Raw genomic sequence first — 72,089 nt, forward strand, 5'->3', positions numbered from 1 at the left:
CAAACACGATCAAGGACATTACAAAATGCTTATCTCCAAGGAACCTCTTTGACAAGAGATGACCGTCAAGCACGAGCGCTTGGGGGATCGAAAGAAAATATATTATGCAAAGTTAAAAACAATATTCCCAAACTACGAAGTCCCGTGTTTGGATGTCTCAAAAGATAAAACCGGTTTACAACCTCAAGACAAAGGTCGCCGTTGACACTTGTACATGGTCCTCTGATCAAGGACCAAGTGGTGGCAAAAATCGAGCCGTAAGGACTAGCTCAAAACCACAAAAGAAGATGGTCACAAGACAAAGGTCCATCTAAACCCGTTGTCAACCCACATTCAGGTTACAACTAAGTCCGAGCATCCCTCGAAAGAATTCGCTCCTACAAGAATGAATAAAAAGAAATTCTCAAGAGAAATCACAAGAAAAAAATGAAATAGGGACTTGTCCACCTCAATCAGGCAAGACCGCGGCACGCGAATCCCAAATCAAAAAGACGAATTCAGGTTCGCTCACCTCTACCGAGCGGGGCGTCCACCTTTAGCGGACAGGGCTCGCCCACCTTCAGCGGGCGGGGTCTGCGTCTCAGTTTTCGAAAAATAAAATCTTCAAATCCAAAATAGGCTCGCCATCTTTAGCAGGTGGGGTCTACGTCACAAACCGCGTAGGTCCTTATTTTCAAAAAAACAAACGAACTTCAAAACAGACTCGTCCACTTCTATCTGACGGGGTGTCCACCCTTAGCGGACAGGCTCGCCATCTTTAGCCAGCGGGGTCTACGTCATAAACCGCGTAGGTCCTTATTTTCAAAAAGCACAAACAAATTTCAAAATAGATTCGTCCACTTCTATCGGACGGGGTGTCCACCCTTAGCGGACATGTTGGCCATCTTTAGGTGGCGGGGTCTACGTCACAAGCCGCGTAGGTCCTTATTTTCAAATTTCAAAAACAGATTCGTCCACTTCTTTCGGACATCGCGTCCACCCTTAGCGGACAGGCTCGCCATCTTTAGCCGGCGGGGTCTGCGCCACTAACCGCGCAGGTCCTTAGTCGCTGTAGCGATAAATTTTCCTGGTTTTCCCTTTTCCAAAAATTAAAGGATTGGTTTTCCGTTTTTTTCCAAAAAAGAGCGATGTGCTGGATTTTCCTTCGTTTTACGTCCTATAAAAACAAGGGGGTTTTCTCGTTTAGCTAGCCCTGAAAATGAGAATCTTTAAAAACATATTTACCTCGTGGTTGGGCTTGGCCAGGCCCAATTACACTTTATTGCTTTGATTTCGAAAACATCTGTAGCTACTCCCAATGACAAAGTGAGGGAGTTTCTACGCCTCTTTAGATACTTCCAATGACAAAGTGAGGGAGTTTCTATACTATCCGTTGACAAATCCCAATGACAAGTGAGGGATATGTCGACACTTCAAGTGATGACCCTTAAGTCAAATGTTATCACTCGGGGGCTCGTGAGACCCTCGCAAAAGCAGGTCACCATGGCTTGTGTGACGCACTCCGTCTAATACTTTGACCATCGTCTTACTCCAAGACTCAGTCAAAGTGGGGGCTAACTGTAGACACCTACTTTTGTCCCCATTCCCGAAAGGGAAGGTTCGATGATGAGAACATAAATCTCCACTTGGCAACGTATCTCCTATAAAATAACGGATCTCAATCACCCTTTTCATTTCACCCGAAACCTGCTATTTATAGAAACCTGCTATTTATGGAAACCTGCTAAAAATAGTAACTGCCGTAATGGGTAGATGTTAAAAGTGGCAAGTCATAAAAGATAGAAACCTGTCAGAATTAGGTGTTGCACTCCAACATAAATCCTAAAAGAGATAGAAATTGCGAGAGAATCCTATTCCTAATATGATTCGAAAATAAGGGTTACGTATTAATTAAAATCCTAACGAGCCTAGAGTTCGTAACGGGCCCAGACGCATCCCGTCATAAAATTAATACGCACTAAAAGACTCGATTAAGTCTCATACACTCTGGATTCTAAGAGTCTGAATCTGACAAAGAAACGGCCCAGCCCCTATTTTCAACGCCTGGGCGCTGAAATTACCTGGGACGTGTTCTTTCCTAATTCCTCGTGGGTTCACTACAAAAAAACGCGGCACATTGTGACGCTTTTTGGGAAAAATTGCGACGGTATAGAGTGTCGCTATTTCACATAGCGACGCTTTGGGAGAGGGTCGCTATTTTCATTGCCGCTATTTACCGACGCTTTAGAGCGTCACAATTTGCAAAATATCGATGTATTTCGCCGCCGCTATTTGGAGTATAGGGACTCTATAGATAGTCGCAATATTTAGACTGCAAAAAGCGTCACTATTTGCATGCTTATAGACACATTTCTCCGCCACTATAAACCATATAGAGACGCTTTAGACACCCGAAATATATAGACTCTTATTAGAGTCCCTATACGTTTACTTTCGTGCGAGTTCTCCTCATTCCCTCCAAAATAATTTAGACCCTTTGGAGCGTCACAATTTGCATCATATATATCAATTAATCTATTAATCTAAAATCACAAATTATTTATAAAATATCTATTGACCATAGATGATGGTAATCAAATACTCTACTACATTATCATAAAACACCGTAACGTCGTGCTTTGATTAATTTAGAAAAAGTGATTTATATAACAATATAAATCATCCATAAATCTCCAGAGTCTAGTTAACTGAAATAAAAGGAATAGTTAAAACAAAAACAACTTCCTAACATCATATTTTCTACAAGATAGTCCAAAACTAAATAAAAACTACTTCCTGACTACGTACAAACTAATTACCAAGTAAACCTATTGCTATGCTAGCTTAGCTTCAAGAGAACTTGTTGATCTTGATCTTCATATACCATTACCACTTGAATCATCAATAATCTGCAAAGAAAATTTAATATATATATATATATATATATATATATATATATATATATATATATATATATACATATATATATATACATATATATATATATATATACATATATATATATATATATATATATATATATAAAGCATGATGACACATTTTAAAATCAATGAAAAATTAACAATATCATTTGAATCACTCAAATTATATTTTTCAAGGTAGATCAAGCAAACACTTATTCAATCTACGATCTTTGAATAATGAGCTAAATTATAGTTCAGCAAATTCAATCATACATGAACATTATTAAAAAAAAAAAAGGTCCAGGTATCTCCGCGGAAAATGAAACAAAGAAAAAAAAGTCTAGGTATCGCAGCCAGAGATCTGTGATATTTACACTTAATTCCCTATGATTCTTCCTATCCTGCTCTTTATGGTATCCTTAACAACTTTTACAAAAGAATCAGTATGTATAACTTCAAAATTCCAAATTGCATCACTTCTAACTCTCCATATTGGTATTACTAAGGCAGGAACAGCAGTTTACTGCACCCTTTTCTGGAATCTAGAGCATTTGTAGTCCTTCTATAGCCATTTCAGCAGGTATAACAGATCAATTCTCGAAGTTCTTATCCCTGGCCACTGCTTAATCTGGTCTAAAGCAGCCTTGCTGTAGACACAACCAAAAGACAGGTGCTCAAGAGTTTACCAGCAGCCTAGCTCTCTATTTTAACATTCTACGCTAGAAATTAAGCAGGAATACATAAATATTGATACTCCTGCAGACACAAATTTGGTGTGCGTCTTTGTGATATTGGGTCTGCTATCCACCTGTTGTAGCCCTTGTAGACGGGTTTTCCTTTCTCATGTTTATCAGTCTGTTTAGGTTAAGATAGTGTTGGTAATGATTTTTTAAATGATTTGGAGAGTCCAGCTGTGACAAATACTGAATCTTAAAGAAATTAGCTTCTACTTCTGTCTAGTTTTCCCCCCTAATACATTGTCTGTAAGGATAAATCATGGATGATACCTCTAGACTCAGTTGAAGAGTGTTTCTTCAATAAACCATGTGCTTCTCATACAATACTATTACCTCAACACAAGTAACAGTAAACAAAACAGATAGAAGAAACTTCTGTATTGAGCAACAAGACATCAGATAGCCTGTTCATATAACTAGTATGGAGCTGCTACATAAAGATAAGTGAACAGACCAAAAACAAAACAGACTATAGAATTCAATCAAACATAAAACAAGCTTTACTATGCGCAACTATAACTCTTTATAGTAGTTGATTTCAGACTTATCTATCACTTATGGCCAGAGTTCGACTGAGCTTTTATCAGGAGAGTAAGTTGGTGCTGTCTTGGCTTGGCTTACACATTATGATGGTAATTTGGTACTTTGTTGTGGTCTGAGCTCACGATCGAATTTGGAGCCTAATCCTTTTTAGGTGGAATTTTAACGACCATGGTTAAGCCATATTTAGTGTCATTTGAAAGTATTTAGTGTCATTTAAAATTATTAATAGCTTCATTCAGCATTCCTATGTTTATTTCAGATTGTTTATGTGCTATGGTTGTTTTATACTTTAAACTTTGAACACTGATTTTGTTTGTAGCAACTATATTTGCTTATGGACAGAGAAGAATTGGCAAGACATATACAATGCGAGGAATTATAGAAAAAGCTGTAACAGATATTTACAACTGTAGACACCTACTTTTGTCCCCATTCCCGCAAGGGAAGGTTCGATGATGAAAGCATAAAAGCTCCACTTGACAACGCATCTCCTATAAAATAAACGAATCTCGATTCCCCATTTCATTTTACCCGAAACCTGCTATTTATGGAAACCTGCTAAAAATAGTAACTGCCGTAAAAGGTAGCTTCTAAAAGTGGCAAATCATAAAAGATAGAAACCTCTCAGAATTAGGTGTTGCACTCCAACATAAATCCTAAATGAGATAGAAAACTGCGAGAATCCTATTCCTAAAAGGATTCGAAAATAAGAGTTACGTATTAATTAAAATCCTAACGAGCCTAGAGTTCGTAACGGGCCCAGACGCATTCCGTCACAAATTGATACGCGCTAAAAGACTCAAATTAATCTCAAACTCTACGGATTTTAGAATCCGAATCTGACTAAACAAAGAACTGCCCAAACCCTATTTTAAACGCCTGGCTCTGGGCGCCGAAATCTTCGGCGCTCATTCCTGGGCGCTGAAAATACCTGGGTACGTTTCTTTTCCTAATTCTTTGTGGATTAGAACTCTGCAATTCTATCTTTCCACGAACTCTTCCCTATAAATAGACCCCTAGTTTCGACGTGAAACGACACACAACAACACATGATATATTCTGAGTATTGACTCTAAACCCCTTAGCCTAAGCCTCTCGCTGCGAAACTGTTCACGCGTTCTGTCGCAATCGATCCATAAATCGAACAGAACGTATCCTGTCCCATAATCGAGATTCGTTAAATAAAAAGGAGAAATAGCAAAGTCAAAGTGGTTAGTTTTCTGAGAACCCTGACGCACCTCTCAAGGGTGCGTCGTAATGTGTCCCTTATCGATGATTTAACTGCTTTCCTCGCCCTTTTTATGAACTGTTAAACTAACCTAATATGATTGTTCTATCACGCCTAATAAATATAATATTTTTGGGAAATCGGATTATCATGCTAGGTCCCTTAATGCTATTTAAATCAGATAATCACGATCGAATTAGTATTATATGCTGCATATTGCTAACATCAATTCAGATTAGTTTAATAGTTAACGCATGTCCCTTCAATTATTTATGATGAGCTAGTAAGGATATCCTGCCTCTGGTGTTATCGACGAGCGAATTACTCCTCTCGGTAGTTACAGTCCCCCGAACCCTCAATCTCTACCTTGCGGGTGTATATTGAGAGATCCCCACACCAGGGATCACAAGGGAACCTACGGCCGTCGTGGTCAAACATAATTGCACTCCCTTTATGTCACGATAACCGGGTTTTGTCAGTTTTTCTCATTGTCGTTAAAAACTGAATGGCGACTCCTATATTACTAGTCAATTGGGTGTATACTCACAGGAAATCCAATTACACTTGATTGAATAAAAAGAATCGTCACACCCACGAGGGACAGGTCACGCATTAGCCTCGCGCTTGTTCGACCCCCTCACAGTGGCGACTCCACTGGGGATAGTGAAGGAAATACTCGTGCTTGTAGGTAATCAAAATAGCCGAAGGGTGAAACGATCCTGCCCCGCGTTTATTTCCCCATCAAGTTGGGACGACCTGAAAATCAGCATATTAATGTGAACGGGCAGAACATCATAACGAATCTCGGCTCCCTCGGGAGTTCGGACTAAGGATACCTTTTCGCCAATAGGGGGGTGCATACGCCGCGCATGTTTCCCACTCGGTACTTGTGCAGGTAGTACACCTATCCCGAACCCAATCGCTCGCCCATTAGGTCCCTCTGGCCTGCATGCCCCCTTGGCTTGCACTTGCGGGTTGGCCTCTTGAGCGAAATTCGTCTGTTGAAGACACTACCTCGACCGGGGCATGTGTTGGATCTACGATAGAAGCGGTACCAAGCCAGGCGCAAATAAACTACCCATAGAAGCCTATCATAAACTACGTGGCATATTTAATTTTCAAATCCATGTTTGTAATGTAGTTATGTGTAGCGAAATATGTGATTGTGTGACAAACTATCCTAGAAAACCAATGACCTTAAAAATTGCCCAAACATTCATAGACTAATTTTCCAAAGAGTTATACCGAAGCACGTGTTCCGCAAACCCGAATGATCGCCACAAAACAAGCGACGCTCGGGATGGCCTGTAACGAATCCCACAAACGCTGTCACGCGTAAAGGACGTTATTAGGCAAGCACGCAAATCGAAGTCGCATAAACAGAAAACAGAAAACGAGAACCAGCCAGAGACGCATTTTCAACGCCCCTGGCTGGGCGCCAATATTTCTCACGCCCACTGCTGGGCGCTGAAGTTGCTGCTTGACTTTCTGGTCAGGCGCAGCAGCCTCGGTGCCCAAGCAAAAAGAAAGTACATAGCACAAAAAATGTTCATCAAAAGAATTGCTACGAGGGCATAAGAAAAGCACTCGATTTCAAAAGGCGACTCGCGAAAAATTAATAACTCTTTGTGTCGTCGTTAGGCCTCCTACGACGGCAATGCTCGGCACCAAAACCGAACATGCTAACAACTATGCATGTCACACGGGCAAGTGTTTCGAAAATCCGAAGAATGACCAAAATAAAAAAAACCCCCAAAAAAGTGTACCGATAGAAGAAAGAGCGAAAAAGTGAAAAACCAATTTAGAGAGTCGAAGTCTAGACTAAGTAATGCTTGAAACTTTGGGAACCTAAACTTTAGCTTATCTTATGCCTAGGACCGGTCCTGCCACTTGGTGCCGATCAGGGAATCAACGGCTAGTGCGTCTCGAAGATACATCACCAAGTCTAGCAACTCCAAGCTCCGTCTGTCGTCCCTCATTTCAAGGATCTCCGCTTCCCCAACCTCGATTCGCACCTCCAAACATGTCCATCGAAGATCTGCGAGACCAGAAGGTCCAAATGACCCAACTCATGGGCCAACTGAAAATGGAAAATGAAGCCTTAGCGGCTGCGCAAGCCAAAAATGACCTCGAAAACGAGAAGAGGATCGAAAAAATGGTCCTACAGCAAACCATGGGGAGCAAATACTTCTCCCTCGAGCCTGAACCTTTTTCTGGCAAATTACCAGAAAAGTTCAGTTCATCTGACTTACCAAAGTTCAAGGCCACGGATAACCCCCGTGATCATCTACTGAGCTTTGTGAATACCATGAACTTGAAAGGCGTGGACAAGTCCATGTACCTACATGCCTTTCCTTTGTCCTTGGAACCTGTGCCGCTCAAATGGTACTATCACCAGGACCCTAAGTTCTTCCCCACTTGGGAAGACTTTGTCAATGTCTTCATCAAGCAATACTCGTCGAACATGGATTTCCAAGTCACCATGCGCGAGCTGGAAGTTCTCTTCCAAAAGAAAAATGAGGGTTTCACAACCTACTTTGCTAGATAGAGGGACCAGGCGGCCCGGCTAATCAATAGGCCTCCCGAAACAGAATTGGTCCAAAAAATTCATTGATAACTTAGACCCGGCTTACAAACAACACCTTAGGTACCTGGGACTCGACACTTTCAAAAGAGTTTATGATGTGGGAATAAAAATCGAGGACGACCTCGCCAAAACTATACAGAGCAAACCTGCATATAAGACCAACACCTATAATCGGGGTAACACACCCCAAGCCCAAGAAGTCGATGCTGTAAAAGAGGCTCCCGCCCGAAGATACCCTGTAAGATGGGTCCGAGACCGAAAGTTTGCCCCACTCGGGTCAACTTTGGTACAAGCCTTTGAAAGACTAACCAATCAAGGAAAGTTGAGACCTATAGGCCCCACCCGCGACCCTCCTGTCAAAAACAAATATTGGGTCGAAGGTACTTACTGCAAATTCCATCAAGGAAATGGGCATGACACTGAAAACTGCTGGTATCTAAAACATACGATCCAAGACATGATAGAGGATGAAGTAATACCTCTCCCTAACGTTGGCAAGCCCAACAACAACAAGAGCCCACTCGGCTCTTGTCACATCTCTCTCGACCAACCAGGGAATTTCGACCCCACGGTGTATATTACACCTCAATGTGCACCACTCCCTGTGGTACCTATGGATCGAATCGAGGGGGAAGTGTGCGGTGTGTGGAACGATGATGCCGAAGATATTTACCTATCTCAAGTCTCGGGCCAGGACCTCTTCACTGAAACTTGGCCCGGGTATGCTCTCATTGACACCACCCCTCAGGAGCCCGAGGTCGACAACCTCACCCGATCCGGAAGGATATACCAACCGGATATTCTCCCACCTCCTATGGGCGACATCCCGGTTAGGCAAACTCCTGAGAACGGGCGGCACGCCACCGTCGCGGAAGTCATTGAAAATCCTCTCCTGAAACAACTGAAAAGAACCAAGGCTGAGATTACCATCTGGGATCTTATGTGTACTTCAAAGGAAAATCGCGAAAAGCTTATTCGCTCACTTGACCTCATCTCAGTACCCACAGATATCACACCTGACTCATTGGTTAGTCATGTCACGAGAGATGCCGGAGAAAAAGCCATAGTTTTCACTGATAAAGACTTACCCAAAGAGGGGGGTGAAGAAAATAGTGCCCTTGGTCCAAGTATGCATATAATATTAAGTCTAATAAATGCGGTTCAGTATGAATTAACAAGTTAATAATTCAGTGAGATCAAGTGAGCTGAATGCCTAGCTAGAGGCCGCTTCAGTTTAAGTGGAATTAATTATATTAATCCACAGCTTACTCTTGACTGAACCCGTAGGGTCACACAAATAGTACGTAAACGGATCAAGTATTTAATGGCATTAAATACTCCATCTATGGATATTCGGAATCGACAGATCTTGGTTTCAGTGGGAGCTGAGATCGTCACAGGCAAGAAATGAATACTCCGGAAACGATGATATTGCCGGAAACGGAAATATGGATCGTATCGGAAATATAAATATTATCCAAGTCGTAGATGTTGCCGGAAACGGAAACATGGTACGTATCGGAAAATATTATCGGAAATGGAAATATTGCCGGAATCGAAAATATTGCCGGAAACGGAAATATTGTCAGAATCGGAAATATTATCGGAATCGGAAAATAATTCCGGAAACGGAAATATTAAATATTTGTTCGAAACGGAAATAAATTCCTGAATCGAAAATATTAAATGTTGTTCGTATCGGAAATGAATTCCGGAATCGGGAATTTAATCGGAAGCGTATCGTACGAATTAGCATCGGACGAGGCCCGCTAGACGAAGGCCCAGCACGAAGCCAGGCCATCGCCCAGCGAGCCGCACGCAGCAACGCACGCCTCGACCAGGCCCAGCGCAAGGCCAGGCCCAGCCAAGGGCGCGCGCAGCACCGCACATGGGCTGTGCGCTTGTCGTGGGCCGCAAGGCCTGCGCGGGTGCACGGCTTGTACGATGCGTGTGCGGGAAATCCTAATCCTATTAGGATTCGTGCGAAGATTAAAATCCTAATCCTATTAGATTTGCTTTGTTATTTAGGGTTATAATAAAGTTCTAATTAACAAATCCACATCCTAGTAGGATTACAATTCCTTTTCCATACCTCTATAAATAAGGGCCTAGGGTCATTATTTATATATACGATTCAAGTATTCAAAGTGATTTTTGAGAGCAAAAATTCAGTCATATAATTGCCTACAATAGCCGAAAATTCTAAGTACCTTAAGGGCGATTCTAGTTGGTCAAGCTTAAGGCGGATCCGGACGTGCTGTGGACTATCTACGGAGGGACGACATTTGGAGTCCTAAAGACTTGTTCTTGTTCGGTTCGGGCGCAGCTAGGGAAGGCACGCAACAAAGTGTATGCATCTAAACTATGCTAAATGATTATGTGTAAATAATATGCTTTCCTGGCTTTATGGTTTTTCCGCATGATTTATGAATTGTCATATGTATCATAACCTAACAGTGGTATCAGAGCCTCTTATTATTTTCATAATCTAAATTGCATGAACATGGTTAAATATTACAAATTCGCAAGAATTAAAAGGGGTGATTAATTTTCGTAATTGTTAATTAATTGCAAATTGCGTTTATTTAATTATACGTAGGCAGTTTTTCGGCAGTTTCTTCGTTACTCATCCAAATCGAGTGATTTTTGTCTCAATTCCCCATGTAAAAGGCATTCTAAAATTCTCAAATTCGAAGCCTAACTATGACTTTTCGGAGGTTTTAGTTTTTCGAATGCAAAATTTCGTAAATTTAAGATGTTAAATTAAATATTTGCGATTCTTGTTGATAAATCTTGAATTTTTGATTGACCTACTGTATATGTTTAACAAGTTTGAATGCCTAGCCTTGTTAATTATGCAATCTAATTTGTAATTATGATTAATTTGTTGAAAATTGGAATAATTTAGAATTAATTTGATTTTCATAATTAGTTATAATTTAATTAGAAACCTATGATTAAAAACCACCATAAAAATTGTAAATTTATGTTAAATTTTAAATTTTTATGACCTAGACTTGAATCCATGTTAATCGGAAATCAATTAAATAATAAATTTTCGATTTTTCGCCCTAAAATTATGAAATTAATATTATTTATTAATTTGTCATTAATTTTGAATATAAATTTTTAATTTTTATGCGATTCGCTCATATAACTTGCACGCACAAAGCAATGGACGCTACGTGTTACCCTTAATGGGTGTTGTATAGTGCCGGCGTGCGACGACGAGCAAGGGAGCTCGTCGCCCATGCGGTACGAATGCAGCGAGCAAGGGCATGGTGCACGAGCACAAGGAAGCAGCTCTGCCTTGTGTCGTGGGCTGTGAGCAATGGGCGTGCGTGCGGAGCATGCGGAGCCATAGCGCGCAGCGAGCGCAAGCTCACGTGCCACGTGCGCTACGCACAGCGTCGATGGCTCGCGCGCAGCGAGCGTCAGCTCGCATACTGCTGCCTCGTGTGATGAGCGCAAGCTCGCGTGCGAGAAAGGCAGGCGCGCAGCGAGCGATGGCTCGCATGGATCGAGCGCTGGCAAGCGAGAGCAGCGAGCGATGGCTCGCGTGCATCGAGCGCTGGCGCGCGGAGCGAGCACTGGCTCGCGTGTTCCATTGGCGCCTTGCGATGGGGAGCAGCAGCGATGCGACGCAACGCATGGGCTGCGCGCACATGGCCAGCGATGGCTGTGTGCGTGTGGCCCATGGGCGTGCGTTGCTTGGGATTGTTGCGTTGCGATTAGATCGCTTTGAAATTTTAATTTGAAATTTTCAGTTTACGTAATTTTAATTAATTTTAAAATTAATAATTTAAATTATTTTCTTGGATTTTAATTTTGAATATTGTAATTATAATAAATTTTATTTATTCTAATTATTTTACTAAAATTAAAATCATGAATTCATTTAAATACGACTGAAATTAAATTAAACTTTTTTGGATTCAATTATAAATTTATATGAGCTTTAAATTTTAATTAAATTTGTATGTTTCCGGTTAGACTAGAAATACATTTTTATGTTTAAAATTAGTAAAGCATATGAATTTATTGGTTTAAGTGGGAGCCCTTTTTAGTCATAAACTCTTGATTAGGTCTACAAATCCTTAAGGTTAAAACAACTTGATTAGAATTAAAAAGGACTGAATAATTTGTAGATTATTGGTGCCCTTGATTAATTGCTGCAAATGTTTATGTGATGCATAATGTGTTTTACTAACCAGCTATGTGGGCCATTCATGATAATGAATGGGTGAATGGTATATATTGTATATGTACTGTTTTGCAGGTTATGAAGTGACTAGTATGGCCCAAATAGGATAGAAAATATGGTCTGCGTACCATTAATTTGAATGTAATTGGTCTGAAGTACCAAAGTTGTTTTTCAATTCAAATATGGTCTGCGTACCATCAAATAGTTGTAATTAGTCTTAATTATAGCTTATCCTATTTGAAGAAAATGGTGCTTCCCACGGAGATTTTCAAGACGGACTTTGAAGTTAAAGCTTCAAGATGAAGTCGGGCCATACTAGATCACATTTATCTTATGCATGTTTTAAGTTATTTATTGCTTTTAAATATGTCTTAAAATGCATGAGATCAAAAGCTTGATTATGTTGCATGATTAAGGATTTTAGATCACTTAAAATCTAACCAACATAGTAAGAGCCTTAAGTTCCAAACTTAAAAATTGAGTTAAAAGGTGCCATGCCAAAATATACACTTGCTTGGATATCCTTTACATCAATCTAGTAATAGTTTTCGCTCAGCGAGGTGTTACTTATTGGTCCTAAAGGGGCAAGGTACACAAATAATTGTGAGTACATGTTAGTTTTGGTGAAACTCAACGATATAAGTAAGGAGTCCTTTTATGTCGTGGCAAAATCGATAGGTTTACCTAATAAGTTCTTAGACGTACCTATCAACCAAGAATAGTTTCTAGACTATTAGCAAAAGGCTTTTGCTTACCTAAGATGTTTTAGGACTAAGTCGACAAACTGTGCTTAGTTCTTCAATGATTTTAGGATCTTGGAATCATTTTATTCACACCTGCCGGAACACATAACTTGAATAAAATGCTTAATGAACATTGAATTATGCATGTATGCTAGAATTTAAGTTTATTAAGAGAAACTGTGAATGGTTATTTATTTGTTTATTCTTTTCAATTGTAGTTTTAAATATGGCAAACAACAATTCATTCAACATTCGATCAATTCTCGAAAAGGAGAAGTTGAGCGGGAAAAACTTCCTTGACTGGCAAAGGAACTTGCAAATAGTTCTTATGCAGGAAGAAAAGGAGTATGTCCTAGAAGAGGCGATGCCCGAAGGCGCAGGCGACGGGGTCACTCAGGCAGCCCTCAATCGTTGGATTGATGCCAACAAGGATGTGAAATGTCTAATGCTCGCCACCATGAGTGCAGATGTGCAGAATGAAGGAAATAATGCCCTTGGTCCAAGTATGCATTCTATGATAAGTCTAATAAATGCGGTTTAGTATTAATTAACAAGTTAATAATTTCAGTGAGATCAAGCGAGCTGAATGCCTAGCTAGAGGCCGCTTCAGTTCAAGTGGAATTAATGATATTAATCCACAGCTTACTTTTGACTGAACCCGTAGGGTCACACAAATAGTACGTAAACGGATCAAGTATTTAATGGCATTAAATACTCCATCTATGAATATTCGGAATCGACGGATCTTGGTTTCAGTGGGAGCTGAGATCGTCACAGGCAAGAAATGAATACTCCGGAAACGATGATATTGCCGGAAACGGAAATATGGATCGTATCGGAAATATAAATATTATCCAAGTCGTAGATGTTGCCGAAAACGAAAACATGGTACGTATCGGAAAATATTATCGGAAATGGAAATATTGCCAGAATCGGAAATATTGCCGGAAACGGAAATATTGTCAGAATCGGAAATATTATCGGAATCGGAAAATAAATCCGGAAACGGAAATATTAAATATTTGTTCGAAACGGAAATTAATTCCGGAATCGGAAATATTAAATATTGTTCGTATCGGAAATGAATTCCGGAATCGGAAATTTAATCGGAAGCGTATCGTACGAATAAGCATCGGACGAGGCCTGCCGGACGAGGGCCCAGCACGAAGCCAGGCCATCGCCCAGCAAGCCAAGCGCGCCACACGAACAGCCAAGGCCACGCCAGGCCCAGCGCAAGGCCAGGCCCAGCAGGCCGAGGCAGCGCGCACAGCGCGCGCAGGAGCTACGTGGGCTTGTAGCTCGCGTAGGCCTCGCTGCGTGGGCTGCTGCTCGCACGCACGCGCATGGGCGGCCCATCGTGGCTGCCGTGTATGTGTGCGTGAGTGTTTGTGTTCATGCACGATTCCTAAAACATGCAGAGTTCGGTTAATGATTAAATTCCTAATTCTATTAGATAAATTAATTAATTAGAGTTCTTGTAGGATTCTAGGTTTAATTAATTTGTATCTGAATAGGATTCCAATTCCCTTTCCATACCCCTATAAATATGTGGCCTGGGTTCACAATTTATAACGAGTTTCAAAGTATTCAAAGTGAGTTTTTGAGAAAAAAATTCAATCACACATCTTGCTCAAAAGTGCCGAAAATTCTAGTACCTTAAGGGCGATTCTAGTTGGTCAATCTTAAGGCGGATCCGGACGTGCTGTGGACTATCTACGGAGGGACGACACTTGGAGTCCTAAAGACTTGTTCTTGTTCTGTTCGGGCGCAGCTAGGGAGGGCACGCAACAAAGAGTATGCATCTAAATTATGCTATATGATTATGTGTAAATAATATGTATTCATGGGTTAATGGTTGTTTCCGCATGATTTATGTAATATCATATGTACCAGGAAATAATGCCCTTGGTCCAAGTATGCATTCTATGATAAGTCTAATAAATGCGGTTCAGTATTAATTAACAAGTTAATAATTCAGTGAGATCAAGCGAGCTGAATGCCTAGCTAGAGGCCGCTTCAGTTCAAGTGGAATTAATGATATTAATCCACAGCTTACTCTTGACTGAACCCGTAGGGTCACACAAATAGTACGTAAACGGATCAAGTATTTAATGGCATTAAATACTCCATCTATGAATATTCGGAATTGACGGATCTTGGTTTCAGTGGGAGCTGAGATCGTCACAAGCAAGAAATGAATACTCCGGAAACGATGATATTGCCGGAAACGGAAATATGGATCGTATCGGAAATATAAATATTATCCAAGTCGTAGATGTTGCCGGAAACGGAAACATGGTACGTATCGGAAAATATTATCGGAAATGGAAATATTGCCAGAATCGGAAATATTGCCGGAAACGGAAATATTGTCAGAATCGGAAATATTATCGGAATCGGAAAATAAATCCGGAAACGGAAATATTAAATATTTGTTCGAAACGGAAATTAATTCCGGAATCGGAAATATTAAATATTGTTCGTATCGGAAATGAATTCCGGAATCGGAAATTTAATCGGAAGCGTATCGTACGAATAAGCATCGGACGAGGCCTGCCGGACGAGGGCCCAGCACGAAGCCAGGCCATCGCCCAACAAGCCAAGCACGCCACACAAACAGCCAAGGCCACGCCAGGCCCAGGGCAAGGCCAGGCCCAGCAGGCCGAGGCAGCGCGCACAGCGCGCGCAGCGCGCGCAGGAGCTACGTGGGCTTGTAGCTCGCGTAGGCCTCGCTGCGTGGGCTGCTGCTCGCACGCACGCGCATGGGCGGCCCATCGTGGCTGCCGTGTATGTGTGCGTGAGTGTTTGTGTTCATGCACGATTCCTAAAACATGCAGAGTTCAGTTAATGATTAAATTCCTAATTCTATTAGATAAATTAATTAATTAGAGTTCTTGTAGGATTCAAGGTTTAATTAATTTGTATCTGAATAGGATTCCAATTCCCTTTCCATACCCCTATAAATATGTGGCCTGGGTTCACAATTTATAACGAGTTTCAAAGTATTCAAAGTGAGTTTTTGAGAAAAAAAATTCAATCACACATCTTGCTCAAAAGTGCCGAAAATTCTAGTACCTTAAGGGCGATTCTAGTTGGTCAATCTTAAGGCGGATCCGGACGTGCTGTGGACTATCTACGGAGGGACGACACTTGGAGTCCTAAAGACTTGTTCTTGTTCGGTTCGGGCGCAGCTAGGGAGGGCACGCAACAAAGAGTATGCGTCTAAATTATGCTATATGATTATGTGTAAATAATATGTATTCCTGGGTTAATGGTTGTTTCCGCATGATTTATGTAATATCATATGTATCATAACCTCACACAGAAAACGTCATCAACTCAGATGCTTTCACAATCATCAGTGAGTTGAAGAACATGTTCCAAGATCTGGCTCGAGTCGAAAGATTCGAGACTCATAGGCAAATTCTTGAGACCAAGCTTAAGAAAGGCGAGCCCGTAAGTCCACATGTTCTCAAAATGATTGGACTCATTGAGAATATGAGTCGGCTGGATCAGCAATTTTCTCAGGAAATGGCTATAGACACCATCCTCCATTCTCTTCATAGCGGGTATGATCAGTTCAAACTGAACTACAGTATGAATAGTCTGGACAAAACGCTCACTGAGCTTCACGGTATGCTGAAGACCGTTGAAAAGACGCTCAAAAGTGATAAGCAGGATGTGCTTATGGTGCGTGGGGGAAAGTTCAAGAAATCTGGAAAGTAGAGGAATGCTAAGAAAGGTGGCAACAAGGCCAGCCCAACTAAGCAAACTGGCGCCAAATCTGTAAAGAGGAAGGTCAGTCAACCCACTTCTGAATCCGAATGCTTCTACTGCAAGAAGAAGGGGCATTGGAAGAGAGATTGCTTGAAGCTAAAGGAAGATCAGAAGAACGGAACAGTCGTTCCATCTTCAGGTATTTTCGTTATAGACTGTATACTTGCTAATTCAACTTCTTGGGTATTAGATACAGGTTGTGGCTCACACTTATGTTCCAATCCACAGGGACTAAGAAGAAGTAGAAAGTTAAGCAAGGGTGAAGTCGACCTACGAGTGGGAAATGGAGCACGGATTGCTGCATTAGCTGTAGGAACTTATTATTTGTCGTTGCCCTCCGGGCTAGTTTTGGAACTGGAAGAGTGTTTCCATGTTCCAAGTCTTACTAAAAACATCATTTCAGTTTCTTGCTTAGATGCTAAGGGATTTTCCTTTTTAATAAAAGACAATAGTTGTTCGTTTTATTTTAAAGAGATGTTTTATGGATCTGCTAGATTAGTCAATGGACTTTATTTATTAGATCACGACAAACAAGTATATAACATAAATACCAAAAAGGCCAAAAAGGATGATTCAGATCTCACCTATCTGTGGCATTGTCGATTAGGCCATATAAACTTGAAACGCTTAGAAAGACTTCAAAAGGAAGGAATTCTAGAACCATTTGACTTAGAGGATTATGGTAAATGCGAATCATGTTTCCTTGGCAAAATGACAAAGCAACCTTTCTCTAAAGTTGGAGAAAGAGCAAATGAACTATTGGGTTTAATCCATACAGATGTATGTGGACCAATGAGTACAAATGCTACAGGTGGTTTCAGCTACTTTATCACTTTCACTGATGACTTCAGTAGATATGGTTATGTCTACCTAATGAAGCATAAGTTTGAATCCTTTGACAAATTCAAGGAATTTCAGAGTGAAGTAGAGAATCAATTAGGCAAGAAGATTAAAGCACTGCGGTCTGACAGAGGCGGTGAATATCTGAGCTATGAATTTGATGACCATCTGAAAGAATGTGGAATTCTATCAGAATTGACTCCTCCTGGAACACCACAATGGAACGGTGTGTCGGAACGGAGGAACAGAACCTTGCTAGACATGGTCAGGTCAATGATGGGTCAGGCCAAACTTCCATTAGAATTTTGGGGACATGCACTAAATACAGCTGCACTCACTATAAATAGAGCTCCGTCTAAAGCTGTCGAAAAGACTCCATATGAGTTATGGTTTAGAAAGCCTCCAAATGTGTCTTTTCTTAAGATTTGGGGATGTGAAGTATACGTCAAACGATTAATTTCAGACAAACTTCATCCAAAATCTGACAAATGTATCCTTGTGGGCTATCCAAAGGAAACAAAGGGGTATTACTTCTACAATACATCTGAGAACAAGGTGTTTGTTGCTCGAGATGGTGTCTTTTTGGAGAAAGATCACATTTCCAAAATGACAAGTGGGAGAAAAGTAGACCTCGAAGAAATTCGAGTCGAACAAAAAACTCTAGAGAATGCTCAAGATGACATTCAGGATGAAACTCAGAGATCTTTAGAAGAATCTGGTGAGAATCATGGTCAATCTAGAAATGTTACCCCGCGTAGATCGCAAAGATATAGATCTCAACCGGAAAGGTACTTAGGTATTTTGACGAACGAGAGCTATGACGTTCTATTACTTGAAAGTGATGAACCTGCGACTTACAAACAAGCTATGACGAGCCCTAGCTCCAAGCAATGGCAAGAAGCCATGCAATCTGAATTAGACTCCATGTCTGAAAACCAAGTATGGGATTATTTGCCAGATGGCTACCAAGCCATTGGAAGCAAATGGGTTTTCAAACTGAAAAAGGACAAGGATGGGAAACTTGAAGTTTTCAAAGCTAGATTGGTTGCAAAAGGTTACAGGCAAGTCCACGGTGTGGATTACGATGAAACTTTTTCACCAGTTGCAATGCTAAAGTCTATTCGGATAATGTTAGCAATCGCTGCATATTACGATTACGAAATATGGCAGATGGATGTCAAAACCGCTTTCTTAAACGGCGTTTTAACATAAACCGTGTTTATGACACAACCTGAAGGTTTTGAGGATCCAAAGAATGCTAAAAAGGTATGCAAGCTAAAGAAGTCAATCTACGGATTGAAGCAGGCATCCAGGAGCTGGAATATACGTTTTGATGAAGCAGTCAGTGACTTTGGTTTCATCAAGAACGCAGACGAATCTTGTGTATACAAGAAGGTCAGTGGGAGCAAAATTGCTTTCCTAGTATTATATGTCGACGACATATTACTTATCGGAAATGACATTCCTATGTTGAACTGTGTCAAGATTTGGCTTGGGAAATTTTTTTCGATGAAAGATCTAGGAGAAGCACAGTACATATTGGGCATCAAGATTTACAGAGATAGATCTAAAAAGATGATTGGACTTAGTCAAAGCACTTATATCAATAAGGTGCTTGATAGTTCAAGATGGCAGACTCCAAGCAAGGCTACCTACCCATGTCTCATGGAATAACTCTAAGCAAGACTCAGTGCCCAAAAACACTTGAAAAGCGTAGACGAATGAATGGGATTCCATATGCATCATTGATTGGTTCAATAATGTATGCTATGATATGTACACGCCCGGATGTTGCGTACGCACTCAGTGCTACGAGCAGATACCAGTCAGACCCAGGAGAGGCGCATTGGACTGCTGCCAAGAATATTCTGAAGTACCTGAAAAGGCACAAAGATGACTTCCTGGTCTATGTTGGAGATGATGAATTAATTGTTAAAGGCTATACGGACGCAAGTTTCCAAACCGACAAAGATGATTTCAGATCACAGTCTGGGTTTGTCTTCTGCCTCAACGGAGGTGCAGTAAGCTGGAAAAGTGCTAAGCAAAGCACCATTGCAGATTCTACAACTGAAGCGTAGTACATTGCTGCACATGAAGCAGCAAAGGAAGCTATATGACTAAGGAAGTTCATAGGTGAACTTGGTGTAGTCCCCTCCATTAAAGGACCAATAGCCCTGTATTGTGATAATAACGGAGCTATTGCACAGGCAAAGGAGCCTAGACACCACCAGAGAGTCAAGCATGTACTTCGTAGATTTCACCTTCTATGAGAGTTCGTTGAAAGAAAAGAAGTCGAGATAAACAAGATTGGAACAGATGACAACATATCAGATCCATTGACTAAACCTCTGCCGCAGGCGAAGCACAACTCGCACACTGCACCTATGGGAATCAAGCATATTGGAGAATGGCTTTGATATCCCTGTTTAATGTTTTAAAGTTTTAGAGTTTAAATCTTTGTAAAACATTATTGGTTAATCATTCACAATAAATGAAAAGAATTCATTTTTCCATTTAATTTGTGGTTTATTAAATGATGAGTCCCTTCAATTTGACGATATATTCAAGATAGACTGTCACGACCAGTCCTGTGACTAAGAAATGTCTATCAAGTGACATTGAATGTCAAAGGTTGAAAATGGTCCCTAGTCGGAGTTTTCTATAAAATTGGACGCATAGAAAACGTTAGACGATTAGAATGCATGATGACTAGTAGTTCTGTTTCTTGAACTATGTGGACATGGCAATGTCATAATCATTTGCATAGATACTTACTTTGGGAAGACTAGTATCGGACAAGACCTATGAAACTTTACTGTAAGAGATGAAAATCTGTCATAAGTAAATTTCATTAAAATTATTAGAAACTAAATCCTCAATACCTGAGTGATTTGAGATTACTTGTTTGAGAACTGGTTGCTTTGACGTTGACCAACCGTCGCACCGTAAAAGGAGGCTATAAAGGCAACGCTCAGGTAATCACCTATCAAACGAAGTCTAATCTCAAGATTGCAAGATTGGGATTGTCCTCCCATAAATCGGGATGAGATGCTTAAAAGTTGTACAAGGCCACTCGGAGAGCTAGAAACTGTGAAATGCATGGCCGTGCTCGGATGAATCATAGGCTATGATTATCTGTTTATTTGATCAGTTGAACTCTGAAACCGAGGAACACCTCTGGACATAATAAGGATGACAACTCTTACCTTATGTTCAAGAGCAAGCATCGAGCGACAAAGGAATTAGGAAATGCACACTTGTCCCTAAGGACAAGTGGGAGACTGAAGGAAATAGTGCCCTTGGTCCAAGTATGCATATAATATTAAGTCTAATAAATGCGGTTCAGTATTAATTGACAAGTTAATAATTCATTGACATCAAGTGAGCTGAATGCCTAGCTAGAGGCCGCTTCAGTTCAAGTGGAATTAATTATATTAATCCACAGCTTACTCTTGACTGAACCCGTAGGGTCACACAAATAGTACGTAAACAGATCAAGTATTTAATGGCATTAAATACTCCATCTATGGATATTCGGAATCGACGGATCTTGGTTTCAGTGGGAGCTGAGATCGTCACAGGCAAGAAATGAATACTCCGGAAACGATGGTATTGCCGGAAACGGAAATATGGATCGTATCGGAAATATAAATATTATCCAAGTCGTAGATGTTGCCGGAAACGGAAACATGGTACGTATCGGAAAATATTATCGGAAATGGAAATATTGCCGGAATCGGAAATATTGCCGGAAACGGAAATATTGTCAGAATCGGAAATATTATCGGAATCGGAAAATAATTCCGGAAACGGAAATATTAAATATTTGTTCGAAACGGAAATTAATTCCGGAATCGGAAATATTAAATGTTGTTCGTATCAGAAATGAATTCCGGAATCGGGAATTTAATCGGAAGCGTATCGTACGAATTAGCATCGGACGAGGCCCGCTAGACGAAGGCCCAGCACGAAGCCAGGCCATCGCCCAGCGAGCCGCACGCAGCAACGCACGCCTCGACCAGGCCCAGCGCAAGGCCAGGCCCAGCCAAGGGCGCGCGCGCGCGCAGCACCGCACATGGGTTGTGCGCTTGTCGTGGGCCGCAAGGCCTGCGCGGGTGCACGGCTTGTACGATGCGTGTGCGGGAAATCCTAATCCTATTAGGATTCGTGCGAAGATTAAAATCCTAATCCTATTAGATTTGCTTTGTTATTTAGAGTCCTAATTAAGTTCTAATTAACAAATCCACATCCTAGTAGGATTACAATTCCTTTTCCATACCTCTATAAATAAGGGCCTAGGGTCATTATTTATATATACGATTCAAGTATTCAAAGTGATTTTTGAGAGCAAAAATTCAGTCATATAATTGCCTACAATAGCCGAAAATTCTAAGTACCTTAAGGGCGATTCTAGTTGGTCAAACTTAAGGCGGATCCGGACGTGCTGTGGACTATCTACGGAGGGACGACATTTAGAGTCCTAAAGACTTGTTCTTGTTCGGTTCGGGCGCAGCTAGGGAAGGCACGCAACAAAGTGTATGCATCTAAACTATGCTAAATGATTATGTGTAAATAATATGCTTTCCTGGCTTTATGGTTTTTCCGCATGATTTATGAATTGTCATATGTATCATAACCTAACAGGGGGTGCTCGCAATAAAGCCCTTTACTTAGTGGTTGGATGCAAAGGACAAAACATCCCCCTAGCGCTCGTAGATAATGGTTCGGCGGTTAATGTCTGCCCATTGCGAACCGCCCATTGCTTGGGGCTAGGAAGCGATGACTTCCAAACCTCCTCACAAGGGGTACGAGCTTATGATAAAGCCCGAAGGCCTGTGTTGGGAAAAATCAACCTTACCATACAAACTGGGCATGTGGCACGCACCACGGAGTTTCAAATAATCGACATCAAGCCCACTTTCAACCTCCTCTTGGGGCGACCTTGGCTCCACGATTTAGGAGGTGTGGCTTCAACCTTGCACCAAATGGTTAAACTTAACCATAACGGGGTAATACTAGAAATCCGCGCCCCTCCTCTCGACGTCAGTTGTACTATGGTTGGAACGGCCGAAACTGCAGATGACCTTTATGTGTTTCAAATGGAAGAAGCAATCCAGTTCATCGAAGATTATGATCCAGCATTCCTAGACCCGCATGTATCCCGAGTCATCCCTAGAATGCTGTTAGCTCAAGGCTATTTCCCAGGAACCCCATTGGGCATAAGGAAGAAGGAATGCATATTCCATCCTTTTCCCGAAAAATCTACTCCCTTTGTCTTAGGTTATGAACCAACGGAGGAAGATATTGCTGACTGCCTATCTAGGCTACGCCTTAACAAAGCCAAACAAACCACCCTCCTTCCCCCATATCAAAGGACCCTTAACGGGATGTTTGTACGGGAAGGAGAAGAACACCCATGCTGTGATTTCCCTGAACCCTTCGTTCAGGATGGCTTGCTAAAACCCGGATTTGAAATTTTCATGACTGCCACACCTTGGATGAGGCACCCCACCTCACCAAGACTAAAACAGCTGAAATATTGGACAACCAGGCTCTATGGACATTGTTTAACGAATCGAGGCCTATGGAGAACGAGACTGTGATAACTACCCTAGCTTTACAAGATGAAGGTTTTGATCCAACCCGGTTAATCTCTCCTGCATCAACACTAGAAGAGGTCGGGAACGGATGGGTGAAGATATATCAGTGGGTCAATGCAAAAGGAATGGAATTCAAGATGAGTACCGGTGAAGGACCAAAGTTTTATGAGACTAAACCCCAGGCTTGAGCCACATAGGGCACCATTAGTAAAAAGCGCCTAGTAGTTCTTTAGATTGATAGAAAAAATAATAGAGACTTTGGATGGTCCTAAGGCCCTTTAGAATATGGGTCAGTTTTATTTCAGTGTGTTTTCCTTACTTTCCCAAATCAATAAAGGCGTAATATTTTTTCCTAAAAATTTTATTCTAACACTAAATACACACCAAATGTACTTGCAAAATAAAAAAAATAATAAAGAAACGGCCCACTATAGGCCCAACAAACAAAGCCCACTCGGATTTGAAATAATGCCATGTGAACCAGTTCCCGAAACCCACAAAATAAACCACACTATCCCTAAAAAGCCAACCAATGTCATCATGAGAGCCAACCCATGCAACCCAAAATCAAAAAGAAATCAAAAATTCAAAACAAATGCAAATGTTACCAAAAAATAAATTCATAAAACGTAGAACCCACCGACAGCTTTCACATAAGATTCCATCATACCCTCCACAAAGATCTTCATAAGTTCCGCACACTAACTCCATTTTCAAAACTGTTTTGAGTCACCAATAGAAAAAATTAATCTGGACAAAAATACGTTTCACGCTAACAGTCAAAAAACCTCCAAAACAGCCTCAAAATTAACTTTAACTATGAAGCAAAATATCAAGGCAAAAAAAAAACGAAATAGAAATAAACGCAAGAACATGTGAAGCAAAACGTCAAAATTGACCGCCCAAGTTATTTTCAGCGCCCAGGGCTGGGCGCCGAAATTTCTGACGCCCCAGCCTGGGCGTTGAAACTCTCTGCCTGCCAAAGTTTTCCTTTTTTTCGAAAAGTGCTCGTCATTTTATCCGCACGCAACGGAAAAATAACGAACACTTGGGGGGTACAGTGCGTATCCAAATAGGTTTACCAACAAATTGGTCGAACTTTTCGCAACCTATGGAAAACGGCAGATGAAAATAATGGCAAATACTTCACTCATTTGACCGATTAAGTAATATGTTTCCACTTCAGGACATATCTACCGAGATCCGGCATACTAGAACTTATTCTAAAGCTAAGAACTACGCGCGACCTGATTCTGACAAGATACGTAGGCAATCCTTACCAAGAATTCGGTCCAAATAATAATAACAGAATTATATTCTTTGTCTAAAAAGTGTTAAACGTATAAACAAAATTGAATGGAAACTAAAAATATGCCTTTATTAAAATATAATAAGAAGGAAAACAAAGTGCTAGGAACAAAAACAAACACAACTGAAATAAATAAAGGGCACCTACACCCTAGCAAGAACTACACTACTCTAGTTCTTCCGGATCATCAAATAAAGTCTTGTAGAGAGCAATGTTCGCAGGATCCACCCCCACAATCTTCTGCGCTGCCCCAATATCAATCTCCATAAGAACCGGCTCTTGGACACTAACTTCCAAAGATGCCAAAGCTTTAGAAACATTTTCAGTTATAGCCCTGATAGGCGTGTCGCGTACCTAACAAAAATAACCTAACAAGACCACTACTATGTAGACGGGCAAGCAAGGGTCGGATCCCAAGAGACTATGGTTCAACCAATTATATAGACTCAAGCAATTACTAAGCAAGTAAACAATTCAAATAAATGATAATCAATAACTAAAGAACTAATTAAAGCGATTAAACTAAATAATAAGATAAATCAATACTAAAGACATCCAAGATCAAGCATCACCACGAATACAATTAATGCAATAGTCGTTCTACCCCTAACATATAATTCAATTGATTAATGAGGAAAAGCAATCCCTATATAATACCATTGGTCTCTCCCGAGTTATCAATGGCTTCTCTAATCACAATCAAACCTACTTCCGTGGAATCATGCAAGTTAAAGACCTTGAACACATTACTCTAACTTCCTACTCATCCATTCAACTACTCCCGTGATGAACTTCAAACCCTTAATTGATTTATTCAAACCCGTCAAAACCCAACTCCCGTTGTGATTAAAACAATGGATTAATAACAATACTAGTTATCCCTAATCTAATATTGGCATGAGCACAATCAATTAAGCATATCAATTGCAATTATCATTAAGGAAATTAAAGAATTAAATCATGCATTAATCGTATTCGGGTTCCGCTAGATCTCGGAATAAGGAAACTACTCGCACATATTAATGAAAATAATAATGATAATCAATAAAGAAAACATAATTAACAATAATAAAATAAGAGAATTTAGAGAAGAAATCAATACTTGGAATTAATTATCAAATCTTGAATCTTGAAAGCAAAACCCTAGAAAATAGTATGGAAGAACGTAATACCCAAAAAGAAGTCTAAAAGTAATATCTGAAAAAAATAATAAAAAGTCCTCCAATAAAAGACTATCTAAAGCCTATTTATATCCTAGCATAAAACTAGGTATTTTTATCCAAATAGGACTCTCAAACGCCACCAAAACGAGCTGCCACAAGTGGGTTGTGGCACGAAGAAAACTGCCACAACCGGGCTGTGGAACGGACTGTTTGCTTCTGTTCTGCTCCAATGTCGACGCCCACAACCAGGTTGTGGCCAAAAGATTGCACGCCACAACTAAGTTGTGGAGCAGGCTTCCACGATGCTCCATTGATGCTCCATTAGTGCTAGAAACGCTCCATATAAAGAAATTTCTCGCGATTAAAATAAATTCCACGCAAATCGAGCCTTATTCCTACAAAAACAAAAACAAACAAACCGAGAAGAGCAATATCGAAATAGGAAGAATAATAGCTCAAAAAGACTAGGAGAATGAAGAAAACACAATAAAATATGACCAAATATCACATATAAATCATGTATAATATCGTGTTATCAAATTCCCCCAAGCTAAACCTTTACTCGTCCTCGAGTAAAGTGACGAATAAATAAATCAATACTTCACCCCAAAAGTAAATCAAAATCAAGAACAACCAATTCAAGGTAAATCTAACAAATACGCTTCAAAATCAACCAATCTCATCCATCCAATCACTCATCCTCCCTAACAGTTGTCAAATAGAGCAAACCACAAGAGCATATAGAATTCAAGACTAGTGCTCACACACTTGACTCTCATTTATGTGGCGAGTAAAAGATGTACTCGATCGCTCTCCATCCCAACCTCATCATATGAACGATGCCCTCCCAACTCACGCACTCGTGTGTTTAAAAAGACATACACTCAACCTAATAGTCGACTCGGAATATGTCAAGTCATTCCTTGCATTGATAAGCAACTACCTTCACATTCACACAACTCTATGCACAAAGGTCGGAAGGTCTTTAAAGCTTGTAATGTAAGGTTAGGGTAAAGGGTAGGAAATATTTGGGAAAACGTGAGAGAAAAGCTATGCTTAAAGGGAGCCAAATCCTAACAAAATCAAGGTCAAAAATAAATAATGACCAATCATCTCCAACATACTCAACTCCACCAAAAATCCACCAAATATAACCCCAAACATATCAAACAATCCCAACACTTACAAATTTCACTCATAAAAATATAATAATGTAACACTTGAGCGAATAACAAACTTTAACTCTCAAATTTGAAATTTTCATTGAAACTCAAATATTTTCTTACTTTCTTTTAATCAACCTTCACTTAGAACATTGAGCATATGACAAATTTTTTTCTTTTTTTTTCTTTTTTTTTTTTTTTTTTTTTTTTCAACATCATGCTTTATTTTTTTCTCGAAAGATTTAACTTCCATAATCATCAAAAATAAACCACAATCAAGAACAAATAACTTCTCATAACCACCCAAATTGTGCAAATAATAAGCACACTACAAAGTCCCTCGCCTCACTCACTAATAGCTCCCCCAAGCCAAGCTTGGGACTAGTAACCGACGAGGCAAAATTGGCTTGTAATGTGGCTAATAAACAACAAAAAGGTCATGGCAACAACATGGGTAGCAAGAAGGGAACAAATGTATCTAATATCGTCTGAAGGCCACCTAAATAAAATGAACGCCTTCGTCCTCCTCAATGTGCATAATAATGAGTCGTAAAACACTACTTATAGTCACAAACCAATACTCAAATTCCTTGACATACCAGGAACTAACACACATTCCTCACCGAATCAGCTAGTCAAGCACTATATTCACAAGCAGTTGGGCAAAATTGACGCATGTTAAGGCATCCAAGCAATCAAATATCAAATCATGGCTAACTTATCCACAATACTCATCATCATATACCAAGAATCAAAACAATTTCAAGTATGGGGAACAGGGAAGCATGATTTATCATTCATTGGAACGTATTTTTATATTTTTTTAATTTTTCTAATTTTTTTTTTTTTTTTTTTTCAAAGCGGTAAAACTATACTAGAAAGCAATAAATCTATACTAAACCTCCCCCCACACTTGAATATTGCAATGTCCACAATGCAATAATATGACATAAATAAAATAGGGGGTAAAAAATACTCACAAAGCTTCATTGAGGAGGGAAATGGGGAAGATTTTGAGATCCTCCTGATTGAATCCAACTGCTCAAGGTACCAAGAAAAGTGGATATTGACACCAATTGCTCTTTAATCTCTCCTTGCTCATTATTGATCTTATCAATTGAAGTAAGGATATATGTGAGAACCTTCTCTGTCAATGTAGAGGATGAACTAGAGACATACGGTGCAGGCACTGGCTCAGGAAGAATTCGAGTCCGAGTTCGAGGATGAACACCATCAAATGACCAGTTAGCCTCATCACGTAGGGACAATGCCTCTCTAGGGGGTAATTTGTCTTCATCATCTCGAATACACCAAAGGGTGGTGCCATCTTTCTTGCGAATCCAACCCATTAACGAGCATGCAGGAATGTCTATGCAATCGGTTCCCTCAGTGGGTTCTTCCTTCATAAGACGCTCCTTGTGTCCCAAATGAAGAGCAATAGGAGTTATGAGACCGCCAAGAACAATTGCTCCCATTTTGGTAGTGGTGTTTGCCAACTCTTTCATCTGCTTGATGAGGAATGCGCCTGTGTCAATGGGTTGAGTATGAAGCATTTGATATATCATGAATAATTCATCCCTTCGAGCCTTGCTCCCTTCTTGACGACCAAATACAGTGTTAGCTAATAACCTTTGGACATATCTAAGCGCTGGATGGCGAATATGATTTGCTGGGCTCATCTTTGAATCGTATGTACTCTCACCGGTTAATAGCTGCCAAACAGGATTTGCAGACCAACGCGCGGGAGTTAGTCTCACGCCACCAGGGGGTAACCCAAGCGCCTCATTAAACCTTGCCAAAGTCCAAGTATGCTCTTCATTGTACAATTGAAAACTAATAGACCCTTCACCGCAACCTGGTTCTGAGTAAGTAACTACCTTCAAGGAGCTTAAAAACTCTAAGGTGACTCTTTTATACGTTGGATATTTATGCATGAGAAAATTACCCCACCCAACATTAGAGAAAAGCCACTGAACATCATCTTCAATATTTAGAGTTTTTAAGGTATCAACATCACAGAATCGAGTTGCAGTTACTCCTCTCTCAAACAATCTCTCGTATTTCGCCTTATGCTCTTCATCACGAAATTTAATGTCACAGTATTTAACCACCACTTTCTCCTTGGTCTTGGTCGATGACGCCTTTCCCTTTGTAGTGGGGGATTTCTTCTTGGATGATGAACCTTTCTTTATAGAAGATGACCTTGCCTCAAGAGTGGAGTTATTAGTGCCGTTCTTTTGTCGAACACTTGAAGTGCGTGCCATTAGGAAATCTTAGTCTCACGCAAAGAAACAAATTATAATCCACAACCTTCAAATTATAATCCACAACCTTAAGCACGGATATACAAGCCGAAATTGCAATCAAGAAGGTCAGGAATTAAAAGCAACCGAACTCAATATAATCAATCCTATGATTACAACAGATTTTTTCAAAAATACTCAAGAGGATTGAGTTCTATATACCTGCCGTGATTTTTTTTACCTTCAATATGCCACAAAATCGAGCAAGAAAACCACTAGTAGTTCGCATGAATATGAGATTCCCTAAGAATGGCGAGTCGAGTTGAGAATTGGCACGATAGCAGCCGAGATTTCAGAAGATTTCGAACCCAGTAGTGCGATTTCCAATCAAGAACATAGCAAAGATCGAAGGGGTTCGCTTTTCGATCAAGAACACGGCGGAGGTCGAAGGGTTTGTTTTCCTGTAAGTTTCCTTCTTACCTTGCGTCTATGCTTCTTCTCCCCTTTTTTTTATTTATTTCATCAGGTACCTAGCCACAGGCTGTCCGTGGCTGGCTGCTGTTCACCGCGGAGTGGCTGCGGAGTAAACTGATTTGCTCAAAGTTTCAATGCATAATGTGAGAATGTTGCCGCAACTAAGCTGTGGAAAATCGAATCTGCCGCAACTAACTTGTGGACTAGGCTGTTAAACTTGCTGTGATGCGAAGACTCCAATCGTCGTGGTAAATTGCCTTCCCTGCATTCACCAATTCACATAATTGCATAAGAGGACGAGGGTAGGTATGTTGAGTGAATTAAAAGAGCTACTGGCATATTATAGAACTACCTAACCTAATAAAAACAAAATAAGGTAAAAACAAAAAAACTAAAACCAATACTCCAAAGTAGGAGAGCACTAACTAGACTACTACTACCTAAATTGTAACGCACTAAGGGAAATAAAAGGAAAAGAAAAAATGAAAATAGGTACTAGAATAAACTACCCCTAATAAAAATGAAAAACAAGCGCAAATCTAAGAGTAAATATATATATAAAAATATTATAAATGTAAATATAAATATAATAATTTCCTAAGAAAAAAAAAATTTATTTAAAGAAAGAGAAAAATTAAGAGTAGGAAAAATTGGGTTGCCTCCCAAAAGCGCTTGTTTATAAGGTCTTAAGCTCGACCTCCTTTTTGCTCATTTGTCTTGTGATGGTGTCGAGAGTGTGATGTCCACTCTTTCATCAATTGGATCACCTACTCGATAGTGCTTCACTCTTTGGCCATTCACCTTAAAGGTACCCCCATTTTTATTCCATAGTTCAATAGTGCCATAGGGGTAGACTTTACACACCTTGAATGGGCCCGACCACCTAGAGCGAAGCTTACCGGAAAATAGTTTCAATCTAGAGTTGAATAAAAGGACTTGATCTCCTTCCTTAAATTCTCTTCTCACAAGACCCTTATCATGCCACCTTTTGGTCTTCTCTTTGTAAAATTTCGAACTTTCATAGGCTTCAAGACGGAGCTCATCTAGCTCATTCAATTGTAACAATCTCTTTTCACCCGCTGCTCGAGCATCGAAATTTAAATTCTTAATAGCCCAATAAGCTCGGTGTTCTAGCTCGACGGGTAAGTGGCATGCCTTTCCGTACACCAGTCTATATGGGGTGGTACCAATTGGCGTTTTGAATGCCGTTCGGTAAGCCCATAACGCGTCATCGATCTTGACCGACCAATCCTTCCTCGTCCTAGCGACTGTTTTCTCCAATATAGATTTTATTTCTCGGTTGGACACCTCAACTTGACCGCTAGTTTGTGGGTGATAGCCAATTCCAACTCTGTGTTGCACTCCATACTTTTTCAACATTGCTTCAAATCGATTCTCCAAGAAATGTGTTCCCCTGTCACTAATTAACACACGTGGTAAACCAAAACGAGGAAAAATAACCTTTTTAAAGAACTTACTTACCACCCGAGCATCATTGGTTGGAGTAGCAATTGCTTCAACCCACTTTGAGACATAGTCAACGGCTACTAGAATATATCGATTACCATAGGAAGAAGGGAATGGTCCCATGAAATCTATCCCCCACACGTCAAACAACTCGACCTCGAGTATGTTATTGAGTGGCATCTCGTGCTTTCTTGAAATAGTACCGGTCCGTGGACAACGGTCACATGCCTTAACATATGCATAGACGTCCTTGAACAAAGTTGGCCAATAGAAACCACATTGTAAAATCTTCGCGGCCGTTTTTGTAGGGCCTGCATGTCCACCACATGGTAAGTCATGGCAATGATAAATAATACGGTTTACCTCACCTTCCGGGACACATCTTCTCATCATTGCATCCGCACATAATTTGTATAAGAATGGATCCTCCCAAAAATGTCTCCTTGCCTCGTAAAAGAATTTCTTCTTTTGTTGAGATGAGTAGCCATGAGGCAATGTATCTGTGGACAAAAATTTAGCTAAATCAGCATACCAAGGTGATTCAATTTGAGAAAGTGCTAATAAATGTTCATCAGGGAAAGAATCATCAATGGGGAGGTCATCTCCATCCCCCTTATCGAGAAGGAGTCGAGAAAGATGGTCTGCAACGACATTCTCAGTCCCTTTCGTGTCCCTTATCTCAATGTCATAATCTTGCAATAGAAGGACCCATCGAATCAACCGTGGCTTGGCGTGACTCTTAGTCATCAAATATTTCAATGCGGCGTGATCTGTGTGAATTATCACTTTCGAACCAACAAGGTATGAGTGAAACTTCTCTATTGCATAGATTACCGCTAGCATCTCTTTTTCAGTTGTGGCATAATTCATTTGAGCAGAATCAAGAGTTTTACTAGAGTAATAAATAGCGTGAAGTTTTCTGTCCTTCCGTTGCCCCAAGACGGCCCCTATCGCATAGTCACTAGCATCACACATAATCTCAAATGGTAAGGTCCAATCCGGGGGTTGCATAACGGGAGCAGAGATCAAAGCTTCCTTCAACCTGTTAAAAGCCTCAAGACAAGCATCAGTAAATACAAATGGGGCATCTTTGGCCAAAAGCTCAGTTAGAGGTCTAGCGATTTTCGAAAAATCTTTAATAAATCGCCTATAAAATCCTGCATGACCAAGAAAGCTCCGAATTCCTTTTACAGAATTAGGAGGGGGTAATCCCTCAATGACGACCTCTATCTTTGCTTTATCAACCTCAATACCCTTATGTGACACCACATGGCCTAGAACAACTCCTTGTTGTACCATAAAATGACATTTTTCCCAGTTCAAAATTAAATTGACTTCTTTACATCTATGGAGCACCTTTTCCAAATTTTCAAGACATACATCAAAAGATGTTCCATAGACAGAGAAGTCATCCATAAAAACTTCCATTGAATTTTCAATAAGACCTGAGAAAATTGCCATCATACAACGTTGGAACGTGGCTGGAGCATTACATAATCCGAATGGCATTCTTCGATAGGCGAAGGTGCCATAGGGACATGTGAATGTAGTCTTTTCCTGATCACATGGACGAATGGGAATTTGAAAGAAGCCAGAATATCCGTCCAAGTAGCAGAAAAAGGAATGCTTAGCCAAACGTTCAAGCATTTGATCAATAAAGGGAAGGGGAAAATGGTCCTTCCGTGTGGCCTTATTCAATCTCCTGTAATCGATACACATTCGCCAACCTGTAATAGTTCTAGTGGCGATTGGCTCACCCTTGTCATTCTTAACGACGGTCATACCTCCTTTCTTAGGGACTACTTGTACAGGGCTAACCCACTTACTATCTGAGATAGGGTATGTTATTCCTGCAGCAAGCAATTTAAGAACCTCTTTTTTAACTACCTCCATCATATTTGGATTAAGCCGTCTTTGAGGTTCTATGGAGGAGGTATGATCGTCCTCAAGAATTATCTTATGCATACAAAATGAGGGATTAATACCCTTAATATCATCAATGGTGTACCCAATAACACTTTTGTATTTTCTCAAAACGGTGAGCAGTTGCTCTAATTTCGTGTCATTAAGCTCAGCATTAACAATAACAGGATATGTATTATTAGGACCAAGATATGCATATTTAAGAGTGGAGGGAAGGGGTTTCAACTCTACCTCGGGAGGCGTAGTACTCTCCCCAACACTTGATACACTAAGGACTTCCTTCACTAGGGCGGCGGTTGGATTTGCTTTTCCTTCCTCAAGTAGCCGCGTGTACTCCCTTGGTTCCCAATCTTCCTCATTGGCACTTCCCACCAACACCGCTTCAAGTGCATCATCCTTTCTAATCAAGGGAAGTTGCTCACGTTCTAAATCATGAAGAGCATCCACTTGGCAAATAGTCTCTCCCATGGAAGGAGTTCCCATAGCATTCAAGAGTGAATACTCCATTTTCTCGTCTCCCACCTCAAAAGTGATTTTTCCATTCTTCATATCAATGATTGCACCTGCAGTGGCTAAGAATGGTCTACCAAGTATAATGGGGACATGTGCATCCTCTTCCATCTCCATCACAATGAAGTCGCATGGGATAAAGAATTTTCCTACGCGAAGAGGAACGTCTTCAAGTATACCCAAAGGAAACTTCACCGACCTATCCGCAAGTTGTAGAGACATGCGCGTAGGCTTTAATTCACCCATTTGAAGTTTCTTGCAAATAGAAAGCGGCATGAGACTCACACTTGCACCAAGATCACATAATGCCTTGTTGATCTCTATATCCCCGAGCTTCACTGGAATTGAGTAGCTACCTGGATCACCTAATTTCTTAGGGAATGTATTTTGCAAAATAGCACTACACTCTGCATTCAACGCGACAGTAGCATTCTCCTCTAGCTTCTTCTTGTTAGAGAGCATATCCTTCAAAAATTTTGCATAGGATGGCATGTCGGATATTGCATCTAAGAATGGAATTTTGATGTGAAGCTTCTTCAAAATATCAAGAAATTTTCCATACTTCTTCTCTAGCTTAGCTTGAGCCAACCTTTGTGGAAAAGGAACTTGTGGCGCATATGGAGCAAGTGGTGGTGGAGTCGATGTCCTTGGTTCTTCCTCAACTGCACTACTATCAATCACCGTGTCATTTGTGACTACCTCTTCAACAACCTTCTTTGATGGCTCCCTTACAGGAGGATCTTCCAACTGCTTTCCACTCCTCAAAGTTATGGCATGCATATGCCCTTTTTGTGGTTGCTCTGTTTGACCTGGAAAGGTGTTTGGAGTCTTCATAGTTTGGCCAACTTGGTGAGCAAGTTGACTTACTTGATTTTCCATGAGCTTACCTTGAGCTTGCAACTGTTGGATGGAACTTTTGGTGGTAGAGATAAAGTCCTCCATCATAAGCTCGAAGTTGGATTTTTGTGGGGGTGGTTGCATAGGTTGTTGAACTAGAGGTGGCCTTGCTTGGAAACCAGGTGGTGGTGCATTATAGTTGTTATTTCGAGGTGGTGGTGGATTTTGTTGAGCTTGGGTATTCTTATAAGAAAAGTTTGGATGATGTTTCCAACCTTCATTATATGTGTTTGAATGTGGGTCATATGGCCTTTTGGGATTCGAAGTGTAGAATGCATTGGCTTCCTCGATCGACATCCCATTAGTGTTTTGCGGACATTCAGGTGCAGTGTGACCTTGTACATTACACATTTGACAAGTTTCAGATGAGCCAGAAGAAGATCCTGCTTGAAGCTTGTCGACCTTAATTGTCAACGCCTGCACAGAACTAGTTAAAAGGGTTAGAGCATCAACATCATGCATACCTCCCTTTTTAGCATTGCGTCGTCCTCCTGGATGGTAGTTGTCATTTGCTGCCATCTTCTCAATCAGCTCCTTCGCCTCAGTAGGATTCTTTGTCATGATAGAACCTCCAGACGCAGCATCAATATATATGCGAAATTCATGGGTCAAACCATTGTAGAATGTTTGGATTAGCATCCACTCAGGAATACCATGGTGAGGACACTGTCTCTGTAGTCGCTTAAATCTTCTCCAAGCTTCATATAGAGACTCATCATCAGATTGATGAAAGGTAGCAAGCTCGTTCCTTAGTCTCGCAGTTTTCTCTTGCCCCAAGAATTTAACTAAAAAGGCCTTGGCAAGCTTGTCCCATGTATCAAAGGAACCGGTACCTTCGTCTCGTAACCATTCCTTCTCCCTATCCCGTAATGAGAAAGGGAAAAGACGAAGTCTTATAGCGTCATCAGTAACACCGTTAAGCTTCATCGTATCACACTTCTCCAAGAAACTGTCAATATGAGTAACGGGGCAGTCATGTGGTAGGCCTGCAAATGAATCATTGGAGATGAACTGAATAAACTGAGGCTTCAATTCAAAACTTTGAGCAGTAACAGGTGGCTTGACAATGCTGGAGAGGAGTCCTGTTGTAGTGTCAGGAATTCCATACTCCATAAGGGATTTTGGTGTTTCGTCACCCATGTTTCTTCGGTTCTGATTTCTCCTCCGTCTACCTCTTCGTCTTCTTGCAGTAGCTTCGATTTCAGAATCAAGAGAGGTTAAGTCTTCTGAACCTGAACTGCGAGTTCGCATGCAAACAAAAGACTAAAGAGGAAGATCAAAAACACAAGAAACAATAGCCGAAGCAACAAATCGAAAGCTTAGTAAAAACGAATCTAAAATAATCAGATTAAAAACCGTTAGTCCCCGGCAACGGCGCCAAAATTTGATAGGCGTGTCGCGTACCTAACAAAAATAACCTAACAAGACCACTACTATGTAGACGGGCAAGCAAGGGTCGGATCCCAAGAGACTATGGTTCAAACAATTATATAGACTCAAGCAATTACTAAGCAAGTAAACAATTCAAATAAATGATAATCAATAACTAAAGAACTAATTAAAGGGATTAAACTAAATAATAAGATAAATCAATACTAAAGACATCCAAGATCAAGCATCACCACGAATACAATTAATGCAATAGTCGTTCTACCCCTAACATATAATTCAATTGATTAATGAGGAAAAGCAATCCCTATATAATACCATTGGTCTCTCCCGAGTTATCAATGGCTTCTCTAATCACAATCAAACCTACTTCCGTGGAATCATGCAAATTAAAGACCTTGAACACATTACTCTAACTTCCTAATCATCCATTCAACTACTCCCGTGATGAACTTCAAACCCTTAATTGATTTATTCAAACCCGTCAAAACCCAACTCCCGTTGTGATTAAAACAATGGATTAATAACAATACTAGTTATCCCTAATCTAATATTGGCATGAGCACAATCAATTAAGCATATCAATTGCAATTATCATTAAGGAAATTAAAGAATTAAATCATGCATTAATCGTATTCGGGTTCCGCTAGATCTCGGAATAAGGAAACTACTCGCACATATTAATGAAAATAATAATGATAATCAATAAAGAAAACATAATTAACAATAATAAAATAAGAGAATTTAGAGAAGAAATCAATACTTGGAATTAATTATCAAATCTTGAATCTTGAAAGCAAAACCCTAGAAAATAGTATGGAAGAACGTAATACCCAAAAAGAAGTCTAAAAGTAATATCTGAAAAAAATAATAAAAAGTCCTCCAATAAAAGACTATCTAAAGCCTATTTATATCCTAGCATAAAACTAGGTATTTTTATCCAAATAGGACTCTCAAACGCCACCAAAATGAGCTGCCACAAGTGGGTTGTGGCACGAAGAAAACTGCCACAACCGGGCTGTGGAACGGACTGTTTGCTTCTGTTCTGCTCCAATGTCGACGCCCACAACCAGGTTGTGGCCAAAAGATTGCACGCCACAACTAAGTTGTGGAGCAGGCTGCCACGATGCTCCATTGATGCTCCATTAGTGCTAGAAACGCTCCATATAAAGAAATTTCTCGCGATTAAAATAAATTCCACGCAAATCGAGCCTTATTCCTACAAAAACAAAAACAAACAAACCGAGAAGAGCAATATCGAAATAGGAAGAATAATAGCTCAAAAAGACTAGGAGAATGAAGAAAACACAATAAAATATGACCAAATATCACATATAAATCATGTATAATATCGTGTTATCAAGCCCGCTCAGCCTCAAGGGCACAAACAGTGGTGGGAGAAGGATTACTACCATCAATCGGGCTAGCCACTATTTCTACAGGCGGCTGAGCCTTCCTAACCCATACATTGTTCCGGCGACGATCTCTGCGAGAGCTTGCATTTCTTTTAACAACAGCAGGCCCCTTCATGTTAGGCACCTTTTTAGGCCTGACACTGGAACGGGGAAGAACTTCCTTTCGCTTTCGATCAGGACGAGCTTTCACAGTCTTAAAACTATAGGTACGAGGTCTGGCAGAATCAGGACCCTCATACTTAACACGAATACGAGGTATCAAAAGCTCAGCCGGCTCTCCATTACGAGCCTCGGTCCTCACATCCTTGTCATCGAAACTCATCCACAACTTATAGTTTTCAGAAAGACCCACAAACCCATTTGTAGCTACAGCACAACGCGGGAGACCATCATAATACCTAGCCCACGCTAAGACCCGTGTTTGTGCAAAGGTCGCTACCTTAGGTGGTACCGTATCAGAAAAGGGGATAGTCTGCCTTAAACCATATTGACGCATGACTCGGTAAGGGAAAATATAAATGGGACAAGATAGCCCCAACAAAGAAATATAAACTGATACATCAGACCCCCCTGTCATAGTAGTCAAACCCCACCATGGTACCACCCACTTAATAGAACAAATGCCGTAAGTAAAAAAGGAGGTCCATTCGGCCTCGTCCTGGCCTTGGTGCAAGTATTTTCGGTTACCCAAAGCTATAGGGCGATAATGTTTAGGATCGGCAGGAGCTTCCAAAAGTCTAAGCCGTTCCGCAAGCCATATCTGCAAAAACAGGTACGATCGAATCAAAAGAATGAAAAGAAAGAAAAAAGGTTCCTGGGGCGCAGTTTCAACGCCCAGGACCAGGCGCCGAATATTCCAGCGCCCAGCCCTGGGCGCTGAAACTCAGCCCCAGGCAAAAAAAGAAAAGTGGCGTATATGTGCGCAAAGAAAAAAATAGATTACCTGCAGTAATAGGGGGCTTCCCTTAAAAATTTCGGATTTGGCATCCTTCTTCAGCTCATCCGCACTCAGCAAAGTCTCAGCGACAACCAACGGCATAATAGAATAGCAACTTTCCATCTGGCTAATCAAGGGGATTAGCCTTATGTCGCCGAACTCACCGTTATTATTCGACAGCAAATAATGATTCAACAAGAAAAATACAAGGGCTCGAATGTTCAATTTTTGTTCGGTCATATTCTTACTAGGCCTAAAATGATGTTTTACGAGTTTTGCCAAGTTAACCTTATCGTCTACGACAAGTTCAGCAAACATGTTATCATCTAGCCCTAGGAAAACCCTTATGGTTGTTTTACCCTCTTCAATAGTGCCAGGGGTAACGGGAGTAGCATTAGTAGGATAACCAAGGATCGCAGCAAATTCATCAGGCAAAGGACATATTTCATTGCCCCGAAAGGAAAAAACATGATGATCGGAGTCCCAAAAGTTTAGGGCAGCATGCAGAAAATTATAATCAATATTAATTTGTTGTAAGCCTAAAAGTGCCTCTAAGTGGTATTCTTTTAACAAAGCTTTTTCTGTGTGAGTAAGGGCTCGTAGCCAACGCCTAACAGTCCGTTGGAGTGAGAAAGTAGGGGTCGACATGGCAAAAGCAGTAAATAAATTAGAGCACGGCAAAAAAAAGAGAGAAAGAATTTGAGAGTGGTGGAAAATAAGGACGTACTTAGCCCCTATATATAGCTGAACGCACCCAATAAACATCCTGATCCCATTCGGAAACGTGTTTAGAAATCCGAAAATCAAATATTACCAGGAAAGAACTTTCAGCGCCCACCTCTGAGCGCCGAAATTTTTAACGCCTGAGCTTGGGCGCTGAAAATACAGCCCAAGGCCCAGATTTCACAAAAACGCGGAATAGGAAAGGACTTAAGACTGTGTTGCTAAAACACGAGGCCCTATTACAAGTAAGATCAAGCCCAAAGCACCTTTAGCTCCCAAATAAGCAAAAAATAAGAATAACCTTGAAACTTGGTCGAAACTTAGACTCATCTCAGAAAACGCTCATGTACACTTTTCAAAAAAAAAAAGCAAGTTAAATATCATGGTCATTCTTCGAAACACCAAAAATATGTGTCGTCAAGTCATTGGTTTTCCAAATAGAAAATGTCTGTCTGTCAAAGGGATAATCCGGGCCAAGCCGAAACCGGATGTCGCCTGAAAGCTAAAGTCGCACTCCACGGCTTCACTAAAATAGCACACTACTATAGGAGATCGCTCGCACATACGAGCGTGACCCCAAACATGATTACAAGACGCGAAAAACGACCAACAAGCCCCAACACTTGGGGGCTCGCGAAAAGTGGACTCCAACAAAGCGTGCAATCAAAATCACATTCCCAGACTGCGCCACGCACCATAACATGTTTGGATATCTCAAAAAATATTGTTAAACAAAAATATACACAATGTGGACCCACTTATAGGACACATCTAATCAGGAAATATTACGACCCACCAACAGGTTGTAATCACAAAAGCCCTTCTACATAGGCAAAATAAGAAATGGGCTCGCCCACCCTCAGCGGGCGGGGTCTGCGCCACTAGCCGCGCAGGTCCTCAGTTTTCGAAAAATAAAATCTTCAAATTTAAAATAGGCTCGCCACCTTCAGTGGGCGGGGTCTACGGCGCAAACCACGTAGGTCCTTATTTTCAAAAAAAACAAAACAAAATAAAATTTCAAAACAGATTCGTCCACTTCAGCGGACGGGGTGTCTACCCTCAGCGGACAAGGTTCGCCACCTTTAGCAGGCGGGGTCTACGTCACAAACCGCGTAGGTCCTTATTTTCAAAAAATTTCAAATAGATTCGTCCACTTCAGCGGACGGGGTGTCCACCCTCAGCGGACAAGGTTCGCCACCTTCAGCGGGCGGGGTCTACGTCACAAACCGCGTAGGTCCTTATTTTCAAAAACATCAAACAGATTCGTCCACTTCTATCGGACGGGGGGTCCCCCTCAGAGGACAGGCTCGCCCACCTTCAGCGGGCGGGGTCTGCGTCACTAACAGCGCAGGTCCTTAGTCGCTGCAGCGATAATTTTTATTGGATTTTCCTTCGTTTTACTTCCTATAAAAACAAGGGTACTGGATTTTCCTTCGTTTTACTTCCTATAAAAACAAGGGGGTTTTCTCGTTTAGCCAGCCCTGAAAATGAGAATCTTTAAAAACGTTTTACCTCGTGATTGGGCTTGGCCAGGCCCAATTACACTTTACAGCTTTAATTTCGAAAACATCTGTAGTTACTCCCAATGACAAACTGAGGGAGTTTCTACGCATCTTTAGATCCTTCCAATGACAAAGTGAGGAAGTTTCTATACCATCAGTTGACAAATCCCAATGACACGTGAGGGATATGTCGACACTTCAAGTGATGACCCTTAAGTCAAATGTTATCACTCGGGGGCTCGTGAGACCCTCGCAAAACAGGTCACATACACCATGGCTTGTGCGACGCACTCCGTCTAATAATTTGACCATCGCAACCCTCCAAGACTCAGTCAAAGTGGGGGCTAACTGTAGACACCTACTTTTGTCCCCATTCTCGCAAGGGAAAGGTTCGATGATGAAAGCATAAAAGCTCCACTTGACAACGCATCTCCTATAAAATAAATGAATCTCGATTCCCCATTTCATTTTACCCGAAACCTGCTATTTATGGAAACCTGCTAAAAATAGTAGCTGCCGTAAAAGGTAGCTTCTAAAAGTGGCAAATCATAAAAGATAGAAACCTCTCAGAATTAGGTGTTGCACTCCAACATAAATCCTAAATGAGATAGAAAACTGCGAGAATCCTATTCCTAAAAGGATTCGAAAATAAGAGTTACGTATTAATTAAAATCCTAACGAGCCTAGAGTTCGTAACGGGCCCAGACGCATTCCGTCACAAATTGATACGCGCTAAAAGACTCAAATTAATCTCAAACTCTACGGATTTTAGAATCCGAATTTGACTAAACAAAGAACTGCCCAGACCCTATTTTCAACGCCTGGCTCTGGGCGCCGAAATCTTCGGCGCCCAGGCCTGGGCGCTGAAAATACCTAGGTACGTTTCTTTTCCTAATTCTTTGTGGATTAGAACTCTGCAATTCTATCTTTCCACGAACTCTTCCCTATAAATAGACCCCTAGTTTCGACGTGAAACGAAACACAACAACACATGATATATTCTAAGTATTGACTCTAAACCCCTTAGCCTAAGCCTCTCGCTGCGAAACTGTTCACGCGTTCTGTCGCAATCGATCCATAAATCGAACAGAACGTATCCTGTCCCATAATCGAGATTCGTTAAATAAAAAGGAGAAATGGCAAAGTCAAAGTGGTTAATTTTCTGAGAACCCTGACGCACCTCTCAATGGTGCGTCGTAATGTGTCCCTTTTCGATGATTTAACTGCTTTCCTCGCCCTTTTTATGAACTGTTAAACTAACCTAATATGATTGTTCTATCACGCCTAATAAATATAATATTTTTGGGAAATCGGATTATCATGCTAGGTCCCTTAATGCTATTTAAATCAGATAATCACGATCGAATTAGTATTATATGCTGCATATTGCTAAAATCAATTCAGATTAGTTTAATAGTTAACGCATGTCCCTTCAATTATTTATGCTGAGCTAGTAAGGATATCCTGCCTTTGGAGTTATCGACGAGCGAATTACTCCTCTCGGTAGTTACAGTCCCCCGAACCCTCAATCTCTACCTTGCGGGTGTATATTGAGATATCCCCACACCAGGGATCACAAGGGAACCTACGGCCGTCGTGGTCAAACATAATTGCACTCCCTTTATGTCACGATAACCGGGTTTTGTCAGTTTTTCTCATTGTCGTTAAAAACTGAATGGCGACTCCTATATTACTAGTCAATTGGGTGTATACTCACAGGAAATCCAATTACACTTGATTGAATAAAAAGAATCGTCACACCCACGAGGGACAGGTCACGCATTAGCCTCGCGCTTTTTCGACCCCCTCACAACAACCACATAATGAATGTAAGGTTCTGATCATAGAAAGTAAAAGCTCAGTTTAAGCTTAGTATGTTTCGTCCTATAGTTGACATGTCAAACTAATCGCTTCTCCCATGATTACAGACCCCGGAAAGAGAATTCACTAGCAGGATTTCTGGACTAGAAATCTATAACAAGAATGTCAGGGATCTTCTCAATTATGAATCTGGTCGCACCCTTAAGCTAGAATCTAGGACCGATTAGTGTGTTGGAGGGGAGAGATTGGTTTCTATGCACAAAACAGCTAAGTTGGGTCCACATAAGCTAGAAATTCTCATTTGTTTTGAAAATAGTAACTCGCCCCTTTCCAAAACTGTAACAGAAATACAAAAACATGGAAACAAATGCATACACGCCCCAGTGTAATTCGTAAATAACATACGTGACAGTTAATGAAAGATTACGTCAACAATATTACGGTGTATATGCAAGGACTAAATAAAGTATTAACATGGTGCCATCAGAGAAACTACTACAAATTGGTCGCAAATCTAGATGTCATATACTGAATCCTTAGTAGCACAAAAATATATAGAATGTGAGTCCATTTCCAACTAGAATACAATAGTGCTACACTGCTACATGCACATACAATTTCACTGGACAAGCTACCTAATGTCACTGTCTGTATCATCCTTCCATTAATGTGTTCAACCAAGAAAATTCAATAAAGCAAAAGAGAGAAACGCCACTGCACTAAAACAACCATTTCAATTTCTCATATTTTCTTTTTTCTGAACATGGGGAAAAAATCAGACTCAATCAAACTAGAAAATATCAGACACAATCAAACTGGAAAAAAATAAGACCCAATCAAACTGGAAAAAATCATACACTTCGTATTATTATTGTCATATTCTTCTCTCTCTCCTTTTCTCTTTATTTATGAAATTGGGAACCATTTCAGACATCAATTTCAGATTTTCAAAGGAATTAGGACAAAACACTAGATATGACAGTAAATCATACTTTGAATAATATTTTTCTAATACCATAACTAACTAGAAGAATTGTAACGACTAGAACAACACATGTATAAGAAAAAGAGAATTAGTGAGGATGACCACTTATGGTTTGACAATTTGTAATCTTTGAGTGTTAGTTTAGTTTGACAATTTGTAATCTTTGAGTGTTAGTTTAGGCCTTGCTAATGCTTACATGCATGGTTTGTGATTTTTAAACCGTAGCATCACAAAGAAAGACTTTCTCAACCTTAAATGATTATTTGCATACAGCTTCCCGCCCCCCTGGCCATAATTAGACTATAATTAGACTGGAAAAACAAGTGACAGTGCCTCTCCCTTATGCTTTATCCCAGTTTAAATTAAAGAGTAACAATTCATGTAAACAAATCAGAACAATAATCAAGCATAGCAAAATAGAAATGCATGATTTAAAAGTCGTCAGAAAAGCAATCAGTGTAAAAATATTAAGAACATCAAACATCAAGCTTAAACAAACAGATAGAATCAATATTAATCTACACTGAAGTTTACACCTACTCATTTATATCATTTTACGTAAGGCCATGTGCTTTACACCAATTGAAATGAGTTGATGTTGAATAATATTGGTCTTTATTGATAATAACTGATTTATATTTATTAAAAATGATTTCACTGATCAATGTTCAAACAAGGCCACATATAGCTGCATTTATATCCATTTTATGCATTCCTTTTTAAGTCTTAACATTTGTGAGTTGTTACAACTTACAAAAGGGAAGTCGGAAACTTAGACATCATAATTAATGTAACAAGCATATATACAGGAGTCAGATTGAGAAGATATAACACTTACATTATCACTTACGTTGTGAACTTGGATGATTTCCTGGATCATCTTCCAAAAGTATGGATTATTGCATTAGTTTTCTGTGCAAACAAACCGCTCAAACCATTTCGACTTCCCCAATCACATCCACGGCCTTTATCAAACTCGCAGAAAATGAAATATTAGAGTTCTCCTCTGCATCATATTTTGATATGTACCTGCTCATTAATAACAAAATTTCAACAATTAGATAATGGGACAGGAGCCACAATGTCTTCCTCTATTAACATCGATGTCAAGAACTCAAGAAACCTACAGCTATCCAGTTTTGTATGTTACAACAATCAGATTAGGAAAAAGATATTGAAAAACCTTTGTAAAAAGTTCATACTTAAAAACCCTGTTGTGAGTCTTGCTAGACATGTTTCAAAATAAGTACTAGTTACCTGAAAATATTTTCTACCTTCACAAGAATCTTTTGGCACGGAGCAGTAATAGTTTATCCAATAGAACTAATTAACTGAATTTACATAACTCTAAACTGTGTAAACAAGCGCTTGTGATTACCTGGAGTACAAAAAGTCCATCAGTAGCCAACACAGACTCACAGTAGCAAAAGAACTCCTCAACGTATTCATGTCCTAATCTACTAATTCATGTCTTTCAGCTATTTCTAGGATCTCACTGTACCATAAAACAGAAGAAAAATAATAGTTAGAGAAAAAAAAGGAGGAAGAAATATTATATTTAATGGCTACTGCATTTTGTAGAGAATTTTGAGGTCATACCAAGTGAAAATTCAATCATATTATTGGGCACTCTGCAGTTGTCGGTAATCATAGAGAAGGAGCGTTATGCGATTCTGTATGCATAACAAATTTATTGGACGGGAATGTGCAGAAAGGCATTGGATAGAATTTAAAGAGACATAAAACCAAACAAGTCAACCTCCTTCAACAATGATGCCACTAGACAACGTAAGCTGTTAAATTTCACACAAAACTGCATGATTGATGCATAAATGAGTCTACAGACCCTCATCTAACAGATGTTCTCAAGAAATACGGATATGACTAAGAGGCATAAACTACAAATAAATATTAAAATAAATTCTCCATGTTTTTTTTGAGTGCAACTCGAAATCTAATGCGTGTTTTCATACAAAAAATAAGACAAGTAATCAACATTCTCATCGTAATGAAAACAGACCTTAACTAGCAATATAATTCAGTTTGTTTTGATAGGCAACACAAAAGTTCTACAGATGATCTAGGTAAATTTAAGTCAAGTTTGTTTTGATTGATAGATGGGAATATTATCGTTAACAAGTTAAAAGATTAGACTCACTGAATAGCAACATATTTAGGGACTAGGGCAGGTACAAAGCCAATCAAAGAGTAAGAGGATGCTCAATAACTCAAAATGCATGCAGGAAGCAGTCCATGTAAACCTCGACACTATGTAACTTCAATCTAAAAACATAAAAAACATCTTTCCATAGTAAAGAAACATATCAGTCAATATGGCAAGAGGGTGACATTAGCATCTTTCCAATGTGTTTGTTCCATAAAATTTAAATCTTATTGTATTTTGAACTATTGTTGAAGCATCAAAACTCTTTTTCCTTTTGTTCATTGGTAATACAGAGAATACTAAGCGCGATGAATTTATATTTTTAATACTATTGAGAAACACAAAATGGTTGTTCATGACCAGCGCATGACAGGAGAAAGATAACCAATTACAAAGTGTAATACATGATATAAGGAAGTTCAACAAACTCTTAACTTCATAGGATTTGTGATGAAGGGAAGTTCTTAGCAAAGAAAGTAAACCTAGTCCGGGTACTTAGCATGTGAATCAAAGTACACTTTGAGAATCTAGATAAAAGAATCTAATTTCATGGCTAATGAATTTATATTTTTAATACTATTGAGAAACACAAAATGGTTGTTCATGACCAGCGCATGACAGGAGAAAGATAACCAATTACAAAGTGTAATACATGATATAAGGAAGTTCAACAAACTCTTAACTTCATAGGATTTGTGATGAAGGGAAGTTCTTAGCAAAGAAAGTAAACCTAGTCCGGGTACTTAGCATGTGAATCAAAGTACACTTTGAGAATCTTGATAAAAGAATCTAATTTCATGGCTAATCTTCCATAAATTCCACAATAAAGTAAATGGTGAATCTAAGTCACGTAATTCCACAATGTAATGGTGAATCTAAATCACAGAATGCCACAATGTGCTGGTGTCTACTAGATTGCAGGTTCTAGCTTCACGGTTGCTAACAAAATCATTGTGAACTACAAGGTCGTCACTTATTTGTTAAATACACTGAAGACCAAGAAGGTACTCTAGAGATAATGAATAGCTGCTTCATGGATATCAGCATATCCACAGGGGCACGAGCTTCATGTATGAGCTTGAATTGGTCATGTGACGGGGGGCAATTATGTGGAGACAAGAAAGAACCCAAAAAAGCTATGTTACATGATTCAAATTAGATAAAAAATTCAAGCAAACTCAGAAATTAGATTATACTTTCTAAAGGAACAAAGTCGGTACTCTTTTTAGTCAGATTATCAGGTATGTTTTAGTATGAAGCACGCATAAAAAGGTTACTGATACTGTAGCTTAGATATATGACTAAAAGACTTGAGAACTGACCTGGAGTTTCTCTTAAGAACTTTTCAGTCTTTCACCATACTCCTTTACTTCCTGGAGACCTTTATGTAACTGCAAGCAATCCCATATTATAAAAAAAAATAAGCCTTTAATCTTCAAATGCCCAAACCGACATCGAAAAATGTGCTAATAAAATCATCCAAGTATATACCTTAGTCAGCCGCATTTGACGTACTGAAGATTGTTTTTTTTAGCAGAAATCAATAACTCGTCCAATTTCTATTATCACCATAAGGTTCAGGTAATCCAGAATTAATACACCAAAATAACGATCTGATTATGCTAAATAAGCAAAAAGGAGAGTGTTGAATACCAGGGATATTTTTTCCATACCAGCTACTAGTCGTTTCTTCTCTTCTAACTTCAGCTCCATTTCCGATTTCTGATAAAGAGATATTATTAGTCGCTTTTGAGTTCTGATAATACAGTCCAATGAACGAAACCTAGAAGACTATTATAAAGGTCCTTGTGTATGAAATGATATAGCTCTTCGCCAGGAGAGGAGTAGACTCGCGAGTAGACTATTCCACACTCGCGAGTGGTTAACTAAATATTTATAGCTTATTTTATATATGATGTCAAGTTGTTAACTAAGTGCCACACATATACTGTTGGATATTAGATTACCAAAACATGCTATTTCTGGTGCCAATTTGAGCAGCAGCTAGCAATGAGGCAGAGAAGGACAACCAGATAGACTCTTCTAGGCTTCAGCACTACCTCTCGATTGCTTTCCTCTTTCGAATGTTGTCACATGGTAGCCTGAATGTAAGAAGCAACAATTTTAAATCAAACCATTTGAAAAAACTAATTTATAAAATTTGGGGAAAAGAGGAGTACCCTGGCCTAGGTGCAAAGTAACATCATAATATGTTTTGTCGAATTCACTGTTGCAGCCTCCATCAGAACCTGAAGTCCCGTTCGTCGCAGAAGAAACCTTGGTTGCTATGGGGTAGTACTCAAGATACATAGGTTTCGGGCGTTCAGATGGTGTATGAAATCCTCTAAGCTCATAAATCTACAGATCATAAAAATACAGATTTAAAACTGCTATATTAGTCCACCCCACACAGTAAAACTCGATCACATGAATGGGAGAAAGAAATATAGTTACTTGTCTGGTAAGGCCCTCTGCTCCTAAATTATTAAAAAAATAGGTAAAAACTGCATCTTTAGTCTTAGGTAAAACACATAGTACCATGTCAGAAGACCAACAACATACATCAAACAAAAATTATAACTATTTAGTCATATAAATACTGTGAAGTACCTGCCTGCGTGAATGCTCGGGTTGTTCCATCAGCAATTGGTCCTGCAGTAGCAAGTACTCGCATAAATCGATATTAATTTGGGTGCTTGTCGTACAATAATAGCCTCAAATAAAAGACACAAATAACCAAAGGGAAGGCACTACAAACTACAGCCACCTTCTTAGCTTTTACAGACAGTAGGCTTTCACTGAGTTGCTTTTCCAGCTGCTGCACTTCTTTCAAGCTCAAGTTTGATAAATCTTTACCCAGCATCCTCCTATAATTGACAATGGTTGTTACTAGCCCAGCCTATGACAGAGTTTATAATAAAAGACCACAAACTTGAATCAATGACAGTTTTGAGGACATATACATTTGTCTCAATTGGAGTTTTGTTATCCTGTCTTTCAGACTATCAATCTCCTTCAAATCTTCTCCCTGCAAAAAAAAAAGAGATCCAAGAAAAACATAATAGTTTGATAAGAGAGGCTTGTTTATACAAAGTAAGCAAAGAATTGTCTAGCTGGCCATAATCAACAGAATCCATGCCTGACATTAACTAGATACTTAAAAAAAAATCTAACTATACAAGTTATGCAACAGAGAAACAAAGGGAGACATCTTTGTAATCATCAATCAAGTATGAAAATATAAACACTTCATCGGGAACTAAAAATAGAATTTGAGTCAAGACCCTTGTATCTCAATCACGAGTGTTGTCTTTCCGCTTTGTACCTTAAACAAGACCAGTAAGGATCGCTGAATTTGGTCTCAAAGAAGGCACATGTGACGTGACAATGTAATACCTATAAAACCTAGCCATAAAGGACATATTCCAACCAAATAAATGTGGTAACTTCAAAAAAAAAAAACCTCTAAAAAATTCAAGAAACAAGCAGCAACATAGCATCACTCCTTGTTACAAATGCACACTCAGCTAAATTATACTATTTGTCGATTCAGTGCTCCTAAAAATGCTTAATTTATCAACTAGGTGATCCCAATGTAGAACAAAATTCATAAATTTTATGCAAAAGTTAACCTTAATTTCCAAAACCCACTTCAGAAACTTCAATAGAAAAAAAATAAAGACCTAAAAATAAAACCCAGAGATAAATTAAAATTAATCAACAAACAAACTAGAAATAAACCCTAAATTCAAACTTAAAATATGTTGAATTTTTATATAAATATTTTTAATTGCCTGAAATATACTATGAGTAGGTAGACAAGAAAGTTCAAGCACAAAAATTTCGGCAACAAAAATGAAAGCAATAAATAAAATCAAACCTTCAAGAACTTCTTCGCGTGAATTGGGAGAATTTATCTGACAAACCAAAGAAGCCGGAAATCCAAAACCCGCAACTTAGAGCGAATATCTCTAACAAAAACACTAACTTATTGAAGCTTGAGATGGTTATATTTGGCGAATTTTGAAAACTATCAATCAGGGTTTCCCTCCTTTTGTATTGAGAGGAATGACAAGATTACTAGCAGATTGCAAAAGAAATTGAGGTGATTCGTTTGTGCTAACCTGTTGTAAACGAAATTAAGGGGATTCTGAGATGACACCAGCGATTCTATGGGAGTGTATTCAAATTTTCCAATGAGCAGTTGGTTTTTGGAGAGTGTGGGTTGACTAGGGTGAGTGTTTGATATGTTGTGGGAGCAGGTATGGGAGAATTAAGCGGGGTTAAGGGGGGAAATTTGGCTAAAATTATAAGCGAAAAGTTATAGTTTAGCGGGCTTAGCTGACATGTGGGTACACGTGTCTTTTATTTGCTAATAACGACGCTCTATAGCGTCCTTATATGCTACGACCCTTTAAAGCGTCAATATTTGCAAACTCCTATCCGCGCCCCAGAAATCCCTGTGACCCTTTCGTGAACCGTCGCAGTTAGTCCGTCTAGATTTGTATGTTTTTCCCATAGTGGTTAGAGTTCTACAATTATATCTTTCCACGAACTCTTTTCTATAAATATAACCCCAAGTTCGACGTGAAACAACACACAATTATTATTCTGAGTATTGACTCCAACCCCTAAGCCTAAGCCTCACGCTGCGAAATTGATCACGCGTTCTGTCGCAATCGATCCAAAAATCGAACAGAACGTATCATGTCCCGTATCTTGAGATTCGTTAAATAAAAGGAGAAATAGCAAAGTCAAAGTGGTTATTTTTCTGAGAACCGTGACGCACCTCTCAAGGGTGCGTCGTAATGTGTCCCTTTTCCATGATTTAATTGCTTTCCTCGCCCTTTTATGAACTGTTAAACTAATTGAATCTGATTGTTCTATCACGCCTAATAAAGATAATATTTTTGGGAAATTGGATTATCATGCTAGGTCCCTTTAAACAATCTAAATCAGATAATCGCGCTCGATCTAGTATTATATGTTGCATGTTGTTAAAATCAACTCAGATTAGTTTAATAGTTAACGCATGTCCCTTCAATTATTTATGCTGAGCTAGTAAGGATATCCTGCCTCTGGAGTTATCGACGAGCGAGTACTCCTCTCGGTAGTTACATTCCCCCGAACCCTCAATCTCTACCCTGCGGGTGTACGTTGAGAGATCCCCACACCAGGGATCACAAGGGAACCTACGGCCGTCGTGGTCAAACATAATTGCACTCCCTTTATGTCACAATAACCGGGTTTTGTCAGTTTTTCTCATTGTCGTTAAAAACTGAATGGCGACTCCTATATTACTAGTCAATTGGGTGTAAACTCACAGGAAATCTAATTACACTTGATTTGACAAAAAGAAGCGTCACACCCACGAGGGACGAGGTCACGCATTAGCCTCGTGCTTTTTCGACCCCCTCACAGGGGGCAATGAAACGCTTCCTCTCCCGGACCAGGAATCGCAATTTCCGCCGACGGTGGAAGGTCGAAAATCACCAACAACTCTTGCGTATCGATAAAGGTAGTATAGAACGGGTTGTTCGAACTAACCGGACTAGATTCGGCCCAATTTCTCTCTCTAACTGCAACTGTCTTAGGTCTAGCCATATCTCTCAAGAATTTAGCAAAAAAAGTGAAGGAAATCGGATAAATTTACCTGAACGAAGCTTGATATTGGACAGGGAGTTGATTCGCTTTCTCTCTCTCTATCTCCTTAAAACTTTAGATCTGGAAATCTCCGGAGTCTTTTCGAATGGTTTTGTGATTTTTTGCATGTTCTTTCCCCTATTTATTGTAACTAATTATTACGGTTACCCACATCTGAGCAGTTGGACGGTTTTTGTTTCAAATTTTGAATTGTAACTTCGCTTCACGTATTTTTGTAAAATCATAATTGGGGGCAAACTGTTATCCCATTTTTTGTACTAACGACGTAACTACTTTGTCGTATGATCATGTCGTGTCGCCAGGTACTGTCTTGGTTGCATGTAATACCTCGGATTTTTCTATAATTATAAATATATTTTATTATATTTATAAAGCATTTCGTCGTATTTATAAAGTATTTTTATAAATTAATTCCATTTAATGAGAATTAAATGCTTTTTATTTTTAATTAATTTAAATATTAATTATTTCGAAAACCGTATTTTTATTAAATAAATTCAATGAATTTATTTAATCGAGATTTGTTGGGACGTATTTCGAAAACGAATTTAATTTACTTAAAGCCCGGTCGCTTTGTCTTGAACAAACCCAACAAAGTTTGCAAGGAGTAAACTTAAATGAGCCCGGTAATAAGCCCAACTCAAAATTACCCTAACCTAGCCCACATGGGAGAGAAAACCTATAAATAGACCTCATATCAAACCCTCACAACCAAAAATTCATAAATTCAAAAATTTCTCTCTCTCCTCTTTTTCCTCTCCTTGCGGCACACTCCATGCCCCACGCTCCCTCTCTTCTTCGTGTGCCCTTGCTTGCAGCGCAAGGCTGCCCGCCTCTTGCCCGTCCCGCAGCCGCAGAGTAGCACTACGTGCCTGCGTGCTGTGTGGTCGTGCTCGCCCGCCCTGCCCACTCGTGCATCACCCCTAGTCGCGTTGCAGCACAGCAGTAGCGCTGTTTGCGCGTTGTGCCTCGCCTGTGCCCAGCGCCCAGCCTCGTCGCCTGCCCCTGTCCCTTGCGCGCGCGCCCTTGCTGCGGTGCGTTGCGCTGCCGCTGCTGTTGCTTGTGCTTGTCGTGTGCGATGGTCGGCACAAACACACACGATCATTAATCGTTGTGTGTGTGTGTGTTGATCAATTGTCTCAATCAAAAATTATTTTCAAAAATATTAATTTTCAGTTTTAAATTGATTTAATTGTTGTGATTAGTTTAAATATTTGGGTTGTTTAAATTAATTAGAACGGTTATGAACACCGTATTGGGTTAGTATTGTGTTTTAATTAAAGAGATTGGTTTTGATGATTGAAATAATAATTTTCAGATTTAATAAGTGTATAAAGTGTTGATTTTTGAAGTCAAAACATGTTTTTGGAATAAACTATTGTTAGGGTTTTGATTTCAATTAATTAAAGCGATTGATTCACATAATTTAATGACAATTTAAATTATGGGAATCAACTTAAATTTTCAGATTGTTTATAAGCTTTAAAAAGTTGGTTTTACTGATTTTAAAGCTAAAAAGTCAATGTTTTTATGTTAGGACTTGAGTTGACTATTTGAGACTATTAAATTAATGATTAATGATTGATTTCTAATTAAAACAAAGGTTTTAGAATCTTAAATAGTTGCTGAAAATTTAGTAAACATGGATAATAATTTAGTTCTCTTATTTTGTTTATAGGAGTTGATTTCTAGTGAGTCGTGATTCGCACAGTGGCCCTCGTACTTAGATATTCCAGGTACGTACAAGACTATGGTGACCACCCTTCCCTTGAGGACTTTGTGAAGTGTATTGAATGCGAATCATGTGAACTTATATGTTATTATGAATTCATGTTTGATGATTGGGAATGAATATGTTATGGATTCATGTTTGATATTGAGAACGAGCATGTTATTATTATTATTGAATCTATGTGAACGACCATGTTATGAATTGAGTTATGCTTTATAGATTCTGTTGAACTATCATGTTATGGACTTTTATAATCGTTGAATTATGTCAAGCATGTTGTTCAAGTTGGTTTGCATGTATGAGTAGTGCGCATGCAAGTTGTTATTATTATTATTATGCTATAGTACAGGATGTCTAGCATAATTATTGAGCCAGTCGTATATTGCCAGTGAGCAATATATTTTCTACCAAGGGGTAGAATATGTTAGAGAGTCTATGTGAATTGAATTAAGGACAATTCGTGCTAAGGGCACACCCCTCTTGTTAATAGGCAATGTCGGGTTATCTCAAACAGTGTTTTTGAGAAGGAACAATGGGAGTAATACCACTTGAGTCTATGTTTGATCACAAGTCTTAAAGAAGTAAAATAATGAGGTGTCGTTGTTGAATTGTTTATTTGTTCAATTGTTTGTATGTTGTGTCTTGAGTAGAGTCTTGAGTCTCCTTGAACATAATATACTAATTAACGTAAAGTGTAACTCGAAAGAGCTTCAAAACTCTTGGATCGTATAAACCTTGAGTATGAACAATGGGGGGAGTCTTGCCGGAAAACTTGTACTCCTAGAATGATACAAGACGTTGTTTCATACTCTTTTATGCCGTTGTGCATTGGAATTCCTGTCGGTATGGCCCGACTGTCGGTAGTAGCCCGACTTATTTTGGTGTATGGTTGGCTCCCATCACCCTTTTCTTTCCTTTTGAGGATACTTTACTTTACCCGTTCGAAGCTATTCTTTATTAAACTGTGAGTCAAGAGTCGTGTCAAGTGTCGAGTCTTGTCTCCATGTTTGTTGTTTATTATATGGCTTTTGCATGTGGATTTTTTAATTCGTCGAGTGAAGCATGTTAGGATAGAATGTTATTCTAGCTTGTTCGTACTCAGCTTTTGCTGAATTCGTGCTTCATGTCTTCTGGTCATGGCCTTTGCCTTAATGACCCTATGATGATCCATCATTGCATTTGCGTTGTTAGGGAGTAGATTTTTAATAAAGCAGGTTTGTAGAGGTAACTTGCGGGAGAAGTTATCATGGTATTCGAGTTGAGAGTTTATTTCTTCCGTATTTTATAAACTCTATTTTATTTATAGTCATGACTACTACTATTGCTACTATTTATAGTTAATGGATTTTTAAATGATTTAATACTTTGGATTTGGGCCTCAACGGTTCCAACTTGTTTTAATGACCCTTAACTACTTATTTAATATGTTTTGAAAGTTAGTTAATTCCGCTGCGTAATTCTGCTAAATAGCCTTAGCCGTTACCACGGTGGCGGTAATATCTTAGTAATTCCTGTGTTTTAAGGTGGAAAATGTTTTATAAAATCAAGGAATTATTAGGGTGTTACATTGCATGTTAGGATGTGTCTCTTAGAAAGGTCGTTAGTAGAAGCAAGCGACCGACGACAAGGAATAAATGACCAAGAACTAGGTCAAGATTATGGGCCAAGATCCAAGCCTCAGTGCCTCCAAGAGGGTTGATCAAGTCAAGGAAGCACTCAACGACTAAATAAGCTGTTATGGACGGGCGGAAGACGTGGAGGAGTTGGCCACCCAACCACCTCCTACTTTCCGGGGATTCTCCTAATTAACATAGTCGTTGCCCTACTACTACCGGAGCCGAGCACAACAAAGAAGACGCTTACTCAAGCATTCAAGCATCCTAGCATTATAGCAATTGTTAAGCAATCATTGTATTTCAGTTATCGCAAGTACCATTTCTTTACTTAGATTATTTTTAGGTATTATAGTGGATTGGTAGCCTCATTGCTACCCGGGTTTTTCTCCCTATTCTCGGATTTTCCGCGTCACCATCTCCTTGTGTCGTCTCTCTTTTTCGCATTCTTTGTCTTTAACCTAGCTAGTGTTTACCCAATCTAAGTGTCGCCCCTTAGACGAAATTTGGCATAAATACCTCCCTCTCCCTTCTTCCCCTCAATCTTCACCATCTTCTCCCATTTTCTTTTAAGGAATCAAACAAAGGAAAATTAGTTTGTAATTGTATTTTCCTTTAGACAATGTTTTCCTTAGAAAATCATTTTACACTAAAAACGTTTTGCACCAAATCAAACAGAGCCTAAGTGTTGTAATCCTCATGATATATCTAATATAAGAATGATCACATATGATCTGTTTAGCTTTCAGTCACCTCATTGCCAAGAAATCTCAATAGTATCGAAGTAGGTGTTAAGTAATTGCCAAGAACAAACGCAAAATCATGTCTTCCTTTCATCCTATGCTTTAGGAAGGCCATGCAAATCAAAAGCTGGCATTCTCATGCATCTTGTGAATATAATTTACCCCCTCCACACAAAAAAATTAAAAACTAAAATACCCCCTCCACACAATAAAATAAAATTAAAAAATACCGTAACTGAGAAAAAGGAAAATGAAACCCTGAAGTACTTTATAGTCCATAGTGGTGCATATAACAAGTTAAAAATAAAAACATTAGTTTATACTAAATATTAACCGTGTACTTATATATACTAAATACTACTCTCTCTGTTCTAAAATGTTCTTTACGTGTCCTATTTCGGGTGTTACAAAAAGTTTTTTACATTTCTTTTTATATTATCATATAAATATTTTAATATTCTATCAAAAATAGTGTCAAAAATTATTTTAACTAATTAAATTCATTGGCGTATTTAGTCTCTCACATTTTTCTAGTGGGGGGCATTAAATCTTTTCCATTTTCCCAATATCATATTTTTTATAAAAGTGAAAACATTATAAATAAATGTAATTTTCTTTATTAAAAAAAAATAGAGGAGTCTCAATATATATTATTTTTTTTTTGGTAAGCAAGCAATATAATTAATACCAAACAAAGGTCAAATACAACCTAGCCTACTCAAACTGAGCAAGCAACACTACTAACTGCCACAGCAGCCAACACAACACCTAGCAGCTAACAAACTAGCTACACACAACTACACATCAGTTTACAAACTAAGAAACCAACTACTATAACTCCTGCTCACTTTCTGACTCATGACTACTGTAATCCTAGCTCTCACAATTTGCTTCAAACTCCCCATAACAGAATGCACTGTTGGCACAGAGTGTTCCCAGAAGCTTTGATTTCTGCTTTTCCAGATCAGGTAAACCAAAGCTGCCACCCCTGCATAGCATACTTGAGTTCTGAATTTAGAAAGCCTCTTCCTTTTAATACCACAAATTACATTCTGCAAGCTTGTACTAGTAATCTGAATGCCAAGCCATTCAGTAAGCCCTTGCAGACACAACAGACTATAGTGACAGTTGAAAAATAGGTGCTCATGAACTTCGTCACCTTGATTGCATATTAAACATCCTGCAGAAGTACTAATCCCCAATTTTGCTAGATTAGCTGTAGTCTGCAATCTACCATGCATAGCCAGCCAACAAATAAACCTGTATTTTGGCACATTCAATCTGTTCCAGACCACCTTATCCCACTGAATATGGGGTTTAACACCAGTTAGCTTACCATATACCTGCTTCACAGAATAGTGTGTCATGTTTTTAAGATCATTCTGAGAATACACTTGCTTCAACTGATCCCTTGTTGCACAAATTCTTCTCCAATACCAACTTGCAGAAGCATTAGGTTGGTATTCCCACCAATCCCCATCTTTGATATACACTGAATTAATCCACTTAATCCATATGTTATTCTGCTTATTGGTGATAGCCCACACATAGTTCCCCATACTAGCTATGTTCCAAGTGAGCACATCCCTAAACCCCAAACCACCCTCCTGCTTAGGAGAGCAAACCTTTTCCCAAGCTATGTTACTTGGCCTGCTACTGTATGCTTGTCCACTCCATAAAAAGGCCCTACATATTCTTGTAATATCAAGGAGTACACTCTTAGGAAGAATGTAAACCTGAGCCCAATACATATGCAGGCTCAAAAGAACTGAATTGATCAGTTGCATTCTTGCAGTGTAGGAAAGATTCCTAGTGCTCCACATTTTAATCCTTGCTGTCATTTTATCCACCAAAACATCACATTGGCCTGCAGAAATCTTTTTAGAACAAATAGGTACCCCTAGATACTTGAAAGGCAGAACACTCCTAACAAATCCAGAAGCTTCCACCACTCTTGTCACATCAGTATCAGCCATGCCATGACAATAAACAGCAGATTTACTTTTATTAGCCAACAGACCAGATGACTTTGAAAACAGGGCAAAAGCTTGAAGGAGGGAGTAAATGGAAGGATAATCCCCTTTACATCACAAGATGAGGTCATCAGCAAAACAAAGATGGGTGAGTTTAAGATCTTTACACCTGGGGTGGTATTGAAATTGAGGCAACTCAGTCAACTTATGCAGAATTCTGGATAGATATTCCATGCATATAACAAACAACAATGGTAACATAGGGTCACCTTGTCTCAACCCTCTTTTTGACTTAAAGAAACCATGCATTGATCCATTAATCATAAGAGAAAACATGGGAGTTCTGACACAAGTCATCACCAGCTTCACAAATTTATCAGGGAAACCTAAAGTCTCCAACATCTCTTGAAGAAAACACCAATCAACTGTATCATAAGCCTTCTGTAAATCAACTTTCAACAAACAACTTGGCTTAACTGACTTTCTTCCATAATTCCTAACCAGATCCTGAATTACCATGATATTATGGACAATGTACCTTCCATGCACAAACCCTCTTTGATTCTCAAGAATCAAATCTGGTAACACTTGTCTTAACCTCCCACATAGCACCTTAGTGACACACTTATACAGGGTATTGCAACATGAAATAGGCCTAAAATCACTCACATTTTTTGGACACTTTGTTTTTGAAATTAAGGTAATTACTGTGTGATTAATCTCCTTTAAGAGTTTACCATTATTCAGAACATCAAGCACAACATTGATTACCTCACCACCTACAATATGCCAAGCATCTTTGTAGAAAAATGAGCCAAAACCATCTGGACCAGGAGCTTTAGTACCTGGAATAGAAAACAAGGCATTCTTCACTTTTTCTTTAGTGTAATCAGCAGTAAGAATTGTTCTATGTTGGTCTGTAATCACACGGCCATTCAACACAATCTCCTTGAACACAGGCTTCCTGTCAACTTGATTGGTGCCAAGCAACTTCATATAATATTCTAGGAAAGCACCAGAAACTGTATCAGTTGTATCTTGCCATTTCCCATGCATATCATGTATGTTGTATACCTGATTCTGCACATTTCTGGTCTTGATACTCTGATGAAATAATGCAGTGTTTTCATCTCCAGCTTTAATCCAATCCAGCTTGGCTTTTTGTTTTAAGAAATCCATGTACACCTGATGATGCCTTTTATACTCCTTAATTGCATGTAATTCCAATTCAGCTAACTCTAAATCAGTAGGATTAGAGTGCATAGCTTTCTGAGCCTCCATCAGTAACTGGTGAGCTTTAATATCAGCAGCTTGGATATCAGTGAATCCAGTTTTATTAAGCTCCTTCAAAGCAGATTTAATCTTCTTTAATTTAGAAACTAGCACATACATCTTGCTTCCAGTAATCTGTTCACTCCATACATCTTGAATGATGCCATTAAAAGTAGGAGCTGTCTTCCACATTGTGAAGTATCTGAATGGCTTCCTTCCACTTGCAACCCTTGGATACACAGTGAGAAGTCCAGGGGAGTGATCAAACTCACCTTCACTCATAAAACACACCTCTGCATCCTTATAAACATTCTGCCAAGCTGGATTAGCCAACACTCTATCCAGTTTAGAGAACACTCTAGCACTTCCCTGCTGTTTATTATTCCAGGTGAACATATTCCCCACACATTTCACATCCTCCATACAACAATCATGCATACACTCATTAATATCAGAAATTTCAGCTTGCCTCACAGGAGCACCAATTCTCTCCTCACTAGTCATAACACAGTTGAAATCACCACACATGATCCAAGGTTCCTGTGTGTTTAGAGTCTTTAAATCTCTCCATAGCTCCAATCTCTGCCTACTCTCATTGAAAGCATACACAAAGGTACAATAAAATCCATCTTTACCACTCATAGGGATGACATGGCAATGAATGAATTGAGCTGTAACAGCTAGAATACTCACAGTGAAACTGCTTGGTTTCCAAGCAACTACAATCCTGCCACCTTTATGGAAACTAACATTCCCAGTAAAACACCAGTTTGTAAACACTCTTTGATAAAGTTTACCAAGATTGGTACCCTTCACCTTGTGTTCAAGGAGCCCAACCAACCCAATATCAAACTGTTGGATGAACCTTCTCACTTCATCCTGTTTTCTACTTGAGTTGATCGATGCCCCTTACATTCCAACTGAGCACTCTACCCATGAGATAGTGAAGGGTCCCCCCTTCCACTGAAACCTCCCCCCTGTCTCACACTCACTTCTCCACCTGGCACAGTATCAACATTCTCATTTATGCCCTCATTCTGCAAAATATCAAAGGGGTTTGTAACATGTGTTGGCTCCACAGAGTCAACTCTAACCCTAATAGGCCTCAATGCTCTTTGAAATCCCTCTTGATCCACCTCAATAACTGGTTTAACAACTTGTTGAGGTTGTGCATCCCCTTGCTTCTGTTTCTGAACCCATACTTTCCTGCTTTTACCCTGCCTACAATCTGTTTCAACATGCCCCACCATATTGCATTTAGCACATAAGGTTGGTTTCCACTCATACCTCAATTCTACCTTAATCTTCTCTCCATGCTCATTCATGAAATATATGTGATCAGGTAAGGATTCTGCCATTGGAACTTCAACCTCAATATATATTAATTAGTCGTTAAATAACGTGCAAAATACCAAACGTAAAGAATATTTTGGGACGGAGCTGAGGGAGTAACATTTAGTATGTATGTATTCCTAATTAAGTTAATCCAATTAGAAAATGTAGGAGTATTAAATACAAAGTACTTATCTAAGACGCAAAGAGTTGCATATATCATTACCACTACGTGAATATATATAGTAAACTTTCAAATGTAAAGAACATTTTAAAATAGATGTAGTACTTTGTAACAATGCGTTTGAAATTTTCCACAACGTACCATGTACATGTAAAATATAACCAACCTTATCCTTGTTCTAAGTTCTAATCCAACATTTAAAAAAAAATATGTTACATTTTAAACAAAGTAATGTTTTATAATATTATAATCCACATTGTTTTTGTTGTTAACCCAACCTTAACATTAACGTAGGAAAACCTCAAATTTTGAAAAAAGTATGGAAACTTGTTAACATTGTTTAAGATAAAGTTGATTGACTTCTTGCAACTACAAGAAGTATATAGTGTGTAAAATTTAAATCGATCGCATGGGTACAACATAGATAACAATGAAACACAAGCGGGATATAATATATAAAACCATTGTTACTCCCTCTGTATTTTTTAGAAATCACAATTACTACTTTCGATCCTATTTTTTTAGGAGTCACAATTCTATTTTTGGTGACTTTTACACCCACGCCTCAATCGTTAATTCCTCTGTTTCGCAATAATAAATGCATCATTTCTTTTTTCACGTATCCCAACATGTTTCTTTGAACATAAATATCTCTAATTTCGTGTAAGTAAAATTATAAAAAAAAAATTAATATTTGGAATCCTCATATTGATACGAATTTAACAAGATCTCGCTTGCCTATGTTTGTTTTTACATAATGTGAAATAATAATTGTCAAAGTTATTAAATGAATAGTGTCCAAAAGAGAAATGATGCATCTATTGCGGAATGGAGGAAGTATTATTTTTCATTTTTCTATGAGTCCACTTATTTTTTATATATATATATATATATTTCTTTATTGTTAACTAACCCACTTACATCATTATTATATCAAATTCAACTATGTTTTCTTAATATTTGTGAAAAGCTAAAGAGTGAGAAATAGGTGATAGAAGTGATTAATTAAACAACTTTAGCTTTTTTGACTTTAGTATTAATTATTTGACTCACTAAATATTAAATACTCCCACTATAAAGTTATTAGAGGTCAAGTGAGTCAGCACGGGTAGATCAATGCTAAATTAAAGTTTCCCTTAACTTTATTGCCACTTTATAGTTGGTAGTTGATGTCACTTTTTCATGAGAACCTCATAGAATTTAGCTACCACACTAAGAGTACTAGACTTTGATATAATAAGTTACATTGAAAGAGAAAAATACTTCAAAGTTAATTAGCTAATCAAGCTAAGGTAGCGCACCATGGGAAGACCTCCTTGTTGTGACAAAGATGGCATCAAGAAAGGTCCTTGGACTCCTGAAGAAGACATCATTCTCGTCTCTTACATTCAAGAACATGGTCCTGGGAATTGGAGATCTGTACCTACCAATACAGGTACATTACATTTTTTGTTTATAGAAAAGAAAACTTGGTAAAACTTATATGATAATGTTTTTTCTTTTTAATGTATATATGTTTTCGGTAAAGCTTAATTATACTAATCCATGATCGAATGAATGTTGTACATTTTGGAAAAAGGATTACAAAGGTGTAGCAAGAGTTGTAGGTTAAGATGGACGAATTATCTTAGGCCAGGGATCAAACGGGGCAATTTTACGCCTCACGAAGAAGGAATGATTATTCATTTGCAAACATTATTGGGAAACAAGTAATTCCATTACCCCTTCACTTTGTCATTCTTTTTTCGATAAATGAATATTTTATTTATGAATAAATATTTATTTCCGCATAAATCTTTACCAGTATAGTATGAGTTTTTATTAATGAGTTAATTTGGCTTTATTAGATGGGCAGCAATTGCTTCATATCTACCTCAAAGAACAGATAATGACATCAAGAACTATTGGAACACTCACTTGAAGAAGAAACTTAAGAGATTCCAATCATCCTTCCCGCAAGAGCCACCAGCAACAACCTCATTTTCTTCATCACTCACCAAATGTATCAACGACAACGACAACGACGACAACAACGATAATTATCATCATCATTATATCCACAAGAACGACAACAACCCTAGTGTTGATGTTGATCATAACATGGCCGTAACACCACCACCGGCGCCACCGCTGCCTCAACCACCATCATCGTCGTCAACATGTTATGCCTCGAGCACCGAGAATATCTCGAGGCTTCTCGAAAGCTGGATGAAGTGCTCTCCGTTGTCCAAACCTAAGCTAGAAGTTGGCAACAATTACCACAACGACGACGACGACAACAACAACAACAATGACAATAACAATGATGATGATAATGATAATGATAATGATGAAGAAGATCACTTTGAGACAATGTTGTCGTTTCACAACAACCTTAACGATAACGATAACGACAACGACAACGATAATGATAAGGTTGTTGACATGATCACTACTATTACTGCAACTGGGGAGGATTCTAATGAAGGTGTAAAGGATTATATTGATGATGACGACGAAGGAGATAATCCTCCATTAACATTTCTAGAGAAATGGCTTTTGGATGAATCAACTACGTCTCGTCAAGTTGCTCAAGAAATCTTGCAGCTACCATCCATTTTCTGATCGACCTAACTACCTAAGCTAGGCCAGGTGATTATATATCATGTATTAATTAATGTATTACCATTATGTATCTAATTAATTATATATCAATAATCGTAGTCATTAAGCTATATAATTATGAGTTGTAATGCATGATTAGCAAATAAGTATGTTAATTAGGAGGAGAGCAGCTCTTGCAACTTGTAAAAACAAAATGCTGTGATTTTTCTTTTGCTTAATTTCTTAGTCTTTGATCCCGATTAATTAACAGTAGTTATGGCTTTATGCGTAAATTTAATGATTGAACCCTACTTCTATTAATTAGTTTTTACTTATTGAATTGCTATTAATTGTATTTTTGTTTTGAAAAAAGCACATGTTATATGACATAATTCAATGGTGAATACGATCTCTAATGTTGAAATTAAACCATTATATTTTGTGTTTCATCATTCTTGTCCAAATTATATTTCTAATGTTTTTCTTTTGCACGAATAAATCAATGAATCACATGGACAATTCAAATTATAAATGGAGAAATGAGGATTTGAAGTTGTAATTTATTGTACACAGACTTTTAATTTCAACCGCTATATTGAAGACATCATCGACATCGACCATGTTTTTTTGTTTGTTTTTTTTATTTTTATTTTTGTTATTTACGTCACTGATATCATAACATGTAATGAGAAGTTGAGAACTACTCAGTATAATTTATGAACTTGTTTAGAAATAAACGTTTATTTTTTAGGGTTTAGGACGTGAACGTTTTATAATAACGGAATACTTGGTGGCATAATTGATAATGATTATTAAGGTTATGATATTTTGATATTTGGATGCTATACGAATGAATTACTGGTAATGGACCCAATAAACGTTAATTACGTACGGCATGCATGTGGTGAAAGAGGGACCAATCCAAAATTAAGGCCCTAAATTGAAGCCAGGTGACCCCACATAAGAATGGTGAAATTAATAATTATTTGAATATATGAAAGCTCCAATTAGCTACAAAAGTCGTCCAATTTAATGCTTTCAGCCTCAAATTTCAGCTTTAAATGGGACTGCTAATCTTAAGTCCTTGGATCATCTTGTATTCTTGCGTAATTACTTGTAGGAGAAATTAGAAACATGCAATAACGTTACTGCCACCTACTACAAGATTTTTCTTTTTTTAAAGATAAAATAAAGTACCCTATTAGAATCCGGATTAGCAGGATATATACTTCGAGAGTGAGGGGACGATAAAAGACCCCTGATAGGATTAAACCCCCACTCTTTTGATCAGAAGATGAAATCATTTCCTCTATGTTAATGCATTGGTTGGTCACCTACTACAAGTGGTAATAACTTTATATACTATTAGATTAGATCCCGTACACACACGGATTTTAATCATCTTTTTTACAAAATATTTAACTGATTATCTCCAAAACTACTGCATAGTTATAACATTTTAACATACTTGTTTAAATTTATTCATCTAATATGCATATTTAAAATGCTAATATGGTAATTTGACCAAAATATTGAGTGATATATTTTCTATTTATTAATATATCGATTTGACTAAAATATTACCAATTTAGAATAATTATTATTACGCCTTATCTATTATTGCCATAATTTATAAACTAAATTTTATTTCCGTACATAAACAGTTTATAAAAAAGGTAGAGAATAAATATAAAATCAAACAGATACACTTTTATTGGGAAAGTGATTTTTGGCGAGAAAAAATCGCACCAGGAATTGACACGTGTCATTCCTGGTGTCTCTTTTAGTATATAGTAATAGACTCCATCCAATTCTAAGTAGTTGTTGCTTTTAAACTTATCCCTTAACTATTGATCATTTTATTACGGAGAGGAGAATAAGAGTTAGAAATGTTAAATCCACACCGATAAGTTATGAAGTACTCTGTATAATAAGGCCTAGTACATATTATAACAGGAAGGAATACAAGTATACAACTGAATATACATATATTGAGCATCTTCTTCTATTACACCCAGCATCAAGAGTAGGAACACTCAGAAAGATAGATCCATTCAGATGAGTAGATGATCGATTTTATTTCAACAGATATCATGAACTCTAAACACCGCAACCAAAATGGCTGGTTGAATGCCTTACGAACAACACATCATTTTTATTTTCTGCACTTATATATCAAGAATACATTATACATCATCACCGGGTCATATTTCCACAAAATATAGTTCTATGAAGTTTGTGAAGAAGATAAAGGTGGAGTATCAGAATCCAGCCAAGAATAGGTTTTTGTCCAGAATCTATCACCCCTGACATTATCAGCAGAGGCAAAAGACTCGAGTTCAGCTATTTCATCAGGTGTAAGTTGCACTGACAAGGCTGCAATGTTTTGGTTCAGATTGTTGATCTTGCTTGTGCCTGGGATAGGACAAACATCACCACCTTGATGATGAACCCAAGCAAGAGCAAGCTGCGATGCAGTGCAACCTTTCCTTGCTGCCATTTCGCTAACTCGTTCAAATACATGTTTGTTATGCTCAAGGTTTTCAGGCAGGAACCTCGGTATATTCTACAGAATTTGTCAGCAACAATATTAACAAGCATAAAAGGGTGTAGGCAAATATAAGGTAGGAAAGCTAGGTAAAACTGAAAAAATTTAAATGTCTACTGTTTAGGCTTTAGAGAAGAAAGTAAGTTTCAACCTGCTAGTGGTAGTAATTGAAACAGGAACAACAATATTTTCTATTAAAAAGTTATTTTCGCAAAATGGAGCACTTCTTTTCCTGAATGTATTTTTTTTAAGTTGTGTAAGTAAGGAGAAAGCGCTCTAATGGGCTGGAAATCTGGCACTCATCACAAGTCAACCGGCCCTTGGTTAGCAGGCAAAGCCCGTAAGTGCCCCTAGGGGTATTTGATTCCACAACCACAACGTTGTGAGATACAAAGTTACAAACCTTACCATAGACCAAGTATTGTGTCTTTTACTGTATTATGCAGAGGAAACTATGATGAATTACGGAAAGCTCTTCGAAAATATTTTGTAAGAATATCTTTGCTTGATACCATACCACACCATTACTCAGTTACCCCTAATACCTGGGCATGCTTGGATTGGTGGTAATGGATTAGTGGGGTAATAAAAGTCAAACCACCTTAATAACATAAAATTGAAGATAAATTGAGGTGGTTGCAAGGAGGTGATGTGGTGGTGATATGAGAGAAACGGTGATGTTGTGAGGAGAAGGGACTAAGGGAGGAAGGGGGAAGCTATTACCCCCAAATGTGGGTAATAATTACCCTATGGGGATGGTGGGTAACAATTACCCCCGCAATGAGGCTATTCTCCTGTTCCTTATATTTTCTTCTTACCAACATTAGCTCATCACTTTACCGCCACTTTATCCCCTTATCATTACCTTTAATCACCTTAATTTTATTTAGTTTATATTACCCCTTAATGCATTACCCTCAATCCAAGCATGCACTAACAGGAATCCCACCCAAAGGAGTTGAGGGGAGCCGAATCTACAGTCTAACCAGAGCCAATTGCGAGATGTTCTTTATGCTTTATGCTTTTATGCTTTATCCTATAATTGCAAAGAGGTCGTTAATAGTATTATTCTTGACCCAAAAGACAACTAACACAAAAACCAACCTACCACTTCACAGAATTAGAAATACAGGACTTCCATATGCATGATAGTCCATTTTAATCTGAAATTAATGATTTGCTTACTTGGAAGCTTAGTTTGATTCTGCAACTATGTTGAAATTTATTAACAGGATGTGATGGGGAAACTTTCATTCAGTAGCAAGTTTCCACAATAACTAAGAAGGTAAAAAGATCAGTGTTACGTTGTTGAATGTAATTGTAATATTAGGAGAATTGAACACACCTTTCGGTAGTCACCTTCGTAGAAATTTTCAACCACCTTGGGCCCCACAGAAAAGAATCCACGGCCTAAAGGGCTGTATGCAACAATCCCGATGCCAAGTTCTCTGTTTAACAAAAATAAGATGTTCGTCAACTTAGATTAGTATATACAGCTCACAACTACTAGTACTACCCAATATGGTTCCAGGACTTCTAACCATTGGTCCTAAAATCACCAATCTTATCATCATTAGTTAAGTTTGTGCTTGAAAATTTCTAAATCAAAATGGTAATAATGGACTTACCTACAAGTAGGCACTATTTCTTCCTCTAAATCTCGTGTCCACAAAGACCACTCCATCTGCACAGCTGTTATGGGGTGGATAGCATGAGCTCTCCTGATTGTCGCAGCCGACGCTTCTGATAGACCAATGTACTTAATCTTCCCCTCTTTAACCAGTTTCTTTAGTTCGCCCATCTGGATAGTGACAGCAAAATAGGAGTAGCAGGGGATGAGGATAGAGCAATGTTAACAAATATCATTTGTATTAAACATTAAACAGCACAATGTTTTGGTTCCATTAGAACATGCAACCAAACAAGGATTTGCCCAAAAAATTATCTATGAGTTTTTCCAGAAATTCGCCAAAAAAAAACAAGTACATAAGCTTAAGACTTGAATTTGGAGGTGAATTTCATTCATATGGTATATATAAGCATCCCATCAGTCTGAACGGGATAGTTTATAGTTTTATATGTATAGACCTTGTAACCAGCAGAAGGTTTTCCCCTTTTGCTTGTTTAACCGTAATATGTATACAGCATTACAGTCCCTTTTTTTATCTCTCTTTTACACTTTGTTTGGATAAGAGGGAATGGAGAGAAAAGGTGGGGAACAAGTTCGCTTGTTTGGATAAGGGGTTGGGGAAAGGAAGGGGAGGAAGACGAACGGGGCCTCTTTAAGAAACACCATCCCTCCAAAATTGGAGAGATTTTGAGGGAAAATGGAGCTCCGCCTACCTTCTCCCCTTCCTCCTCTTTCCATCCCCTTCCTTTCTCTCCTGTCTTTCTATCCGAAAAGTGTTAGTCCCTCTTCCTCACCCTATTAGGCTATTATACCAGCCAAACTCAGAAATGACATGATCCTCAAATCTTTTTTGGCGATTGGTAGAATTTTAAATAACCACCAAAAATATTTCACAGAAGACATATTTTTCTGCATAAACAACGTACAACCACTCATTACAGAGTAGATCCTTAACATGACAGAGTAGTTTTTCTATCTGTCTCAATTCACGAGTAAATATATTTCCCAAGAACAAAGTCACTCGTGGTTAGTTGCACAAAGTCAAAGGAGCAGGAGCCAATAACAGATGTTGCATACATAGCCACATAGGTTGAGAAAAAAAGAAGTACAGCTTCTAATTATAATCAGTCAAACAGCAGGTAAAGACCTAAAATATCAACCTTACATAAAGAGTAATGTTTACAAAGAACAACTGAGTTTGGAAACCTTAACAGACAGATGGGATAGGCTATGGAATAAAGACAATTAAGACACTAACCGTGGCTTCAATCGGAATACGGGTATCAACACGGTGCTGATAATACAGGTCTATGCAATCAACATCAAGTCTTTTCAAGCTAGCCTCACAAGCAGCCCTCACATAAGCAGGATCACCCTGCACCTCCATTTTACCATCAACTAGTTTAAATCCAAATTTGGTCGCCAGTTGCACCTTTTCTCTCATCCCTCCTTTCAGAGCCTGATTCATCAACCCTAAAACATTAACTTTTGCATAAAACTAGAAAATGTTTCATCAAAAACAACATAATGAAGGAGGTTATATGGCAAAATGTGTCAAAATTCAATACAGCTACAAACAAAATTGATGTAAAACAACATTGGAAACTTTTGCTCCTTGACGACCTTAGGGGGAAAGAATAGAAGGAATTTGGTGCTTAGCCCACCAAGCTAACTAAAAAATTTCCATAGTTGTGCTGTTATGTACATTTAAAGCAGTATAACGTACGAGTAGTAATATTACATCAAAAATGAAAAATCTTGCGTCCTAACCACCATGGGACGAATCCTCTTCTTTTTCTTTGGAAATGGATGATTCGTTTCTTAAATAGTGAGAGTGTGTCAATAGGAAAATAGGGGGTTATTATATATTTCCAACTAGGTGTAATAATCTAGAGATATAACTAATATAAATATGTATTAGAACATAAGAACCATCATACCAAAAAATAACAACCCATCAATTTGTGCATACATATAATCGCCACAAAATGCCAAGCACTAACCTGTGTACAACTTTAAAATAGTACTCCCTTAACCCCCCCCCCCCCCCCCCCCCCCGGTTTGGATTTCCTGGCTGTCTAAGGGGCAGAGGGAGCCAGTCCATAGACCAAATTGGGTAAAATTTTGAATCTTATTCCCACACAAATCTAATGTTTTTAGCCTTACCTCCAAATGTTTTCCCACCAAAACAAAATTTTGGAAACTTCAGCATAAACAACAATAAAACAAAATCAATGTCATTTTCAGTAGCATTTCCACAGAATTCACCAAACAAACTCCACTAGTTTTCCACATACATAACACAATTATACCCAAAGCAGCCAAAAAAGATGAAATTTTGAAGCTTTCTGATAGAGATAGAAATCTACTAGGATTTAATCTCTTAGGATATTTGATGTATATTAGACTTATAGTCATATTAGTGTTCCTAATCCTATTAGGAAACATAATGTAATCCCTATATATTTGATCAATGGAATACACTCCAATTCAAGGAGTTTAACACAATCTAACATGGTATCAGAGCTTAGGTTGTAGAAGTCGCTTCCACAAAATTCTTACTCTTTTAATTTGTCCGGTCTTGGTACTCTTCGTGTTGCGTCCCACAATACTTCCGCTTGTGTCTTTCTTTTCCCTGGAAACAGATTAGCGCCACCTCCCTAGTTCACAAATTAAAAGCTTTTTCTTCTTTATTTGTTAAAATCTTGTTTTACGCAAAGTAGTAGCCTTTCACATATTAACAATATGGGCAAAGATGGTGAGATGTCTTCTCCACCTACTTCAGAATGTCACCCGGCCTTGGGAGTCAACAATATCAAGAACGCTATCCCTGTTATTCTTGATCGTGAAACGGTACAATTTTCTAATTGGGTTGAATTATTTGAATGTCATGCTCATGCCTTTAATGTTCTGGATCACATAGATCCAAATACTCCTAAACCTACCGATATTTCTGAAACTCTGTGGAAGCGTTTAGATTCGATTGTGAAACAATGGATCTATGGGACAATATCTAATGATTTATTGCAAACAATCCTCCGTCGAGGAGATACGGCACAACAAATCTGGAACAAACTCAAGGGTATTTTTCAAGATAACAAAAACACCCAGGCGGTGTATCTTGAGAATCAATTCACTACTTTGCATCTGAATAATTTTTCTGACGTTAATTCTTTTGCACTCACTTGAAAATCTTGGCAGATCAATTGGCTAATGTTGATCAACCGGTGACGGAACAAAAATTAGTATTACGTCTTGTTGCAGGTCTTGTGAACACTGATTTTGACACCATTGCCACCATGATACAACAAACAGATCCTCTCCCTACTTTTGAGAACGCTCGAAATCGTCTACTTGCTGAAGAAGAAAGGCGTTCCCATGACACTAGCGGCACAAATGCCGCCTTTTTTGCCCAACCACCACAACCGACGGCGGCCCATCCCAACCACCAGCCCGCCAGCCACCTCGCAACCTAGGCGGTGGCGACAGGGGTGGTGGTGGGAGAGGTCGTGGCCATGGTAGAGGGCGTGGGAGGGGGCGCGGGAGGGGGGCTGGAAACGCCAACCATCAGGCCCAATCCACCCCTCCTGTCCAACAACAACAACAGCTCCAGTGGGCCGGCCCAAGTCAGCCTCAATGGCCTGCCCAACCCCATTGTGCCAATGCACCGATCCAATATTCCCCACAGCAAGGGCAGCAGCAGTTTGGGCCTTCATACCAAGTGGCCCAGCAACAAATCCAACAGAATAGGCATGCATCTCAGCCTTCTGTTCTTGGGCCAAGCCCATATCCGCGGTAGGCTTATTTTGGGCAACAATGCATTCAGCCCCAACAATACACCACGGAGCCCATGACCCCAACGGACTTGGCTAATTCTTTTGCAACTATGGCACTACCGCAAGACCAATCTTGGTGCATGGATTCCGGTGCTTCGTCTCATATGACAAATAACGGAGGTACTCTCATGCCCCTTTTTAATTTAAGCACTAATAATCATATTTTAGTTGGTAATGGTCATCGCATTCCGGTTATAGGTTATGGTCATACAACCCTTCCCCATCCCAAACCACCCTTAAATCTTCGTGATGTACTCTTTGCTCCTAAAATTATTAAAAATTTAATTTCCGTACGTAAATTCACCACCGATAATAAAGTTTCAATCAAATTTGACCCTAATGGTTTTTCTGTGAAGGATCTACGTACGGGGACTATACTCACGAGATGTGACAGTTCGGGGGACCTGTATCCTATCACCACCAACATCCCATCCACATGTCTTGCAACCGCACTCACAACCACGTCACCAACCACTTGGCATAGTAGACTTGGCCATCCAGGACCACAAATTTTAAGCTTTCTTCGGACTAAGCAATTTATTTCTTGTAATAAGGGATATTATTCTGATTTTTGCAATTCTTGTCAATTAGGAAAACATACTCGTTTGCCGTTTCATAATTCTTTAAGTACTACTGCTTGTGTGTTTGATATAATTGATGCTGATTTATGGACTTCTCCTATTCGTAGTAATAAAGGTCATAAATATTATTCAATACTTTTGGATGATTTACCCATTTTGTGTGGACTATTCCCCTCCAATACAAATCACAAGCTTTTCAGTCTTTTCTGAATTTCCGCCAATATGTCCTAACTCAATTTGAACGACCTATTAAATCCTTTCAATGTGACCATGGGAGGGAGTTTGACAATGACCCGTTTAAATTATTTTGTGTCCGGAATGGTATGGTTTTTCGTTTTTCTTGTCCCCACACGTCTTCACAGGATAGAAAAGATGAACGCATGATTAAAACTTTAAATAATATGTCCCGTACTCTCCTTTTTCATGCATCCATTCCCCCTTCCTATTGGGTAGACTCCCTTGAAACGGCCACATATTTACTTAATATTCTTCCCACCAAGACACTTGCTAACACTTCCCCTGCCGAAGTTTTGTTTCGCAAAATTCCATCTTATGAGCATATTAGGATTTTTGGGTGTCTATGTTTTCCTAATCTTTCGGCTACGGCCCCACACAAGCTAGCTCCACGGTCCGCTCCATGTGTATTTTTAGGATATCCATCCAACCATAGGGGTTATAAATGCTTAGATATTTCTTCTATGAAAATAATTATTTCCCGTCACGTCACTTTTGATGAGAACACCTTCCCTTTCCGGAGTTTGGGTCAATTTAAGGAAACTGATTACTCATTCCTAGACAAAACCGAGCCCAGCCCAGTTATGCAACACATATTGCGCAACCACATGGCTGCTGGCCCGAATCAAGGGGGCCCAGTTCGGCATCCACTGGATGTCGTTGGTCGCTCTCCACCTGGATTGGGCCTAGGGACTGAGCAATCCGCCAGGCTAGTTCTCGTGAAAGCCAGCATGCCTCACAGTGGTCTGCCTCACGTGTGCAACATAATTATGCTGCTCCCAACTCCTTGTCGGGCCCATCGCACATGTAGGCCCAACAATTAAATCCCCCCCTTTTAACGGACCAGCAAACTCCCTCCCCCCCCTTCCCATACAATTCAGCGAGGCCCAATTACTCCCCTCCCCTGCCCACTGGAC

The 72,089-nt window shown here is 39.0% G+C and overlaps 3 protein-coding genes, 2 long non-coding RNA genes and 1 other non-coding gene across 6 annotated transcripts in view; 2 read left to right on the forward strand and 4 right to left on the reverse strand.

Annotated features, from left to right (window-relative positions):
- Nucleotides 1-34,960: 34,960 nt before the first annotated feature.
- Nucleotides 34,961-35,067, forward strand: LOC130466516 (small nucleolar RNA R71). Its single transcript, XR_008926739.1, has one exon. It is a non-coding gene; the product is annotated as a small nucleolar RNA R71 (small nucleolar RNA).
- Nucleotides 35,068-43,751: 8,684 nt separating this feature from the next.
- LOC130465734 (uncharacterized) lies at nucleotides 43,752-44,733 on the reverse strand. Its single transcript, XR_008925746.1, has 3 exons — nucleotides 44,683-44,733; nucleotides 44,462-44,578; nucleotides 43,752-44,112 (listed from the first exon to the last, which is right to left on the reverse strand). It is a non-coding gene; the product is annotated as an uncharacterized lncRNA (long non-coding RNA).
- A 1,718-nt stretch (nucleotides 44,734-46,451) lies between these two features.
- Nucleotides 46,452-47,376, reverse strand: LOC130465735 (uncharacterized). Its single transcript, XR_008925747.1, has 4 exons — nucleotides 47,215-47,376; nucleotides 46,921-46,969; nucleotides 46,739-46,806; nucleotides 46,452-46,638 (listed from the first exon to the last, which is right to left on the reverse strand). It is a non-coding gene; the product is annotated as an uncharacterized lncRNA (long non-coding RNA).
- A 40-nt stretch (nucleotides 47,377-47,416) lies between these two features.
- LOC110798508 (MADS-box transcription factor 5-like) lies at nucleotides 47,417-48,380 on the reverse strand (the record flags this gene model as incomplete). Its single annotated transcript, XM_056831790.1, has 4 exons — nucleotides 48,211-48,380; nucleotides 48,015-48,114; nucleotides 47,858-47,899; nucleotides 47,417-47,605 (listed from the first exon to the last, which is right to left on the reverse strand). Coding segments are annotated over exons 1-4 (333 nt in total), but the record flags the coding sequence as incomplete, so codon positions are not given.
- A 12,555-nt stretch (nucleotides 48,381-60,935) lies between these two features.
- On the forward strand, nucleotides 60,936-62,636 carry LOC110793892 (transcription factor MYB60). The gene is made up of 3 exons (XM_021998827.2): nucleotides 60,936-61,195; nucleotides 61,340-61,469; nucleotides 61,608-62,636. The coding sequence occupies exons 1-3, from the start codon at nucleotides 61,063-61,065 to the stop codon at nucleotides 62,362-62,364; spliced, it is 1,020 nt and encodes a 339-aa protein (XP_021854519.2). The 5' UTR covers nucleotides 60,936-61,062; the 3' UTR covers nucleotides 62,365-62,636.
- A 1,616-nt stretch (nucleotides 62,637-64,252) lies between these two features.
- LOC110793893 (probable aldo-keto reductase 2) overlaps nucleotides 64,253-72,089 on the reverse strand; it is a 10,264-nt gene continuing 2,427 nt past the window's right edge. Inside the window, exons 2-5 of the mRNA XM_021998828.2 lie at nucleotides 67,780-67,980; nucleotides 66,520-66,692; nucleotides 66,237-66,339; nucleotides 64,253-64,909 (exon numbers count right to left, since the gene is read on the reverse strand). Coding sequence (XP_021854520.2) covers nucleotides 64,571-64,909; nucleotides 66,237-66,339; nucleotides 66,520-66,692; nucleotides 67,780-67,980 — 816 coding nt within the window. The 3' untranslated portion in view covers nucleotides 64,253-64,570. The remainder of the gene's footprint in view (nucleotides 64,910-66,236; nucleotides 66,340-66,519; nucleotides 66,693-67,779; nucleotides 67,981-72,089) is intronic.

The sequence above is a fragment of the Spinacia oleracea genome, chromosome 1 (assembly GCF_020520425.1).
Source record: "Spinacia oleracea cultivar Varoflay chromosome 1, BTI_SOV_V1, whole genome shotgun sequence".
In the NCBI taxonomy this organism is placed as follows: domain Eukaryota; kingdom Viridiplantae; phylum Streptophyta; class Magnoliopsida; order Caryophyllales; family Amaranthaceae; genus Spinacia; species Spinacia oleracea.

Coding starts and splice junctions, on each gene's coding strand:
- LOC110793892 (XM_021998827.2), top strand. CDS start 61,063: ATGGGAAGACCTCCTTGTTGTGACAAAGATGGCATCAAGAAAGGTCCT. Junction 61,196..61,339: donor ATCTGTACCTACCAATACAG/GTACATTACATT, acceptor TTTTGGAAAAAG/GATTACAAAGGTGTAGCAAG. Junction 61,470..61,607: donor CAAACATTATTGGGAAACAA/GTAATTCCATTA, acceptor TGGCTTTATTAG/ATGGGCAGCAATTGCTTCAT.